This window comes from Eleutherodactylus coqui, chromosome 2 (genome assembly GCF_035609145.1).
Source record: "Eleutherodactylus coqui strain aEleCoq1 chromosome 2, aEleCoq1.hap1, whole genome shotgun sequence".
Classification (NCBI taxonomy): Eukaryota; Metazoa; Chordata; class Amphibia; order Anura; family Eleutherodactylidae; genus Eleutherodactylus; species Eleutherodactylus coqui.
In genome coordinates this window covers 318,159,814-318,228,619 of record NC_089838.1, presented here as the reverse complement: position 1 = coordinate 318,228,619, position 68,806 = coordinate 318,159,814, and the positions used below count along the sequence as shown (strand labels likewise).

The 68,806-nt window shown below is 51.9% G+C and overlaps 5 protein-coding genes across 5 annotated transcripts in view; 4 read left to right on the top strand and 1 right to left on the bottom strand.

Annotated features, from left to right (window-relative positions):
• Positions 1-6,003, top strand: part of LOC136612962 (mitochondrial adenyl nucleotide antiporter SLC25A23-like) — a 23,743-nt gene extending 17,740 nt beyond the window's left edge. The window contains exon 10 of the mRNA XM_066593736.1: positions 3,608-6,003. Coding sequence (XP_066449833.1) covers positions 3,608-3,792 — 185 coding nt within the window. The 3' untranslated portion in view covers positions 3,793-6,003. The remainder of the gene's footprint in view (positions 1-3,607) is intronic.
• Positions 6,004-11,624: 5,621 nt separating this feature from the next.
• Positions 11,625-14,140, bottom strand: LOC136610270 (uncharacterized). The gene is made up of 2 exons (XM_066589503.1): positions 13,956-14,140; positions 11,625-12,579 (listed from the first exon to the last, which is right to left on the bottom strand). Exons 1-2 carry the CDS (start codon positions 14,138-14,140, stop codon positions 11,625-11,627), a joined length of 1,140 nt encoding a protein of 379 aa, XP_066445600.1.
• Positions 14,141-25,065: 10,925 nt separating this feature from the next.
• KHSRP (KH-type splicing regulatory protein) lies at positions 25,066-42,368 on the top strand. The gene is made up of 20 exons (XM_066593735.1): positions 25,066-25,226; positions 32,099-32,192; positions 32,722-32,760; positions 33,094-33,130; positions 33,228-33,280; positions 33,368-33,439; positions 33,680-33,737; positions 34,512-34,683; positions 34,773-34,871; positions 35,594-35,704; positions 35,777-35,879; positions 36,031-36,131; positions 36,211-36,352; positions 36,448-36,608; positions 36,849-36,958; positions 38,376-38,476; positions 38,668-38,868; positions 39,441-39,512; positions 39,590-39,804; positions 42,225-42,368. The coding sequence occupies exons 1-20, from the start codon at positions 25,152-25,154 to the stop codon at positions 42,231-42,233; spliced, it is 2,025 nt and encodes a 674-aa protein (XP_066449832.1). The 5' UTR covers positions 25,066-25,151; the 3' UTR covers positions 42,234-42,368.
• A 12,597-nt stretch (positions 42,369-54,965) lies between these two features.
• MRI1 (methylthioribose-1-phosphate isomerase 1) lies at positions 54,966-60,616 on the top strand. Its single transcript, XM_066593734.1, has 6 exons — positions 54,966-55,124; positions 57,044-57,279; positions 57,354-57,526; positions 58,477-58,653; positions 60,100-60,324; positions 60,403-60,616. The coding sequence occupies exons 1-6, from the start codon at positions 54,984-54,986 to the stop codon at positions 60,522-60,524; spliced, it is 1,074 nt and encodes a 357-aa protein (XP_066449831.1). The 5' UTR covers positions 54,966-54,983; the 3' UTR covers positions 60,525-60,616.
• A 782-nt stretch (positions 60,617-61,398) lies between these two features.
• On the top strand, positions 61,399-66,345 carry C2H19orf53 (chromosome 2 C19orf53 homolog). Its single transcript, XM_066593733.1, has 3 exons — positions 61,399-61,575; positions 64,033-64,088; positions 66,138-66,345. The coding sequence occupies exons 1-3, from the start codon at positions 61,497-61,499 to the stop codon at positions 66,282-66,284; spliced, it is 282 nt and encodes a 93-aa protein (XP_066449830.1). The 5' UTR covers positions 61,399-61,496; the 3' UTR covers positions 66,285-66,345.
• The last annotated feature ends 2,461 nt before the right edge of the window (positions 66,346-68,806 follow it).

Sequence of the window (68,806 nt, the reverse complement as noted above, 5' to 3'; positions counted from 1 at the left end):
TACGTCCTCGGAGCATGGTACTTACCGCAACAGGACATACCGGTACGTCCTGGGGATAGTGCGAGATCACATAAGATCCCGCGCTATCCTGCAGCGGGAGCCGGCTGTCAGTCACGGCCGGCGTCCCGCTGCAACAGTAAGTTGATCGCGACAGGGAAAGAGTTGACAGAGAGATCGCGCTCCCTCGGTGTCTCCGGCCGGCTCTCGCGATGTCATCGCGAGAGCCCGGCCTGTCGCCATGGCAACAGGACGCCAGACACTGGCGTCCTGTATTGCCTGTGCCTATAATCGCTGTATAGGCGATAAGGCATGGGAGAGCAGTAGCTCTGCCATGCCTTATGACAGCGATCATAGGCATAGTGCTGCAAGTCCCTCAGAGGGACTCGAATAGTGTAAAAGAAAAGAAAAGAAAAATGTAAAAAAAATGTAAAAAAACACCTTTTTTTATGCTTTTTCTAATATTAGCATAAAAAAAGGGAAAAAAATTAAAACCCCACATATTGGGTATTGACTAGAGATGAGCGAACACGTTCGGCTCCGCCCCTTTTTCGCCCGAACACCGAACTTTGCGAACACTTCAGTGTTCGGGCGAAAAAGTTCGGGGGCCGCCGTGGCAGCGCGGGGGGGTGCGGCGGGGAGTGGGGGGGAGAGGGAGAGAGAGAGGGCTCCCCCCTGTTCCCCGCTACTGCCGCCCGCGCCGCCGCGCATCTCCCCGCCCCCCGGCGGCACCCGGACACTTACGCGCGAACACTGCAGTGTTCGGCAAAGCCGGTGTCCGGGTGCGGATGTGTCCGTAACGGACACGTTCGCTCATCCCTAGTATTGACACGTCCGTAACGACGTGTACAAAAAGTTGAACACGCTTTTTATTTTGTACGACAAAAAGCGTAAAAAAACACGCTAAAAAACAGAGGCAAAATGCTAATTTTTAGCATTTTGCCTCCCAAAAAATGCTATAAAAGTGATCAAAAAAGCCGTACATTCCCCAAAATGGTACCAATAAAAACTACAGCTCGTCTCGCAAAAAATAAGCCCTCATAGAGCTCCGTATTTAGAAAAATAAAAAAGTTACAGGACTTTGAATGCAGCTTTTTTTTCATGCGCAGATGCAAAAATGCCATCCGCGTGCATACACGCGTGAAAAAAACCGCATCCGCGTGTCATCCGCATGCAATAAAATACAATAAAATACTATTTTAAGCTCATCCGCACTGCATCCGCGGCCCAAATCCGCGTTACAAATCCGGAGCAGATTTGATTTTCCCCGTGGACATGAGGCCTTAGGCCTCATGTCCACGGGGAAAAGAAGAATTAAAATCTGCAGCGGATTTTAACTCTTCTCCCGCGCGCGGATCCGCACCCCATAGGGATGCATTGACCACCCGCGGGTAGATAAATACCCGCGGATCGTCAATAAAAGTGATTTTAAAAAAAAATGGAGCATGAAAAAATCTGGACCATGCTCCATTTTCATGCGGGTCTCCCGCGGGGACGGCTCCCGCGGGCTTCTATTGAAGCCTATGGAAGCCGTCCGGATCCGCGGGAGACAAAAATCACATTTTACTTACCCGCTCCGGTTCTTCTCTTCAGCGCCGCGCCATCCTCTCTCAGCCGCGGCCGGATCATTTTGCTTCGGCCCGGCGCATGCGCGGGGCACGTCACCGACGTCATCGTGCACATCCGCCGAGCCGAAGAATGAAGATCCGGCCGCGACGAGAGAAGATGACGCCGCCGCGAAGAGAAGAAACGGAGCGGATGGGAGGTGAGTTTATTGTCATTTATTCTCCTTTTCAGCGCTCATGTCCGCGGGGCAGGAGGGACCCGCTGCAGATTCTACATGTAGAATCCGTAGCGGGCCCGATTTTCCCCGTGGACATGAGGCCTTAATCTCTGCAAAGGGTCCACCTTTATGTGATGCCCCTAATTAGCATTTCCCGTCCCCTCTGATACAACGCTGGTAAATATAAGGGTACTTTTACACGGTCTGACTATCCGATGAAAAATCACTCAAAGTAGCAATTTTGTGTAAAAGCGGGACCTGACAGGGTGCTGAGCAAGAAATCGCTGCTTAGTCGTTAATCGCTTTGTTTCAGCTTTCTGAAACGAAGTGACTAATAAGCAACTCCTCGCTCAGTGTGAACAGGCAGTCGTTCATCTGTGACTGCCTGTTCACCGTGAATGGAGGGGAGTGGCTGGAAGAGGTCTGAGGCGCTCACTGTCACTCTTCACGTCACTTCATGTGATGACCGTCCTCCTCCCATGTAACTTGTGTTGTACTTCCATATGAAGCTGGCTGCACTTGCAGCTCCATCGGCTCAGCAGCTCACATCTCTCTTATCCTGATGATTTGCTACAATGTATCAGTTTGGATTCACTGAAACACAAATTTTATTAGAAAGTTGCAAAACATTTTAGCTTATTTGCTGGAAGTGTGATTGACAACACTGTGCTGAGTGACAGAAGTATGAATGCTGCTCTGGATGTATAGGTCTGCACACGTGTTCCAGCTCACCACAAAGTTCAGTTAGTCAGCACTCCACTCTGGTAAGTAGGCGCTGCGCACAGGGTCCCGGGTCGGCTGTGGCTCCACATAGCAACAGATCTGGATTTTAAAAAATCTGACTCGCCATCCAGCAAAAATAGATTTAAAACATTGATAGCTTTATTTCATGATGTAGTAGAACACAGCTGGCATAAAAGGGATGTCCAGGATATTGGTGTCTGAATATCCTTTTATGCTAGTTGAGTCCATTTGATCTCCTGCTGGCCGTTGACTACAAGCATACACTGAACAGTCACTTTATGAGACCCCCGGCCCCCTCACAATTGAATCTCCCCTGTATGGAAATTCTCCCCGTGACCCCGGAGTGCAGCATAAAATCACATGGCAGGTTTGCTGTGGATCATTTTCACTGTGAATCTACATTAGATGGGACTATCCAGTGATCTGCTAGACTAGCCGGGGCCAGGATCTCACTGCCCATCGCGTGGGCTTTTCTCATGAAGCAGTGTGAAGAGTATACAGAGAATGGTGTGATCAAGAGAAACGAGAGGGGATCCTCTGGATGGAAAGAACTCGTCACCGAAAGGGGTCAGAGGAGGATGTAAGGAATCATTCTGAGGAACAGCCACTGTACAGAAAACTGCAGCCAAACACAACACAGGTCACCAACTAACGAGTCCGAATTGCCAACTTGTCGCTCCTTGCCACAGATGAGCTGTAACAGCAGACGACCAGTTCCAGCGCCATTATGTCTATGCAAAATAGGCGACTCCAGGGGTAAAATAGTGCAAAAATTGTATCACTGAGCAGTGGAAAAACATCACCCGGTCAGAAGTTGGCAGATAAGAATGAGTCCATGAACCCTTCATGTCAGACTGGTGAAGTAATGGTGTGGGGAATTATTTCTTGGCGCACCCTGGCACCTGTGGGTGGATGCCACGAGAAATGGCTGCGGCTCTGAAAGCGAAAAGCGATCCATGGGGTTTGCTTGATGGGTGTGACTAATAAAGTGGTCGTCCAGTGCATGTGTAGTGTTCGTGTGGCATGTGTGATGTCTGGGAGGATTGTATGCCCATATTACACAATTCTATCTCCTCATTCCAGCTTCCATCCAGGGGTCTCCGCAGCTCTCTATGGTGGCTCTGTTTCGTTACATTGTGGCACGTGAAGGGGTCTTCGGTCTATATCGAGGAATAGCCCCCAACTTCATGAAAGTGATACCTGCGGTCAGCATCAGCTACGTAGTCTATGAGAACATGAAGCGTGTGCTGGGGGTCACCAGCCGGTGAGGCTACACAGACGTGGAGGACACTGGAGATTGAGGGACTCCCATGTTGCCGGTGCGGCCCCGGAAGCTGAAGTATACATCTATATTTTATGTCGCTCCTGGGCGCCCCTTTAAGGGTGTATATTGTGTTACAGAGTGGGAGTAATAAGGGGGGGTTGATTTCTGCTGCTTTACAGACGTGAGGTGCTTCATACTGCCACGTATCACTAGTGCCCTGGAGGGGCACAGTGTGGCGGGTATCACGGCCTCACCCGGATATGAGGAGGACGATGTAGGTTATTTTATACTGAATGTATATTTTGCATGTAATATAATTTTTGTCCTTTTTCAAGGTCGCTGAAGGGGAAATCTGAATGTACCGCACTCCACACACTGAATGTAAATGATCCATCTGCAGCCAGGGGGCGCTGTAGGAACAGTCTAGGGCAATGGCCCAGATGAGCATGCTGGGAGTTGTAGTTTCATGCCCGCATAGCAGCTATGGGTGAAGCGACAATCATTTATGGCTGTCCATATTTTAGTTCCGCCTCCAACACAATTATTTCCTATTTTAATGAATGTTAGCGGCCGGTCGGTGGGATGTAGTCACGGCAGCATCAGGTTACAGAACTAAGTATTACTTATTAGCCGGGTCTTAAAGAGAACAAATCTGGTCAACGTACCTACAAGCAACGCACAATTCTCAGCCCCTCCCACTTCACACGGCGCATAGTGCTATGTGATATGTGAGCGGAGGCCAAAGGGATGACTCTTATTGAAGTCTGTATTAATAATCTGATAATGTTTATCTGCAGAGCATTGCACTATATAGCTATATGTCTATGTGCATAGAATCAAACCTAGGTTGTGTATCCTCTGCGCCTGCAGAGCATTGCACTATGCAGATGTGTGTCTCTGTGCATAGAATCAAACCTAGGCTGTGTATCCTCTGCGCCTGCAGAGCATTGCACTATGCAGATATGTGTCTCTGTGCATAGAATCAAACCTAGGCTGTGTATCCTCTGCAGAGCATTGCACTATATAGATATATGTCTATGTGCATAGAATCAAACCAAGGCTGTGTATCCTCTGCGCCTGCAGAGCATTGCACTATGCAGATATGCATCTCTGTGCATAGAATCAAACCTAGGCTGTGTATCCTCTGCGTCTGCAGAGCATTGCACTATATAGATATATGTCTATGTGCATAGAATCAAACCTAGGCTGTGTATCCTCTGCAGAGCATTGCACTATATAGATATATGTCTATGTGCATAGGATCAAACCTAGGCTGTGTATCCTCTGCGTCTGCAGAGCATTGCACTATGCAGATATGTGTCTCTGTGCATAGAATCACACCACAGGCTGTGTTCGCTGTCCCTGCAGAGCATTGCACTGTATTGCACAAGTGGACACTTGCAGAACATATCGTCGACACATATATCATACATGGATATCTGTATTGTTCTCTGCAGTCTCATTTTGATGTACATGAATACTAAATATCTGCAGAGTGTTGCACTTCAGCCTGAGCATATGGCTGGGAATACACGATGCTCTGCAGAATATTACTCTAGCACCACCTATGTGTTTTGTTACATAATTACACTGATAATGTCGAGTATTACAACCGGACGTGTGCCCTGCAGCCTGTTTTCCATTGGTGTAGGCCTGCAGAACATTTCACCTTCACCTGTGTATTTAGAGGGCATTTGTTCTGTGACCGTGCATAGTATAATAATACGGCATGTGAAGATGGACACTGATACTGTGTATCTGCAGAGCGTTACACCACAGCTTCTGGTAATATCCGGTGAATATTCACACCACTGTACTTTGCAGAGAAATGCTCTGCGGCCTGTATATTTTGGCTATGTGTTAAATATGTACTGTATATCTGCAGAGCATTTCATTACATGCCTTGTATGTTTTTTGTAGATTATTTGGAAGGAAATGTCCTAATTATAATCTATAGTGGAGATTTGTGGTGATCCTGCAGAGCGTTACGCCACTATGGGCGGAGCACTGCAGTAACACTGCATGCCTGCAGAACGTTGCACTGCTGCCTGTGTGTTTTCTGTGAGCTCTGCAGAGCATTATGCTTTAGAATTGGAGGGCTCAACATATATGGGCTGCACTGTACTGAGAATACCCCGGAATATTACCCAGAGGGCCGTGCACACCCCGACTACTGACAGACATTTATACACTGAATAAAAACCACTTCTGATTCTCCCTCGTGTTCTGGTTGTGATTGCAGCAATGTGTGTGATGCATCTCCTGCCTGATAGTTACCCCCATTTATTTACTATTATGCAGTACCTAGACTTGGCCACTGGGTGGAGCAGTGGAGACAGTCCTGAATCCAGTCAGCACAATACAATGTGATTGGTGGGGCATTTTTATACCTTTTTATTATTTTGTTCTTGACCTTCCTGAAAACAAAAACCCTGAAGCCGTATTCATTCATCCCGCATGTGAAAGAGCAACAATGAAAGATGCGGGGGCCGTATTTCTCATGACTAAGACCATTTTTGGTGCTCTCATCAGGCTTCCAAGGTCCTCTTATAGTTATTCCTGGCAGCCAGTGATGCACTAGAAATATAATCTATCAGACTGTTCTGGACTAATACGTAAGGCTGCGTTCACACAGCCGAGATTCGTGCGTTCTGAGACGCACAAATATAAACCACATTCTTTTGAATGGGGTCATATACATGAGTGACTTTTTCCCGCATCGCAAGTCCTATGTTTGGAATGCCTCGCCCGTTGTTTTCAACGGGGACGCCAAAAATGCCACATGGCGTGCAATGTGATGAGTCCAATTGAAAATAATGGTAAACACTGACCGATCCTCGGCGCAGCTGACAGCCGGACCGGAGGATCGCTACTTCCCTGAAGTGATGCCAGGCGTTTTTGACACAAGAACGCCTCGCATCCGCTGGGCATCGCACGTCTCTGAGCGTGATATCGCACTCGCCCGGGTGAAATTAGCCTAAGGGTTCCCTTACATGGGGTGTTTCTCCTGACTGCAGCCGGCACTCAGCAGTTCAGTCTCCGTGTTGAGTCCAGGTGCCAGCCTGCATTTAGCGGCGGGCAAATTCTGCCATGTAATGGCACCCTAAGGCTGCTTTCACACAGGTGATAAAATCGTGTGATGTGAGGGCACGTGAAAACACAGTATTATGAATCCCATGCTTTTCAATGGTTTCCTTCACATTTGCGATGTTTTCACTCATGCTACGTCGCACCTTTCTGCATTTTGCTCTTTTTTTCGCCCATGTTTCCCTATGGAGCCTCCGTTTTATCGCATCGCACGAACTTGGGATTTTCATGTGATGCATTTTAACATTAGCAAGTCCTATGGTCTTTCTCGACAGAAAATCGCAAGCGGCAGCCACGTTCTTGCAAGAAAAAGCAGCGCTAACGCTCGGACATCTCATGATCAATTGCGATATTGCTGCGATTTTCTCCTTGCGATATCGCGATCACCTGTGTGAAACTACCCAAACTTGTTCCTATGCGGAGGGGCTCTGATCAGACTTCCATCAGAGGGTGATCATATATTTTGCCAATCGCAGTAAGGCTGCTATTACACATTTGCATTTTTGTCTACATTAAAAAACGGACTTTGAAAAACAGAAGTGTTTTGCAAATGTAACGACTTAACATCCATCCGCCCGTACGCTTCATTAAGGGGCCTTATTTTGATGCGTTCACTTTTTTATGGTGCCACATCAGCAGTCTGACACGGGTCATCCGTACCACGGAAAGTGGCTGTCTGATGATAGTCTGACACCTGCTCTTACAGCGGGGACCAGAGAAACCGCTGATCCCCGCTGTTCAATCCTTTACATTGCCACAATCAATACAACCGAAGCATGTAAAGTACTGACAGAGGGAGGATCTTCATCACAGGGTCTGATGGGTTGATATGGCACACAGAGGCTTATGTGTCTGCCCTCTATGGTGGCTTATGAGGCTTAGTCTCTGGTTGAGCCTTATAGGCAATATAATACACTACAACACTGAGGTAGTGTAATGCATTACACAAACAATCTAAACCTATGGGACAAAAGTAAAAATGATAAAGAAATGGTAAAAAATTCAAAAAAATAATAAAGTCAAAAGTCCCCCTTTCTATATAAAAAGCACACAAAAATCACAAATTTGGTACGGCTGTGTTATTAATGATCCATATAAAATATACATTATTTGACCCGCACGGTGCAGGCCATAAGGTAGCTAATTTTGCATATTTTGCCTTACAAAAAAACAGAATAGGAGTCAATCTAAAAGTCATACAGATCATTAATTGGTGCCATAAAAACCTTAAAAATTAAACATCTTTGGAAAAAAAATACAAGTAATACAGCTAAAAAAAACAAACTATATGTTTGGTATCGTAGTAATCGTACTGACCCATAGAATAAAGTTATCAGGTCATTTTTCTTGCAGTTTGTGCACCGTAGAAACAAGACGCACCCAAAAATGGAGGAATTTCAGTTTTTTTCCATTTTTCTCCACTTACGGGGTTAAAGGGGTTAAACCCTGAATCTTTAGAGATGAGCGGGGAGATACTCGGCTAAGGCACTACTCGCTCGAGTAATGTGCCTTAGCGAGTATTCTCGCTCATCTCTAATTGTGATTCTTCCTGTCATGATCTTACTTGATATTTAAGTATAGGCCGGCTCCTTCACTTCCTTCTTTACCTCTTGGGCCACACATGCGGTCAACAAAATGTCGCGAATTTGCTATCGTTTTTGGACGCAGGTACCTTCCTCCGACAGCGGGTTCTAACGCAACCCATCATTGTGATGGGTGATGAGGTGCACTAAACGCAGTAACATAGAGCAGACCGCTAGAAAATCACGGTGTTAGAAAAACGCCGCGATCGAGCGCATGTCTGAGAGTCCCCATTGAAATCAGTGGGAGCGTTATACTGCGACATTTAAAGCGCAGCGCTAATTGCGGTAAAAAGCGCATGTGTGAGAGCGGCCTTAGTATCAGTTGTTCAAGATCTTCCTGACTTTCTGCCAGCAAGGTTGTATCATCTTCATATCTGGGGTTGTTCCTTCCACCGACCGTGACTCCGCACTTGGATTCGTCTACGCTGCATGGCCTCTGCATACAGGGGGGGTATGCTTGGCGTAGGCCTGACTGTGGCCTCTTGGTTCACATACAGCGATTGTACGAGTCGCCCCAGATGTCCCGCGACCCCCATTCGTCTTCAGCTTGGCCACGGCTTGTCGTGTTAAATGCAATCGAAGGCTCTGCAACTCAAACTAGTTCAACCGGTAAAATCCAGGATGGTGGACAAGGCCGATGCCTCAGGGATGAAATGACACCCAGGTTTGCTGCTGGTAGCAGCCATGTTTTTACTATCACCTGACTAGATTCACCAATCATCATGTGCCATCCACTGACTGACCGCAGATCAAGTGAACTTGGTTTTGCAAATCGGAGATCACAATGTGTTGGTGCGACATGATTTCCTTAAACCAAGTTCTGCGTCTGATCCCAGTTTAAAGGGATATTCCGCTTATGCAAAGTTGCAGTCAAATGCTACTGAAGTCTGCACTGTGGTTCTGCTGTGGATTTTGTGGCTGTCGCCCCTCATAAACCATTCTCTTTCCCCCGACACTTCAGAAGTGTATATTCCCAGGTTGTCCTGGTTACGTCCCGTTGGCATTTCGGCATTATAGGTCGGGCATGCTCAGTAGGAACACTCAAGGACGGCATTTTTCTCTTCAGCTCTCAGGACCGAATTGCTGACCAATAGCAAGGCAGCGCTCAGCGGGGACGCAGACAGGAAGGAAGTACAGAGCAGCACAGTGCAAGAAATGTAGTTTTCAAGCTACATGTCAGCAGCGATGTGGCGGCCATCTTGGAAAATAGCGAGGTGGCGAAACATCAGAAGTGGAAGACCGGATAAGCAATAAGGATAGGCAGCAATGGTTGCACGATTTCTACTCATAACCAGCTGTGCATAAACATGGCGCAAACACCTTTTAATAGCTGGAATTTTCGAAACTTGCTTCACAACCAGAACACCCCTTTAGCTAAACCTGGATCAACAGCAGAGTTAGTGCAAGCGCTCCTCAATCAGTTCACAGAAGGTAAGAACTGGAGGAAAACGAACCTTCTGGATATGTAAGAACAACTCAAAACTTTTTTGGGGCGTACGCTAATAAATCTCTCCATCTGCCCCAGTGGTAGTGGGAACAATATCCAGTCTGTACTGCGTTTCCGCCTCATTCTCTCCATTATGTCCATTGTAACAGCAGCAGTCCTATCATGGAGGCGAGCTCACACATCTGGGAGATCATTCCCTGTAATCGCGAATCTACGGTACTTCATGTAACCTGAGAAGATCTGGTGACCGGGGCGCCGCCAGCGTGCTATGCCGCATCCAATCCAGAGACCTGGAAAGGTAATATTGAGGAAACTCTGAGCTCCGATGGGGGGAGCGCCATCTTACTGGAAGATGATGTCAGGGTGCAGATAAGCTATTGGGGATATGGGAACTGCTCCAACGTGCCGGTGTCTACGGGGGGGCCAGTTACTGCATGTTTACCCAACAAGGAAGGATCAATACTCCGATCCTTCATTACACCAATCGGTTAGGGACTCTTGGATGTGTTCTCTATAGTTAGGGGCTCTCGGATGTGTTCTTTGTAGTTGGGGGGCTCCCGGATGTGTTCCCTGTAGTTGGGGGACTCCCGGATGTGTTCCCTGTAGTTGGGAGCTCCCGGATGTGTTCCCTGTAGTTGGGGGCTCTCAGACGTGTTCTCTGTCTTTGGGGGCTCTCGGACGTGTTCCCTATAGTTGGGGGGCTCTCGGCCGCGTTCGCTGTTGCAGGGGGCTCTCAACCGCGTTCGCTATAGTTGGGGGCTCTCGGCCGCGTTCCCTCTAGTTGGGGGCTCTCGGAACGTGTTCCCTCTAGTTGGGGGCTCTCGAACGTGTTCCCTCTAGTTGAGGGCTCTCGGACGTGTTCGCTGTAGTTGGGGGCTCTTGGACGTCTTCCCTGTAGTTTGGGGCTCTTGGACGTCTTCCCTGTAGTTTGGGGCTCTCGGCAGCGTTCGCTGTAGTTTGGGGCTCTGGGACGGGTTCACTGCAGTTGGGGGCTCTCGGACGTGTTCGCTGTAATTGGGGGGCTCTCAGACGTGTTCGTTGTAGTTGGGGGCTCTCGGACCTGTTTGCTGTAGTTGGGGGGCTCTCGGACGTGTTCGCTGTAGTTGGGGGGCTCTCGGACGTGTTCGCTGTAGTTGGGGGCTCTCAGACGCGTTCGCTGTAGTTGGGGGCTCTCGGCCGCGTTCGCTGTAGTTGGGGGGCTCTCGGACGTGTTTGCTGTATTTGGGGGTGGCTGACGGACGTGTTCGCTGTGGTTGGGGGCTGACGGACGTCTTCCCTGTAGTTGGGGGCTCTCGGACGTCTTCCCTGTAGTTGGGGGCTCTCGGACGCGTTCGCTGTAGTTCGGGGCTCTCGGACGCGTTCACTGTAGTTGGGGGGCTCTCGGACGTGTTCGCTGTAGTTGGGGGGCTCTCGGACGTGTTCGCTGTAGCTGGGGGGCTCTCGGACGTGTTCGCTGTAGTTGGGGGCTCTCGGACGATTCGCTGTAGTTGGGGGCTCTCGGCCGCGTTCACTGTAGTTGGGGGGGCTCTCAGATGTGTTCGCTGTATTTGGAGGTGGCTGATGGACGTGTTCGCTGTGGTTGGGGGCTCTCGGACGTGTTCGCTGTAGTTGGGGGGCTCTCGGACGTGTTCGCTGTAGTTGGGGGCTCTCGGACGTGTTCGCTGTAGTTGGGGGCTCTAGGCCGCGTTCGCTGTAGTTGGGGGCTCTCAGACGCGTTCCCTATAGTTGGGGCTCTCGGACGTGTTCGCTGTAGTTGGGGGGCTCTCGGACGTGTTCGCTGTATTTGGGGGTGGCTGACGGATGTGTTCGCTGTGGTTGGGGGCTCTCGGACGTGTTCGCTGTAGTTGGGGGGCTCTTGGACATGTTCGCTGTAATTGGGGGTGGCTGACGGACGTGTTCGCTGTGGTTGGGGGCTCTCGGACGCGTTCCCTGTGGTTGGGGGCTCTCAGACGCGTTCCCTATAGTTGGGGCTCTCGGACGTGTTCGCTGTAGTTGGGGGGCTCTCGGACGTGTTCGCTGTATTTGGGGGTGGCTGACGGATGTGTTCGCTGTGGTTGGGGGCTCTCGGACGTGTTCGCTGTAGTTGGGGGGCTCTTGGACATGTTCGCTGTAATTGGGGGTGGCTGACGGACGTGTTCGCTGTGGTTGGGGGCTCTCGGACGCGTTCCCTGTGGTTGGGGGCTCTCGGACGCGTTCCCTGTAGTTGGGGGACTCTCGGACGTGTTCCCTGTAGTTGGGGGACTCTCGGACGTGTTCCCTGTAGTTAGAGGGCTCTCGGACGTGGTCCCTGTAGTTGGGGGGCTCTCGGACGTGGTCCCTGTAGTTGGGGGCTCTCGGACGTGGTCCCTGTAGTTGGGGGCTCTCGGACGTGTTCGCAGTAGTTGGGGGGCTCTCAGACGCGTTCCCTATAGTTGGGGGCTCTCGGACGTGTTCGCTGTAGTTGGGGGGCTCTTGGACATGTTCGCTGTAATTGGGGGTGGCTGACGGACGTGTTCGCTGTGGTTGGGGGCTCTCGGACGCGTTCCCTGTGGTTGGGGGCTCTCGGACGCGTTCCCTGTAGTTGGGGGACTCTCGGACGTGTTCCCTGTAGTTGGGGGACTCTCGGACGTGTTCCCTGTAGTTAGAGGGCTCTCGGACGTGGTCCCTGTAGTTGGGGGGCTCTCGGACGTGGTCCCTGTAGTTGGGGGCTCTCGGACGTGTTCGCAGTAGTTGGGGGGCTCTCAGACGCGTTCCCTATAGTTGGGGGCTCTCGGACGTTTTCGCTGTAGTTGGGGGCTCTCGGACGTTTTCGCTGTAGTTGGGGGCTCTCGGACGTGTTCGCTGTAGTTGGGGGCTCTCGGACGTGTTCGCTGTATTTGGGGGTAGCTGTCGGACGTGTTCCCTGTGGTTGTGGGCTCTTGGACGTGGTCCCTGTAGTTGGGGGCTCTCGGACGTGGTCCCTATAGATAGGGGCTCTCGGACGTCGGACGTGTTCTCTCTAGTTGGGGGCTCTCGGACGTGTTCGCTGAAGTTGGGGGGCTCTCGGACGTGGTCCCTATAGATGGGGGGGGGGCGCCCAGTCTTGTTCCCTGTAGTTGGGGGACTCTCGGACGTGTTCCCTGTAGTTGGGGGACTCTCGGACGTGTTCCCTGTAGTTAGAGGGCTCTCGGACGTGGTCCCTGTAGTTGGGGGGCTCTCGGACGTGGTCCCTGTAGTTGGGGGCTCTCGGACGTGGTCCCTGTAGTTGGGGGCTCTCGGACGTGTTCGCAGTAGTTGGGGGGCTCTCAGACGCGTTCCCTATAGTTGGGGGCTCTCGGACGTGTTCGCTGTAGTTGGGGGGCTCTTGGACATGTTCGCTGTAATTGGGGGTGGCTGACGGACGTGTTCGCTGTGGTTGGGGGCTCTCGGACGCGTTCCCTGTGGTTGGGGGCTCTCGGACGCGTTCCCTGTAGTTGGGGGACTCTCGGACGTGTTCCCTGTAGTTGGGGGACTCTCGGACGTGTTCTCTGTAGTTAGAGGGCTCTCGGACGTGGTCCCTGTAGTTGGGGGGCTCTCGGACGTGGTCCCTGTAGTTGGGGGCTCTCGGACGTGTTCGCAGTAGTTGGGGGGCTCTCAGACGCGTTCCCTATAGTTGGGGGCTCTCGGACGTTTTCGCTGTAGTTGGGGGCTCTCGGACGTTTTCGCTGTAGTTGGGGGCTCTCGGACGTGTTCGCTGTAGTTGGGGGCTCTCGGACGTGTTCGCTGTATTTGGGGGTAGCTGTCGGACGTGTTCCCTGTGGTTGTGGGCTCTTGGACGTGGTCCCTGTAGTTGGGGGCTCTCGGACGTGGTCCCTATAGATAGGGGCTCTCGGACGTCGGACGTGTTCTCTCTAGTTGGGGGCTCTCGGACGTGTTCGCTGAAGTTGGGGGGCTCTCGGACGTGGTCCCTATAGATGGGGGGGGGGCGCCCAGTCTTGTTCCCTGTAGTTGGGGGCTCTCGGACATGTTCCCTATAGTTGGGGGCTCTCGGACGTGGTCCCTGTAGTTGGGGGGGTTCTCGGACGTGTTCCCTGTAGTTGGGGGCTCTCGGACGTGGTCCCTATAGATGGGGGCTCTCGGACGTCGGACGTGTTCTCTGTAGTTGGGGGCTCTCGGACGTGTTCGCTGTAGTTGGGGGGCTCTCGGACGTGTTCGCTGTAGTTGGGGGGTCTTGGACGTGTTCCCTGTAGTTGGGGGCTCTCGGACGTGTTCCCTATAGTTGGGGGGCTCTCGGACATGTTCCCTATAGTTGGGGGGCTCTCGGCCGCGTTCACTGTTGCTGGGGGCTCTCGGCTGCGTTCGCTGTTGCAGGGGGCTCTCAACCGCGTTCGCTGTAGTTGGGGGCTCTCGGCCGCGTTCCCTCTAGTTGGAGGCTCTCGGACGTCTTCCCTCTAGTTGGGGGCTCTCGAACGTGTTCCCTCTAGTTGGGGGCTCTCGGACGTGTTCGCTGTAGTTGGGGGCTCTTGGACATCTTCCCTGTAGTTTGGGGCTCTTGGACGTTTTCCCTGTAGTTTGGGGCTCTCAGCAGCGTTCACTGTAGTTTGGGGCTCTGGGACGTGTTCGTGCAGTTGGGGGCTCTCGGACGTGTTCGCTGTAATTGGGGGGCTCTCAGACGTGTTCGTTGTAGTTGGGGGCTATCGGACGTGTTCGCTGTAGTTGGGGGGCTCTCGGACGTGTTCGCTGTAGTTGGGGGGCTCTCGGACGTGTTCGCTGTAGTTGGGGGCTCTCGGACGTGTTCGCTGTAGTTGGGGGCTCTCGGATGTGTTCCATGTAGTTCGAGGGCTCTCGGACGTGTTCGCAGTAATTGGGGGCTCTCGGACGTGTTCCCTGTAGTTAGGGGGCTCTCGGACGTGTTCGCTGTAGTTGGGGGCTCTCGGACGTGTTCCCTGTAGTTAGGGGGCTCTCGGACGTGTTCCCTGTAGTTGGGGGGCTTTTGGACGTGTTCGCTGTAGTTGGGGGACTCTCGGACGTGTTCGCTGTAGTTGGGGGGCTCTCAGACGTGTTCGCTGTAGTTGGGGGGCTCTCGGACGTGTTCGCTGTAGTTGGGGGGCTCTCGGACGTGTTCCCTGTAGTTGGGGGCTGACGGACATGTTCCCTGTAGTTGGGAGGGCTCTCTGACGTGTTCGCTGTAGTTGGGAGGCTCTCGGACGTGTTCGCTGTAGTTGGGGGGCTCTCAGACGTGTTCGCTGTAGTTGGGGGGCTCTCGGACGTGTTCGCTGTAGTTGGGGGGCTCTCGGACGTGTTCCCTGTAGTTGGGGGGCTCTCGGACGTGTTCCCTGTAGTTAGGGGGCTCTCGGACGTGTTCCCTGTAGTTGGGGGGCTCTCGGACGTGTTCCCTGTAGTTGGGGGGCTCTCGGACGTGTTTGCTGTAGTTGGGGGGCTCTCGGACGCGTTCGCTGTAGTTGGGGGGGCTCTCGGACGTGTTCGGTGTATTTGGGGGTGGCTGACGGACGTGTTCGCTGTGGTTGGGGGCTCTCGGACGTGTTCGCTGTGGTTGGGGGCTCTCGGACGTGTTCGCTGTGGTTGGGGGCTCTCGGACGTGTTCGCTGTAGTTGGGGGCTCTCGGCTGCGTTCGCTGTAGTTGGGGGCTCTCGGCCGCGTTCGCTGTAGTTGGGGGCCTCTCGGACGTGTTCCCTGTAGTTGGGGGCTGACGGACGTGTTCCCTGTAGTTGGGAGGGCTCTCGGACGTGTTCGCTGTAGTTGGGGGGCTCTCGGACGTGTTCGCTGTAGTTGGGGGGCTCTCGGACGTGTTCGCTGTAGTTGGGGGCTCTCGGACGTGTTCGCTGTAGTTGGGGGCTCTCGGATGTGTTCCATGTAGTTCGGGGGCTCTCGGACGTGTTCGCTGTAGTTGGGGGCTCTCGGACGTGTTCCCTGTAGTTAGGGGGCTCTCGGACGTGTTCGCTGTAGTTGGGGGCTCTCGGACGTGTTCCCTGTAGTTAGGGGGCTCTCGGACGTGTTCCCTGTAGTTGGGGGGCTTTTGGACGTGTTCGCTGTAGTTGGGGGACTCTCGGACGTGTTCCCTGTAGTTGGGGGCTGACGGACGTGTTCCCTGTAGTTGGGAGGGCTCTCTGACGTGTTCGCTGTAGTTGGGAGGCTCTCGGACGTGTTCGCTGTAGTTGGGAGGCTCTCGGACGTGTTCGCTGTAGTTGGGGGGCTCTCGGACGTGTTCGCTGTAGTTGGGGGGCTCTCGGACGTGTTCGCTGTAGTTGGGGGGCTCTCGGACGTGTTCCCTGTAGTTGGGGGGCTCTCGGACGTGTTTGCTGTAGTTGGGGGGCTCTCGGATTCGTTCGCTGTAGTTGGGGGGGCTCTCGGACGTGTTCGCTGTATTTGGGGGTGGCTGACGGACGTGTTCGCTGTGGTTGGGGGCTCTCGGACGTGTTCGCTGTAGTTGGGGGGCTCTCGGACGTGTTCGCTGTAGTTGGGGGGCTCTCGGACGTGTTCGCTGTAGTTGGGGGCTCTCGGCTGCGTTCGCTGTAGTTGGGGGCTCTCGGCCGCGTTCGCTGTAGTTGGGGGGCTCTCGGACGTGTTCGCTGTATTTGGGGGTGGCTGACGGACGTGTTCGCTGTGGTTGGGGGCTGACGGACGTCTTCCCTGTAGTTGGGGGCTCTCGGACGCGTTCGCTGTAGTTCGGGGCTCTCGGACGCGTTCGCTGTAGTTGTGGGGCTCTTGGACGTGTTCGCTGTAGTTGGGGGGCTCTCGGATGTGTTCGCTGTAGTTGGGGGGCTCTCGGACGTGTTCGCTGTAGTTGGGGGCTCTCGGACGTGTTCGCTGTAGTTGGGGGCTCTCGGCCGCGTTCGCTGTAGTTGGGGGGGCTCTCGGACGTGTTCGCTGTATTTGGGGGTGGCTGACGGACGTGTTCGCTGTGGTTGGGGGCTCTCGGACGTGTTCGCTGTAGTTGGGGGGCTCTCGGACGTGTTCGCTGTAGTTGAGGGCTCTCGGACATGTTCGCTGTAGTTGGGGGCTCTCGGCCGCGTTCGCTGTAGTTGGGGGCTCTCAGACGCCTTCCCTATAGTTGGGGCTCTCGGACGTGTTCGTTGTAGTTGGGGGCTCTCGGACGTGTTCGCTGTAGTTGGGGGGCTCTTGGACGTGTTCGCTGTATTTGGGGGTGGCTGACGGACGTGTTCGCTGTGGTTGGGGGCTCTCGGACGTGTTCGCTGTAGTTGGGGGCTCTCGGACGCGTTCCCTGTAGTTGGGGGGCTCTCGGACGCGTTCCCTGTAGTTGGGGGGCTCTCGGACGCGTTCCCTGTAGTTGGGGGGCTCTCGGACGCGTTCCCTGTAGTTGGGGGCTCTCGGACGCGTTCCCTGTAGTTGGGGGCTCTCGGACGCGTTCCCTGTAGTTGGGGGGCTCTCAGACGCGTTCCCTGTAGTTGGGGGGCTCTCAGACGTGTTCCCTGTAGTTGGGGGGCTCTCGGACGTGGTCCCTGTAGTTGGGGGCTCTCGGACGTGTTTGCAGTAGTTGGGGGGCTCTCAGACGCGTTCCCTATAGTTGGGGGCTCTCGGACGTGTTCGCTGTAGTTGGGGGCTCTCGGACGCGTTCCCTGTAGTTGGGGGCTCTCGGACGCGTTCCCTGTAGTTGGGGGCTCTCGGACGCGTTCCCTGTAGTTGGGGGGCTCTAGGACGTGTTCCCTGTAGTTGGGGGCTCTCGGACGTGTTCCCTGTAGTTGGGGGCTCTCGGACGCGTTCGCTGTAGTTGGGGGCTCTCGGACGCGTTCGCTGTAGTTGGGGGGTCTCAGACGCGTTCCCTATAGTTGGGGCTCTCGGACGTGTTCGCTGTAGTTGGGGGCTCTCGGACGTGTTCGCTGTAGTTGGGGGGCTCTTGGACTTTTCGCTGTATTTGGGGGTGGCTGACGGACGTGTTCGCTGTGGTTGGGGGCTCTCAGACGTGTTCGCTGTAGTTGGGGGGCTCTCGGACATGTTCGCTGTATTTGGGGGTGGCTGACGGACGTGTTCCCTGTAGTTGGGGGGCTCTCGGACGTGTTCCCTGTAGTTGGGGGGCTCTCGGACGTGTTCCCTGTAGTTGGGGGGCTCTCGGACGTGTTTGCTGTAGTTGGGGGGCTCTCGGACGCGTTCGCTGTAGTTGGGGGGGCTTTCGGACGTGTTCGCTGTATTTGGGGGTGGCTGACGGACGTGTTCGCTGTGGTTGGGGGCTCTCGGACGTGTTCGCTGTAGTTGGGGGGCTCTCGGACGTGTTCGCTGTAGTTGGGGGGCTCTCGGACGTGTTCGCTGTAGCTGGGGGCTCTCGGCTGCGTTCGCTGTGGTTGGGGGCTCTCGGCCGCGTTCGCTGTAGTTGGGGGGCTCTCGGACGTGTTCCCTGTAGTTGGGGGCTGACGGACATGTTCCCTGTAGTTGGAAGGGCTCTCGGACGTGTTCGCTGTAGTTGGGGGGCTCTCGGACGTGTTCGCTGTAGTTGGGGGGCTCTCGGACGTGTTCGCTGTAGTTGGGGGCTCTCGGACGTGTTCGCTGTAGTTGGGGGCTCTCGGACGTGGTCCCTGTAGTTGGGGGCTCTCGGACCTGTTCGCTGTAGTTGGGGGCTCTCGGACGTGTTCCCTGTAGTTAGGGGGCTCTCGGACGTGTTCGCTGTAGTTGGGGGCTCTCGGACGTGTTCCCTGTAGTTAGGGGGCTCTCAGACGTGTTCCCTGTAGTTGGGGGGCTCTCGGACGTGGTCCCAGTAGTTGGGGGCTCTCGGACGTGTTCGCAGTAGTTGGGGGGCTCTCAGACGCGTTCCCTATAGTTGGGGGCTCTCGGACGTGTTCGCTGTAGTTGGGGGCTCTCGGACGCGTTCCCTGTAGTTGGGGGCTCTCGGACGCGTTCCCTGTAGTTGGGGGCTCTCGGACGTGTTCGCAGTAGTTGGGGGGCTCTCAGACGCGTTCCCTATAGTTGGGGGCTCTCGGACGTGTTCGCTGTAGTTGGGGGCTCTCGGACGCGTTCCCTGTAGTTGGGGGCTCTCGGACGTGTTCCCTGTAGTTGGGGGGCTCTCAGACGCGTTCCCTATAGTTGGGGCTCTCGGACGTGTTCGCTGTAGTTGGGGGCTCTCGGACGCGTTCCCTGTAGTTGGGGGCTCTCGGACGTGTTCCCTGTAGTTGGGGGCTCTCGGACGTGTTCGCAGTAGTTGGGGGGCTCTCAGACGCGTTCCCTATAGTTGGGGCTCTCGGACGTGTTCGCTGTAGTTGGGGGCTCTCGGACGTGTTCGCTGTAGTTGGGGGGCTCTCGGACGTGTTCGCTGTATTTGGGCGCTCTCGGACGTGTTCGCTGTATTTGGGCGCTCTCGGACGTGTTCGCAGTAGTTGGGGGCTCTCGGACGTGTTCGCTGTAGTTGGGGGTCTCGGACGCGTTCGCAGTAGTTGGGGGCTCTCGGACGCGTTCCCTGTAGTTGGGGGCTCTCGGACGCGTTCCCTGTAGTTGGGGGCTCTCGGACGCGTTCCCTGTAGTTGGGGGCTCTCGGACGCGTTCCCTGTAGTTGGGGGGCTCTCGGACGTGGTCCCTGTAGTTGGGGGGCTCTCGGACGCGTTCCCTGTAGTTGGGGGCTCTCGGACGCGTTCCCTGTAGTTGGGGGGCTCTCGGACGTGTTCCCTGTAGTTGGAGGGCTCTCGGACGTGTTCCCTGTAGTTGGGGGGCTCTCGGACGTGGTCCCTGTAGTTGGGGGCTCTCGGACGTGTTCGCAGTAGTTGGGGGGCTCTCGGACGCGTTCCCTGTAGTTGGGGGCTCTCGGACGCGTTCGCTGTAGTTGGGGGCTCTCGGACGTGTTCGCTGTAGTTGGGGGTCTCGGACGTGTTCGCAGTAGTTGGGGGCTCTCGGCCGCGTTCCCGGTAGTTGGGGGCTCTCGGACGCGTTCCCTGTAGTTGGGGGCTCTCGGACGCGTTCCCTGTAGTTTGGGGCTCTCGGACGTGGTCCCTGTAGTTGGGGGCTCTCGAACGTGTTCGCAGTAGTTGGGGGGCTCTCGGACGCGTTCCCTGTAGTTGGGGGCTCTCGGACGCGTTCCCTGTAGTTGGGGGGCTCTCGGACGTGTTCCCTGTAGTTGGAGGGCTCTCGGACGTGGTCCCTGTAGTTGGGGGCACTCGGACGTGTTCGCAGTTGTTGGGGGACTCTCGGCCGCGTTCCCTGTAGTTGGGGGGCTCTCGGACGTGGTCCCTGTAGTTGGGGGGCTCTCGGACGTGGTCCCTGTAGTTGGGGGCTCTCGGACGCGTTCCCTGTAGTTGGGGGCTCTCGGACGCGTTCCCTGTAGTTGGGGGCTCTCGGACGCGTTCCCTGTAGTTGGGGGCTCTCGGACGCGTTCCCTGTAGTTGGGGGGCTCTCGGATGTGTTCCCTGTAGTTGGAGGGCTCTCGGACGTGGTCCCTGTAGTTGGGGGGCTCTCGGACGTGTTCCCTGTAGTTGGGGGGCTCTCGGACGTGGTCCCTGTAGTTGGGGGCTCTCGGACGTGTTCGCAGTAGTTGGGGGGCTCTCGGACGCGTTCCCTGTAGTTGGGGGCTCTCGGACGTGTTCCCTGTAGTTGGGGGCTCTCGGACGCGTTCCCTGTAGTTGGGGGGCTCTCGGACGTGGTCCCCGTAGTTGGAGCGCTCTCGGACGTGGTCCCTGTAGTTGGGGGGCTCTCGGACGTGTTCCCTGTAGTTGGGGGGCTCTCGGACGTGGTCCCTGTAGTTGGGGGCTCTCGGACATGTTCGCAGTAGTTGGGGGGCTCTCGGACGTGTTCGCAGTAGTTGGGGGGCTCTCGGACGCGTTCCCTGTAGTTGGGGAGCTCTCGGACGTGGTCCCTGTAGTTGAGGGGCTCTCGGACGTGGTCCCTGTAGTTGGGGGCTCTCGGACGCGTTCCCTGTAGTTGGGGGCTCTCGGACGTGTTCCCTGTAGTTGGGGGCTCTCGGACGCGTTCCCTGTAGTTGGGGGGCTCTCGGACGTGTTCCCTGTAGTTGGGGGGCTCTCGGACGTGGTCCCTGTAGTTGGGGGCTCTCGGACGTGTTCGCAGTAGTTGGGGAGCTCTCAGACGCGTTCCCTATAGTTGGGGGCTCTCGGACGTGTTCGCTGTAGTTGGGGGGCTCTCGGACGCGTTCCCTGTAGTTGGTGGCTCTCGGACGCGTTCCCTGTAGTTGGAGGGCTCTCGGACGTGTTCGCAGTAGTTGGGGGGCTCTCAGACGCGTTCCCTATAGTTGGGGGCTCTCGGACGCGTTCGCTGTAGTTGGGGGGCTCTCGGACGTGGTCCCTGTAGTTGGGGGGCTCTCGGACGTGTTCCCTGTAGTTGGGGGGCTCTCGGACGCGTTCCCTGTAGTTGGGGGCTCTCGGACGCGTTCCCTGTAGTTGGGGGGCTCTCGGACGCGTTCCCTGTAGTTGGAGGGCTCTCGGACGTGGTCCCTGTAGTTGGGGGCTCTCGGACGTGTTCGCAGTAGTTGGGGGGCTCTCGGACGCGTTCCCTGTAGTTGGGGGCTCTCGGACGCGTTCCCTGTAGTTGGGGGGCTCTCGGACGTGTTCCCTGTAGTTGAGGGCTCTCGGACGTGGTCCCTATAGTTGGGGGCTCTCGGACGTGTTCGCAGTAGTTGGGGGGCTCTTAGACGCGTTTCCTATAGTTGGGGGCTCTCGGACGTGTTCCCTGTAGTTGGGGGCTCTCGGACGTGTTCGCAGTAGTTGGGGGGCTCTCAGACGCGTTCGCTGTATTTGGGGGTAGCTGACGGACGTGTTCGCTGTGGTTGGGGGCTCTCGGACGTGTTCGCAGTAGTTGGGGGGCTCTTGGACGTGTTCACTGTAGTTGGGGGCTCTCGGACGTGTTCGCTGTAGTTGGGGGGCTCTCGGACGTGTTCGCTGTATTTAGGGGTTGCTGACGGACGTGTTCGCTGTGGTTGGGGGGCTCTCAGACGCATTCCCTATAATTGGGGGCTCTCGGACATGTTCGCTGTGGTTGGGGGCTCTCGGACGTGGTCCCTGTAGTTGGGGGCTCTCGGACGTGTTCGCAGTAGTTGGGGGGCTCTCGGACGCGTTCCCTGTAGTTGGGGGCTCTCGGACGTGTTCCCTGTAGTTGGGGGCTCTCGGACGCGTTCCCTGTAGTTGGGGGGCTCTCGGACGTGGTCCCCGTAGTTGGAGCGCTCTCGGACGTGGTCCCTGTAGTTGGGGGGCTCTCGGACGTGTTCCCTGTAGTTGGGGGGCTCTCGGACGTGGTCCCTGTAGTTGGGGGCTCTCGGACATGTTCGCAGTAGTTGGGGGGCTCTCGGACGTGTTCGCAGTAGTTGGGGGGCTCTCGGACGCGTTCCCTGTAGTTGGGGAGCTCTCGGACGTGGTCCCTGTAGTTGAGGGGCTCTCGGACGTGGTCCCTGTAGTTGGGGGCTCTCGGACGCGTTCCCTGTAGTTGGGGGCTCTCGGACGTGTTCCCTGTAGTTGGGGGCTCTCGGACGCGTTCCCTGTAGTTGGGGGGCTCTCGGACGTGTTCCCTGTAGTTGGGGGGCTCTCGGACGTGGTCCCTGTAGTTGGGGGCTCTCGGACGTGTTCGCAGTAGTTGGGGAGCTCTCAGACGCGTTCCCTATAGTTGGGGGCTCTCGGACGTGTTCGCTGTAGTTGGGGGGCTCTCGGACGCGTTCCCTGTAGTTGGTGGCTCTCGGACGCGTTCCCTGTAGTTGGAGGGCTCTCGGACGTGTTCGCAGTAGTTGGGGGGCTCTCAGACGCGTTCCCTATAGTTGGGGGCTCTCGGACGCGTTCGCTGTAGTTGGGGGGCTCTCGGACGTGGTCCCTGTAGTTGGGGGGCTCTCGGACGTGTTCCCTGTAGTTGGGGGGCTCTCGGACGCGTTCCCTGTAGTTGGGGGCTCTCGGACGCGTTCCCTGTAGTTGGGGGGCTCTCGGACGCGTTCCCTGTAGTTGGAGGGCTCTCGGACGTGGTCCCTGTAGTTGGGGGCTCTCGGACGTGTTCGCAGTAGTTGGGGGGCTCTCGGACGCGTTCCCTGTAGTTGGGGGCTCTCGGACGCGTTCCCTGTAGTTGGGGGGCTCTCGGACGTGTTCCCTGTAGTTGAGGGCTCTCGGACGTGGTCCCTATAGTTGGGGGCTCTCGGACGTGTTCGCAGTAGTTGGGGGGCTCTTAGACGCGTTTCCTATAGTTGGGGGCTCTCGGACGTGTTCCCTGTAGTTGGGGGCTCTCGGACGTGTTCGCAGTAGTTGGGGGGCTCTCAGACGCGTTCGCTGTATTTGGGGGTAGCTGACGGACGTGTTCGCTGTGGTTGGGGGCTCTCGGACGTGTTCGCAGTAGTTGGGGGGCTCTTGGACGTGTTCACTGTAGTTGGGGGCTCTCGGACGTGTTCGCTGTAGTTGGGGGGCTCTCGGACGTGTTCGCTGTATTTAGGGGTTGCTGACGGACGTGTTCGCTGTGGTTGGGGGGCTCTCAGACGCATTCCCTATAATTGGGGGCTCTCTGACATGTTCGCTGTGGTTGGGGGCTCTCGGACGTGTTCGCAGTAGTTGGGGGGCTCTCGGACGTGTTCGCTGTAGTTGGGGGCTCTCGGATGTGGTCCCTGTAGTTGGGGGCTCTCGGACGTGTTCGCAGTAGTTGGGGGGCTCTCGGACGCGTTCCCTGTAGTTGGGGGCTCTCGGACGCGTTCCCTGTAGTTGGGGGGCTCTCGGACGTGTTCCCTGTAGTTGAGGGCTCTCGGACGTGGTCCCTATAGTTGGGGGCTCTCGGACGTGTTCGCAGTAGTTGGGGGGCTCTTAGACGCGTTTCCTATAGTTGGGGGCTCTCGGACGTGTTCGCTGTAGTTGGGGGGCTCTCGGACGTGTTCGCTGTATTTGGGGGTTGCTGACGGACGTGTTCGCTGTGGTTGGGGGGCTCTCAGACGCATTCCCTATAATTGGGGGCTCTCGGACATGTTCGCTGTGGTTGGGGGGCTCTCGGACGTGTTCGCTGTAGTTGGGGGGCTCTCGGACGTGTTCGCTGTATTTGGGGGTTGCTGACGGACGTGTTCGCTGTGGTTGGGGGGCTCTCAGACGCATTCCCTATAATTGGGGGCTCTCGGACGTGTTCGCAGTAGTTGGGGGGCTCTCGGACGTGTTCGCTGTAGTTGGGGGGCTCTCGGACGTGTTCGCTGTATTTGGGGGTTGCTGACGGACGTGTTCGCTGTGGTTGGGGGGCTCTCAGACGCATTCCCTATAATTGGGGGCTCTCGGACATGTTCGCTGTGGTTGGGGGCTCTCGGACGTGTTCGCAGTAGTTGGGGGGCTCTCGGACGTGTTCGCTGTAGTTGGGGGCTCTCGGACGTGTTCGCTGTATTTGGGGGTAGCTGACGGACGTGTTCGCTGTGGTCGGGGGCTCTCGGACGTATTCTGTATAGGTGGGGGCGCCCGGTCGTGTTCCGAGGAGGTCTCGTCTGATGCAGCCACGTTAGTGACTTCGGGGATGAGACGATCGGACATTCCTGTCTCCGCGGTTTTTGCCCGTTGTAAGGATATGGACCGTCTCCTGCGCCGCTCACGGCTGGCGGCGGACATTGAATTGTCTTGATGTTTGGCGTTTGAATTTCTTCCTCATCGGATGCACTTCGGCGCTCCCAGACCCTCATGTCCGGACCTGTACGGCTTCCACCGGCCGTCTCCTCTCTGCACTCCTGGGTAGTTTATTTAGTTTCAGCATGTCGCTGCTTTCTATTAGATTACCCCATAGTATATATTGTGTGTATTATGGTATAGTAAACACATTCTGCTCCATGTTACTATGGCAACTATATGTTATTATTACGGTATGTTCCCCTTTATCAGGACGGGCAGGTATCGCTGCAGTTTCATCAATGGCTCCTCTACCAGCGGCACCTGCTCCATACAAAACCCCATCCTGATATTATACTGGGCACAGCGTCACTCCGCAGACCGCCTCCTGATTGGCTTCTGCTGACGTCCCTCATAGCACATTCAGCCAATTCAGTGAATAAAACATATGGACTGCCAGCCCCTTGATCTTATACTCCTAGCGATTGGTTGTTTCTCCTGTCCGTCACTAGCGTGTTCCTCACTCATTGGCCGTCTCGGCCTGCAATCACTTTAGTCCCTCCCATGTCTCTTTGTCCCTATCGACGCAGGGCGCTTTCTCCTCATTGGTTATCATGATTTGCCAATCACAAACCCCTCGTCCTGCCCCTTCCTATCATTGGTCAGTCGTAACGCCGAAGTGAGAGTTGGTTGGTTGTTTGAGACGTCAGTCATCCATCTGCTCGTCTCTCCCGTTTCCCAGTGTACCTCGCGCGCCGCGGCCTTGTTCGCGCCTTCAGCCCGCGGAGGAGCCGCTGCTGCTGCCGCCATGTCCGACTATCCCGGAGCCCAGACCGGGAACCGTAAGGACGCGTTCGCTGACGCCGTACAGAGGGCTCGGCAGGTGAGACGGAGGGAGGACCTGGTGGTGAGGGGCGGAGGAGGGGACAGGCCGGCGTGTGCTGTGCATTGTGTGGCCGCAGCTGGCGCTGTGCAGTGAGGGGCACCGGCTGTAGATGCGTGCAGCCTCCGCTGCGGGGCGCTGCCGCTGCCGGCTGGACATGTGCTGCTATAGAGGTGACTGCAGTGTGGAGAGCCTATAGGTGTGCAGGTCTACACGGAGCACTCAGCGGGGCTGCCTCTTGGGGGCGCTGCACCTCCTCAGTGCAGGGGGCAGCAGAAGGGGGGCTGCAGCTCCATAGTGCAGGGGGCAGCAGAAGGGGGTGCTGCACGCTCATCACCTCTTGGGGGCGCTGCACCTCCTTAGTGCAGCAGAAGAGAGGCTGCATGCTTTCTGCCTCTTGGGGGCGCTGCACTCACTAGAGCTCTTACTAGTGCAGCATTATAGAGAGCGCTGCTGTGGGGGAAACGGCTGAAAATGTAGGAAAAATGCACAAAATCCTGCCTGTATATGGCCTCCCCCGTGGTGCTGCGGAGGCTGCAGGGGTCTTCTCACATAACTGGCGGTATACACTGCATGTCGGGACCCTCCTGCAGGGATGTGCGACGCCTCCAGTTCTAGCAGCTGTCGTAATCTCCATAGGTGTTGTCTTCCTCGTGACAACAGGGGGCGCTACTGTGGTCTTCTGTTGAAGTCTCACATCATTATTTAAATGGGTTATCCAGGACTCTTACTACTGATCACCTGTTCTGTGAGGGGTCCTCTACTGCGGGAGCGGAAGCATATAGCGCTGTCGGTATTGTAGTGGCTGTGGTTGGTATTGCATGGACTTAATTGGTGCTGAGCCTGCAGTACTAACCCTGGCCACTGCAATATGGACAGCGCTATCTGCTTCCAGTACTGTCCACGCTGATAGTGGTGCTAGAAATCGCCTGCTGGGTGGAGGTCCCAAGCCGCGGACCCCTGCTGACTAACCGATGGCCCGTCCTGAGGAGACCGTCACCAAATAGTCCCAGGAAACCCAATAAGGCCCCAGTCACACAGGCGATTGTGATACATGAAAAACAGACTGCCTTTCCGTACAATGTTCATGCATGTTTGCTTGTTTCATATGAGTTTCATCCAATACGGTTTCCAGCGTGTGGAAGAGGTGGCCGAGCTGAAGTCAGGTACCCGTCACCAGCTCAGTGCATCTGACGCCCCCTCCACTAGTAAGGCAGCAAGGTGGTAATGCAGTTCTACAACGTTACTGGTTGGTCTTCCACGGCCGGGTGTCTCCTGTGGGTTGTGGACCTCCTCTAATGCTGGCCCTCTCTTAACGCGGTGCTGCATGTCATTCTGCACGCAGTAGGGGGCGCTGTGTGCCGCTCGCCGACGTCGCGGCCCGCGGTAGGGAGCGCCGGGCCGTGCGTGCCGCTCGCCGACGTCGCGGCCCGCGGTAGGGAGCGCCGGGCCGTGCGTGCCGCTCGCCGCCGTCGCGGCCCGCGGTAGGGAGCGCCGGGCCGTGCGTGCCGCTCGCCGCCGTCGCGGCCCGCGGTAGGGAGCGCCGGGCCGTGCGTGCCGCTCGCCGACGTCCCGGCCCGCGGTAGGGAGCGCCGGGCCGTGCGTGCCGCTCGCCGACGTCCCGGCCCGCGGTAGGGAGCGCCGGGCCGTGCGTGCCGCTCGCCGACGTCCCGGCCCGCGGTAGGGAGCGCCGGGCCGTGCGTGCCGCTCGCCGACGTCCCGGCCCGCGGTAGGGAGCGCCGGGCCGTGCGTGCCGCTCGCCGACGTCCCGGCCCGCGGTAGGGAGCGCCGGGCCGTGCGTGCCGCTCGCCGACGTCCCGGCCCGCGGTAGGGAGCGCCGGGCCGTGCGTGCCGCTCGCCGACGTCCCGGCCCGCGGTAGGGAGCGCCGGGCCGTGCGTGCCGCTCGCCGTCGTCCCGGCCCGCGGTAGGGAGCGCCGGGCCGTGCGTGCCGCTCGCCGACCACCTGTCTCGGGAGGGATCTATATATTATTCCTGTGGATGGAACTATTGCAATCAGTGTGTTTCTGTGGAGCGGGACGATTAATAATCAGACCGCACTCCACGGAATAAACACGTGACTGTAGTGCTGGTCCGCTGTCAGGACATTCGGGGCGGCTCTTCTCTACAAGTCATGTGAAGACGGAGACCCCTAGATATAGACCGGTCTGCGCTGTACTCTGGGGATCGGCTAGCGATAAGCCTGTAAGAGTCTGTTACCTTCTGTTAGCCCCATGAGCTTATGGGCCGGGGCTGGGTGACCCGCTGGGGCTGGACAGCGCTATCTGCTTCCAGTACTGTCCGCTGACAGTGGTGCTGGGGGCCGGGCTGGGGCTGGGTGACCCGCTGGGGGCCGGGCTGTGAGCGTTACACTTCTCCGCTGTTCCCTCCTCTGTGAGAGCTGAATGTATGGAGTCCGACCATTATAAAATTAGATTATTCCGCAGCGCTGCCCGATGCATTCAGCGGCCGTTATCGGCACTCGCAGCAGGTAAGTATAACGCCTGCATCCCCGGACTCGGCGGTCACCTACCTTCAGTCCATAAGCTTAGCTCCTAGGGCTACAAGTAGGTGACTGATTCCTCTACACCCGCAGCGGCGCACAGTAACACACGGTGGGGATGGGGTTTTAAGAAATCTCAACCGGAAGCTGTGGCGTAAACCCGGAGTGAACTGACCTGTTCTGCCGATTTTCACCGCTGATTTCATACCTTCCATGATGGGCGAACTTGCTTTAAAGTCTGCAGCGTTTGGCGCCACAAATATGTGAACATAGCCTTATGGCGCAGATGTCACAGGGCCGGCCCAGAGAACTGAAGCGGTCTTCCAGGTATTTACTATTGATGACCTCCCCAGTAGTTGATAGCTGGGGGTCTGCCGCTCGAGATCCCTGTACAGCCGAGCCGGACGTCTGCATTGGTGGTCAGTTGGACGTGTAAGGGACCTCGCACACGCGGAATATTTCTGCAAGACGCCGAAACGTCTGCATGTGTTCCTATAGGGTTATGGAGCAGAAATCTGCAGCAGATTAAGGTGCATCTTGCAGAAATTTTCGGCACGTGTGAGAGGTCTTCACTACGATACACTTCTGGCTCCGACCTCCAGTGCGGACTTCTGGGTTTACTAAGCATCACCTAAGCGGTGATGGTGGCTCTTAGAACCTGCCGGGTGCCAGATGCGGTGCAGTGAGGGCTCAGTACGAGGTGAGGAGTGGCAGCGGCGGCGCTTAGGACTTGCCAAGTGTAGGATGTGCTGCAGTAGAGGCTCAATACGTGGTGAAAGGAGCAGTGAGGGCGACGCTTAGGACTACCTAGGTGCAGGATGTGCTGCAGTGGGGGCTCAGTACGAGGTGAGGGGAGCGGCGCTTGAGACTTGCCTACTGCGGGATGCGCTGCAGTGGGGGGGCTCCATATGAGAGGAAAGGAGCAGCGCTTAGGACTTGCTGGGTGCGGGACGCGCTGCAGTGGGGGGGCTCCATATGAGGGGAAAGGAGCAGCGCTTAGGACTTGCCAGGTGCGGGACGCGCTGCAGTGGGGGGGCTCCATATGAGGGGAAAGGAGCAGCGCTTAGGACTTGCCAGGTGCGGGACGCGCTGCAGTGGGGGGGCTCCATATGAGGGGAAAGGAGCAGCGCTTAGGACTTGCCAGGTGCGGGACGCGCTGCAGTGGGGGGGCTCCATATGAGGGGAAAGGAGCAGCGCTTAGGACTTGCTGGGTGCGGGACGCGCTGCAGTGCGGGTTCAGTACGAGGTGAGAGGATTGGCGGTGCTTAGGACTTGCTGGGTGCGAGATGCGCTGCAGTAGAGGTGAACGCAGCAGTGTTGCAGGTTCACATCAGCTGCAGATCCGTAGCTAATTACCAGGCATAGTCCTCACTGATGGAAGATTTGCTGCATTTCCCCTACCTTGCGCTTAGGACTTGCCGGGTGCGGGATGTGCTGCAGTGGGGGCTCAGTACTAGGTGAGAGGAGCGGTGATGGTGGTGCCTTGGACTTGCCTGGTGTGGGATGTGCTGCAGTCGGGGCTCAGTACGAGGCGAGAGGAGCGGTGATGGCAGTGCTTAGGACTTGCTGGGTGCGGGATGCGCTGCAGTAGAGGTGAGCGCAGCGGTGTTGCAGGTTCACATCAGCTGCAGATCCGTAGCTAATTACCAGGCATAATCCTCACTAATGGAAGATTTGCTGCATTTCCCCTACCTTGCGCTTAGGACTTGCTGGGTGCGGGATGCGCTGCAGTGGGGGCTCAGTACGAGGTGAGCGCAGCAGTGTTGCAGGTTCGCATTCGCAGCTGAATACCTGGCATGATCCTCACTGATGGAAGATTTTCAGCCGTTCTGCTACCTGTGAATGCACCTCAAAAGGGGCTCTGCCATCAGGATTTAAATGGTAATTACCCCGTAGCGCTGGCGGCACATGTAACACCCTGGATATAGGCTTATTGTAAAACAAATTTAGGGAAAGACTTATGTCTATGTACTTAACGATGCCTGCTTATTGCCTTCGACTCATGGAGGTTTACCTCAACTTCAGTGCATTTGTTCACTTCCCCATAGAGGTCAACGGGGGGGGGGGGGGGGGGGGATGCAAATGTGCGTGCAACACGTGAGGAGATGTGTGATACGCCGTGTACTTACACTGGAAAGAGAACACTCCTGGAACTAAATGGCCATTCCAGTCGGTGCGTCCTGTTTGCTGCGGCGGAAAACATGCAGTGAAATGGGTCAATATGAAATATGAATAAGCATTGTGCGTATGCCGTGTGAAGAGCAGGCGTATGCACAGCAGTTTATGGGTGAGGGGCATCAGTTGGATGTAAACGTGGAGCTCTTGACCCTGGACGGGGCTGAATCTGTTTGTGGATCTGCACCAAAATCCCGTCAGACTGGCATGTGCCCCCGGTTCCCCCTCTGAGGGTTTTATTCGGGTTTTGCAGTCTAGTCGGGTTGTGGGTTTTTTTTCTTCCTGTAAAATTGCATCAAAATACCCGACTTTTGCCGAAGTTGCAGTATTTTGAGGCAGCGATTGCAGTAAAACCTGCGGTGTCTGGATGAGCCCCAATGTGTGATGCCAGTCTACTAGGTTAGGCTTCCACGACGTGCGAGGGTTTTGTTGCAGCGTCTCGGGTTCTCGTGGCTTACGCCATGCTGGGCACTAATCACACCTGGATGGTTCCTCTACAATACTCTGTGCTGAAATCAAACTCCCTGTTGGTTTAATTTAACTGCTTTTTATTCATTTTATTAAAATATAATAAAATGCAATAAAATTCCAATCCCTGTGTAATCAGATTGTACCGCAGCGCCACAAAAGTGTGGAAAATTGTGCAACTAATCGGCAGTCATTTTGGTATAACTGATGAATGGCCAATAGAGATGAGCGAGCATTGTCCTTAGCGAGTACCTGCCCGCTCGGGAGAAAAGGTTCGGCTGCCGGCGCGGGTGAGCTGCGGCAGTGAGCAGGGGGGAGAGAGGGAGAGAGAGACCTACCCTCCGTTCCTCCCCGCCCGCCGCCGGCAGCCGAATCTTTGCTCCCGAGCGGGCAGGTACTCGCTAAGGGCAATGGTCGAACGAGCAATTGCCCTTAGCAAGTATGCTCGCTCATCACTAATGGCCAAGTGAAAGACAAGGTAAAGTCCGTTTATGTGGGACGACTGCTGGCTGATTAATCGCTCAAGAGAGTGACTTCAGGCTGTAGCTGTTTTGTGTAGACATGGCCGCCGCCGCAGGGTTCACCCGTCTTTTTGTTTCAGCTTGCCAAAAAGATAGTTTCTGGTTGATAAAAGTCTTCCGGTGTAAAATCAGCTGTTGCGGTTGCCATAGCAACCCATCGGCTTTTCGCAATTACATAGAGCAGGACCGATGTCGCTGGAACACACTCCCTCTTTGATTGCGGCATGTTTATATCTACACGCTTAGAGCGTCCAATGGGCGGTCCTATCGGTGATTGGCAGCCTTCCCTGTATGTACAGTTATACAGTGTCTGTCACTGATGGCTCCGCCCATTGGACTGTTCAGTTCAGAATGCGCAGGGATATAAATAAATAAAATGCCAGTTCTACGGAATCTTCCCCATAAAGCGAAGATCAGTCCGCTCGGCTCTGTACGTTCGTGTGATACGCGGTAACTCGCAGTCAATCAATTACGTTGTCTCAGCCGTTCCACTCACAGTGGCGTGTCGCAATTGCATAATCCACAAGCGCAAAATAGAACACAACATGTTCTCTATTGCCTTGTATATACACATGCCCGTACACAATTACACTGCGTATGGGCTGCAGGTATATGCGACAACGCAGGAAATATAAACCAAACCGGCTGTACTGCGCCTGGCCATAGTACAGTGACGCTGTACGCAGGGTCACGGCCGGGTTCACCGCTACAAAGCTCTCCGGGAGCCCTGCGGTGGTTTACGCTCACAGCCGTGTGAGCCCGGCCTAAATCCCAGAAAGAGACCGACTAATGTACTTAAAAATGTCCCACCTTTTCTGCGCGGTCCTGACAAACACCCCGTGTACCCCGGAGCGCCTTAGATGGTTATGGTCCTATTACTCCTGATACGTCCCAAGATCCAACGTTGGGTCTGAATGCTAATAAAACTTCCATCTCTAGTCGGTACGTAAGCACATATGTGATAAGTCTGTTCGGGCTCTTTGCTCTTGGCTTGTAGCAGTTGTCGGTCCCGCCTGGTTTACTGACGCCGGTGTGACCGCGCTGCTAGCTCTTAGAGGTACGAGGCTCCTCTTATTTTTATAGGGGTTCAGCTCACTACATAATATACTGGTACTACATAGAATGAAGTAATCTAACCTGTTCTGACCGCTCTGTGACGCTCCGAGTGTAAGTCTGGTAGTAACGTCTCACCTCTTGTCCTAAACAGATTGCAGCAAAAATCGGCGGCGATGCCACGGGGGGCGTAAACAACACCCAAGAATTTAATTTTGGCGGTCAGAAAAGGCAATTAGAAGATGGAGGTAAGAACCTGATAGTGTTATATGACGCGTGATATATAATCAGGCTGGTGGTAGAAGGTGGAGATTGAGCAGCTTACAAACAATGGCTGCACAACTTTTTTTTCTGTGTGCGCCATATTGTTTTACTTTAAGATGTTACACACCTGACAATCCTGCACCCCTCCCGTGTAGTAATAGCCGCCTATCCTCTCCTACCTACCCTCCTTCCTCACTCATTGGTGCCGTTCCATGAGCGTGAAGGAAAGCACTCATCGGTAGTACAGGCTCCTGTTAAGCACACGTGTAGTTAGCGTGTGGCAGAAGCCTGTATCGGCCAATGACTGCTGAGGAAAGCACTGATTGCAGCCTTCACTAGAGCCGCTGGCCCCGGCGATCTCGCACAGAAACCCGGCGGGCCGCACGTACTTCACCAGTGTGTGTTTATGCCTAGCAGGGTCTCCGGTCTGCCATAATGCTACACCCCTATTATGAACAACACTTTAGTACCAGTCGCTGAAGTAACCCTGACCCTTTTATTCCCCCTTCTCAGACCAACCAGAGTGCAAGAAACTGGCAACACAAAGCGAACGTAAGTGATCTTCATTTATGAGGGTTCTTGGAGAAGGTCCGAACTCCTCCACGTGCGTTGGTCTGTGTTTGTTAGGTTGATTGTCCATACTGGAGTGTTCTGTTATATCTTGGCCAATCTGGCCTTTGTAGTTCGCCCTTCCGGTGTGTTCAGGACGGTCACTGGTTAAGTTCATTCAGAGCCATGCCATCACTTAGTTATCCCTTTATCTGTGCTCCCTGCTCATTGACGCTGAGGGCCGCGCTCGCTGGGAGATGATGGACCGTTCTATATGTTGTTGTCTCTGGACTTTACTCTGCAGGACTCTAATGTGTATGTTTGTGTATATTTCAGCCATCGCCCCTCCTCTCACTCCTGTACATCCACCTCGGTAAGTTGTCTACCTTTTTAGTTTTTTTTATTATTTTTATCCCTTTCTATTGCTTCTTGTATTACACTTCACAGTAACCTCATTCTTGTGGCTCTAGGGCAACATCGCTGACGGAAGAATATCGCGTTCCTGACGGCATGGTGGGACTGAGTGAGTGTTTAATGCCTTTGTGTTCTTATTTTGTATAACAATTGTAAGTGATGCCGTTCTAGACTAATGAGCCGTCTTCCCTTTCAGTCATTGGCCGCGGAGGAGAGCAAATAAACAAGATCCAGCAAGAGTCGGGATGTAAAGTTCAGATTTCCCCAGGTGAGATTGGATGTCTCTTTATACTTCTCTGGGGGATGGCCCACAACCAGATTGTGCCCAGAGGGCTTTTTTTATGCCTCATGCAGACATTGATTACATGTGGATATACCATCATTGTCTGACTACTGGGACCCCTACCAATGCCAGACGTGTTGTTAATCTTGTAGTTTTGTAGCAGTCATGCGCATCTGGTGCAGACAGTTAAAGGTAACTACTAATAAGCTATCTCTTCTATTACAGACAGTGGTGGGCTCCCGGAGAGGGTGGTGTCACTAACTGGGTCTCCAGAAGCGGTGCAGTAAGTAAATGTCACCTGTAACCGCCACTACATAAAAACTCTTGTCTCCATCAATCCAGCATTAATGGGCACCACACTGCAAGTTAGGTGCTCACTACTTGCTATACATTTGTGTCAGAGGTAGCGTAAGGCTCTTTTCACACTTGAGTTGTGAACATTCATCCGGTTTTTCATGTTAACTTCAAGAATGGCGTAATCCGCAGCATGAGTCTTGTCGAAAATATTTGGACCCAATTCAATCAGCGACCAGATAGAAGTATCAGAGGACAGATTTGTCACACCGTGTGACGTGGCTTCTGGTATAAATTAAAGACCTGATGCTAGTGTGAACAGAAACTTAAAGGGGTTTTCTAGGAATTTACTATCTATCATCTATCCTCAGGATAGGTCATCAGTAGTTGATCTTTGGTGATCAGCTACTCAGAATCTCTGATTAGCTAATCCTCTGACCTGCTTTTATTACTGTCACTCATCCTCATTGGGTTTGGAGCCGGAAGTGTGATAAAAGGCATCGCTTCCATTGAAATCAGTGGGAGTGATGCCTCAGAGAATAGGTGATTTGATAGTACATTCATAGAAAACCCCTTTGAGAAGATGGCACTCTTCATATGTAGCCCACCTGGCAGTCCGCTATAGTTACGTGCATAAGCTGCTGAGTGTTTAGCCAAATGAACCACATTGTCTTCATTTGTGAAGTGTCGTTCTTCTAACCTTATTCGTACCTATGCCCTGGTGGTGTTGGCCTCATACTGCATCTCTCCGTTATTTCTGTAGGAAGGCTAAGATGATGCTTGACGACATAGTAGCTCGGGGCCGTGGAGGACCACCCGGCCAGTTTCATGATAATGCCAATGGGCAGAACGGCTCATTACAAGAGATTATGATCCCTGCTGGCAAAGCCGGACTCATTATTGGGAAGGGTGGTGAAACGATCAAACAGCTGCAAGTAAGTGACATCGTTCAGTACATTGGACGGCGGCCGGGACGTGCAGACTGGCCCTTCATGTAAGCTCTTATCTTTCCCTCCCTTTCCAGGAACGTGCTGGGGTAAAAATGATTCTGATACAAGATGGCTCCCAGGGCACAAATGTCGATAAGCCCCTGCGCATTGTGGGAGAGCCCTTCAAAGTGCAAGTAGGTTTCCAGTAATCTAAGCCATGGCTATATCCTATCACAACTGCTGCTATGTCTGCACTGAGTTACTCTATATATAGGGCAGTGGCACAATGCCTGGACTCAAGGGAAAGGTTTTTAATGGGACACTGGCATTAATTAAGCTGCTGCTTGTATAGTTATATATCATCCTGCTTTTCAGCGCTTTGCTTGGGACTGGCCATTCTTGCTACACTTCCGATATTAGTACCAGTACTATTGTATGTTTTACGGTTTGTGAGCTTAACAGAATGTGTGGCAGGTCTGTTCCTGTGGACCTGCCATAAAGGTCTGATAGACGTGTGGTCCCCCCTATATGGAGCACATGAATCTCCTGATTCTGTGAGACTGTAAGTGGTCTTTGCAACCATTTCTTGGTTATTTGGCCATGGCATGGGTTTCACAACCGAAGAATGCGGTGTAGTACTGCCATCTTCTAGTCACTTGAAGTTGATGTGATGTGCTGAGACTTGCAAGTAGCCGCAATCATTACAAGAAGTCTAGTTAAGTTACATTTTTATGATCTCTGGGTTGGCTTACGGCTGCTGCATTGACTTCAGTAAGACTAGGAGATCCGTGCTCTTTGGTCGTATAACTTGGGCCGTAGCCAAAGTCACCTTTTAGCCCTAGCCTTGTTCTGTGTCTCTGTCTCCATCAAAATCCACACACTTATACCGCCTCTATATTATGTTCTCCTTCTGCAGCAAGCCTGTGAGATGGTCATGGATCTTTTACGAGAACGAGATCAGGGAAACTTCGGTGACAGAAATGAATATGGCTCCCGGGGAGGAGGAGGAGGTGGTGGCGGCATAGATGTAAGTAGCAGCCACGGCTTGTGGTGATCAGTGGACTGTGTGAAAGGGGTTCATTCATTTTCTTCGTTGCAGGTACCGGTCCCTCGGCACTCGGTAGGGGTAGTGATTGGGCGTAATGGAGAAATGATCAAGAAAATTCAGAATGACGCCGGTGTCAGGATACAGTTTAAGCAAGGTGAAAATCAAGTCTCTCAGTCCTTATTCCATGTGTACAAACTCCTGGAACTTGATGGTGTCATAAAATCCGTATAATACATTGTCCTTGTATTAAAATGTTGGTGCCAGATTCTGTGAGTGAAGATCTAATCAAGGTCTCTCCCCTACAGATGATGGAAGCGGTCCTGATAAGATCGCACACATTATGGGTCCCCCTGACAGGTGTGATCACGCAGCTAGGATAATTAGTGACCTATTGCAAAGTTTGAGAGTAAGTACTTGTAGCAGTTAGCGTTACCTGTCTAATTCCTTATCCATTATATTACATGTACTTGTTTTTGCTTCTGTAGAGCGGTCCACCAGGACCTCCGGGGCCTGGAATGCCACCTGGTGGTAGAGGAAGGGGTCGAGGGCAAGGGCCATGGGGGCCTCCTGGAGGAGAAATGACCTTTTCCATACCTTCTCATAAATGTGGCCTAGTTATTGGTAGAGGTAAGTGGACTGACTGTCTGTTGTGTTCACACTAAGATTTCCTTCAGGCACCTTCTTGTCTTCTATTCTCTTTAACCAATTACTAATATCTGCAGGTGGAGAAAATGTAAAGGCAATTAACCAACAGACTGGGGCATTTGTGGAGATCTCGCGGCAGCCGCCACCAAACGGTGACCCAAACTTTAAAATGTTCATTATCCGTGGCTCTCCACAACAGATTGACCATGCCAAACAGCTTATCGAAGAGAAGATTGAGGTGAGCGGGGGGGGGAGGGGGGGGGGCATTGTTTATTGGCCATGCTGAAGTTATGGGAAGTGCAGGAATGTCTCAGTTCTTGACATAACGCTGGGTGAGTGAGTTGCCTCCCCATTGCATCAGCATAAGCTCCCTGTTTATCTTGCAGCGATATAGAAAGCTATAGAAATTGGTTCCTTTTTATTACAAACCATAAACCAATTTTAATACTGAAACACAATGTATTTTGCTTTTTCCCAGGGTCCCCTGTGTCCGATTGGTCCTGGCCCCCCAGGTCCTGGTCCAGCTGGCCCCATGGGTCCATTTAACCCAGGTCCTTACCCACCTGGACCACCAGGAGCTCCACCACAGTATGTACCTTACTCATGGGCATTGGAATGTATAGAATCTCTTATTTATTTATTTATTTGGGGGGGGGGGGTGTTTGAATTAACATTACATGAAATTTTAGGTGCAAGTGTCTTCATAAATACATCTGTTTTATAACAACTGCATCAGGAAGGTTCATAAATGCGCTTAACCCTTTCCAATCCACTGTCTGATGTCTGAAGACATTATGATTTAAGGTTGTACAGCTCCAATGATGGAAGACGTCCGTCGGGGTTCTCTTACTGTATATTGCCAGCCTCTCTGCTGTCAGAGCCTATCCAACGTGTCACCTCATGCAGTACTGGCTTTAGCCAGCGTATAGCGTCGTTGTATAATCGCAGAAAAAGAGTAAGCCCCCTAGGAAAACCAGGGTACAAATTGGATTGGAAAGGGCTAAATTCATCATTTCTTTCCTCCTGGCAGCCGGGGACCTAACACAGTATATGTAATAGTATGTAAGGTGTTAACCCCGTACATCCAGCTGGGCCTATTAACCTGCAATGCTGACATAAAAGAAGGCAAAATAAAACAACCCCACGAAGTTTAAGCCAATTTTCCTCATTTTAGGAAGAAAAAGTCTGACAGCGACATTTAAATGCCCAAGCCTATCTCGGCGTTGGGGGCGCCCCACCCCTCCCTGCACAGTAAGATTGAGAGGTGCCACCATGGTGTCATAGCCTATGTCTGCCTACTAAGATGGGTCTGTGGCCTGTCTTCATAGAATGCCATTACAGAGAGTCCCAGGAGCCTATTCAGAAGTACATTTGTTCTTATGTCTGCACAAATGCTAGTATGGAGGGGGGTTGTGGCTGGATCCCGCTCCATACAACGTCGGGTACTGGATGTTTCTTACAGCCGACACCCGGCCGCAGCAGCTCCGACAGGCCCCGCTGCTCATCGGGCTGTTAACGCTTTAAATGCCGCCGTCAGAATTGCATCATAGTTACTGACAGGCTTGTTCGTATCTTGCGAAGTTCGTAACTCGAAGGTTCGCAGGTAGGGGAGGATCTGTATGCTGAAGCTTTTCAGTATATTACATAAGTGATCAAACAATTACAAGTTCCAAGTCAGTCAAGTTTTTGTATTGTAGAAAATAAAGGATATTAATAGTCCCCCCCCCCCCCCCCCCTGGTATTTAAATATAATTATAAAAAATCTAAAAAAGACCAAAGCACTTGGAATTGCAGCATTTGTAAAAGTCTGATCTGTCAAGATAATGCATTATTTGTCCCACGGTGAGCGACATACACAACATTAAGTACTAAACTAGGCTGCATCCTCAGAGGGCTGGTTGTTAAAGTAGCAAAAAATGTAAGGTGTTTTTTTTGTTTTTTTTTGTGTTTTTTTTTTTTTCTTTCTTTCCTAATTCTTCTAAGCCCTTCTTTCTTTCTGTTGTAGTCCAGGTCCACCACCGCCTCCACCTCCTCACCAGTACCCTCCACAAGGCTGGGGCGGTTCGTATCCCCAGTGGGGACAGCCGCCAGCCCCTCACGACCCCAGTAAGTTTTATATTGTGAATGCAACAGGTAACTGAAAAGTGCTAAATCCAATGTGTCAACAGCCGTGTGCGTTGTTGGTGATTGATTTATTTGTGTGTGTGTGTGTGTGTGTGTGTTGTTTTTTTTTTTTGTGACTTTATATGTTCCTAATCTACACTTCATTTTTTGTTTGTTTTTTTCTCTCTCAACAGCAAAACCTCCAGCCCCCACAGACCCCAGCGCTGCATGGGCCGCGTACTACTCTCACTACTACCAACAGCCACCTGCTCCTGTTCCTGGGCAGCCCCCTTCCGTCCCTGTCCCTCCACCTCAAGGAGAACCTCCTCAACAGCCCCCGCCTGCCAGCCAGCCTGACTACACAAAGGCTTGGGAGGAGTATTATAAGAAGATGGGTGAGTGTAAAGCTGCTGCTATAACTTCCCTTGCTGGTCAGACTTCACACAAATCGCTTTGCCTAAGGCCGGTGACACCACTGTATTTCAGCCTTGTTTTTGTGTTCGTAGCATGAGGGTGATCAAGGAGTGGAACAGGTTGCCACGGGAGGTGGAAGGGTTCAAACAAAGGCTGGAAAAATATCTGTCTGGGATGATTTGGTGAATCCTGCACTGAGCAGGGGGTTGGACCCGATGACCCTGGAGGTCCCTTCCAACTCTACCAGTCTATGAGCATGAGACCAAATCACGGGTCTCCTGACCCAAACTCCAAGCATCATAGTAATCTATGATTCTCCGAGTTCGGGTCGGGAGACCTGTGGACAATCTGGGATGCACATCCGTATTACAGATGCAAAAATGTAGCCGAAATATGATGGTGTCAACGGCCTAATGAGCACAATTAGGGCAATTTTCATTTAACTGCTTTTTTTTCTTCTCTCTAAACCCTTTTAGATTAGGCTTTTGCCGTGCGGCTGTGATGTAGCTGGTGTACCTGTGTAGTTCTCTCTAACTCTCTCATCCATTTACAGGTCAGCAAACGACTCAGCCCACAGGACAACCAGATTACACAAAGGCCTGGGAAGAATATTACAAGAAACAAGGTATAGTGTCTGATCGCCTGCCTCTCACCATGTTGCATCTTGTTATGGATCTTTCCTAATGCTGCTTTGTATTGTAGCGCAAGCCGCAGCAGCAGGTGCTCCTGGTGCCCCAGCTGCAGCTACAGCAGCGGCTGCAACCGCAGCGGTGGCAGCGGCATCAACTGCTCCACCAACAGCACAACCAGATTACAGTGCAGCATGGGCAGAATATTACAGGCAACAGGCGGCATACTATGGACAGGCACCTGGAGCGCCACCCACACAGCCTCCTCCGGCACAGCCGGGGCCACAGGTTAGTCCCTAATACAAAGTAAGACACAGACTGCTGTGATTGCCAGCCACACATGACGAGCTATAAGAGGATGTATTTGCACCTCTTCTTTTTGGTGTAATTTTTTTAAAGTCCTGATTTCTGGAGCAGAGAGAACTGCAGCTACAGCCATTTGAAGTGGGGTTGGCAATACTGAATTTACAGTTGTCATCCAGTCTGTGTGCAGAAGGAGCAATCGAGAATTATCTAGGATTCTCCTGTCTTCTCCCTGTTTCCCTGTCAGTTATTTCTCCCCTTTTACACAATGCCTTAACCCCATAACGCTTCAGATTGTACATTTTGCAGGTGTTAACCCTTAAAATACCCCGAATTGCTGTCTGCAATGAGATCACAGGATGCTATTTATTTGCCATTGCAGCTGAGGACCTTCTGAAAGCCCCCTAGGTTGTCATTTCAGACTGCCTGTCAGATCACAGTATATTATTATGGTATTACATAATACTTGCGGGAGTCATCAAATCCTCACAATTTCTTTTTCCCTATTGGGACTAAGAAAAAACAAATGTGAAAATCAGTTTCAAGTTAGTTATATATAAAGTTATATATAGTAAAGGGTAATCAGTAAAAAAAAAAAAACACTCGCCATATATATATAGAATCTAAATTAAAAATTAACTAGAGATGAGCGAGTATACTCGCTAAGGCCCTACTCGCTCGAGTAATGTGCCTTAGCCGAGTATCTCCCCGCTCGTCCCTAAGGATTCGGGGGTCGCCGCAGCTGACAGGTGAGTTGCGGCGGGGAAGGAGATTTGGGGGGGGGGGGGGAGATCTCCCCTCCGTTCTTCCCCTCCGTTCTTCCCCACTGCTCCCCGCCCCTGACGGCCTCCGAATCTTTAGGGACAAGCGGGGAGATACTCGGCTAAGGCACATTACTCGAGTGAGTAGTGCCTTAGCGAGTATACTCGCTCATCTCTAAAACTAACCCATATTTTGTGTCGATGAATCCATAAAAGTCCGATCTATCAGTAATGCATTATTTACACCGTATGGTCAACATCGCCAGGAAGAAAAGAACTCCAGAATTGTGCTGCCCTGCCCCCAATAAAAAGTTATCAAATAGTCATATGTACTCCCAAAATGGTACCAATAGAAATAATAGGAAGTCCCGTAAAAAACGAGCCCTCGACGACTGAGTAGACGCAAAACTTAAAAGTTAAAGTGGCAGAAAATATTTTTTTCCAAAGATATTTTAAAAGTAGTACAGCAAAAAAAACGCTCTACACTTGGTATCTTAGTAATCGTACTGACCCATAGTATAAAGTTACCATGTGATTGAGTACACTGTAAAAACAAGACCTGTATTAAATAGTATCGAACGATACAACTCTCCCCACAAAACATTTTTGCATGGGAAAAAAATGTATTTTTGTTTTTTTGTTTTTTTTCACGCAATCAAACATCGTGTGAAAAAATGCTCCCCTGTAAGTGAATCCATTAAAATGCAGCGCTCGCTATGGATGCAACAATCTTCCGGCACAGATGCACCCGTGTGAACAAACCCTTAGCTCATGTTCACGGGTAGCCAAAATGCTGATTTCCCGCATTGGTAAATCTACAAATTAAAAAACCCTGTCATTCTGCAGATCAGTGCGGATTTTGACTCTAAATAGAGTGAATCTGCAGTGGATTCGCCCTGCGCAGCGCTCCGCTCCCAATATGGCGCGCTGCTGCACCAATGTGCTGAGTTTAAAGGGGTTGTCTCGCGAAAGCAAGTGGGGTTGCACTTCTGTATGGCCATATTAATGCACTTTGTAATATACATCGTGCATTAAATATGAGCCATACAGAAGTTATTCACTTACCTGCGTAGCTCCGCCCCGTTACGCGTGCCGATTCCAGCCTGATTTGCTGGAATCGGCACACGTGACGGGGCGGGGCTACGCGATGACACGTAGAAGGGGACGGAGCCAGAACGCCGCTGCTGCCGGACAGACCCAAAGGCAGAAGACCCTTCTGCGCAAGCGTGTCTAATCGGGCGATTAGACGCTGAAGTTAGACGGAGCCATGGAGACGGGGACGCCAGCGCAGGGAAGGTAAGTGAATAACTTCTGTATGGCTCATATTTAATGCACGATGTATATTACAAAGTGCATTAATATGGCCATACAGAAGTGCTGAACCCCACTTGCTGCCGCGAGACAACCCTTTTAAGTTAAATGGTATTTTGATGTGAAAAACCTGCAGCATTTCCACTAGATGTGAACGTTCCCCTAAGGTGACCCGAGTTCTGCGCCAAATCTATTAACATGAGCCATAAATCCTACATCTCCAATAAGTGCCATTTTCAGGAGGGTTTCTCCAGGTTTAGTCAGCGATCATCTGTCTGTAACATGTCATCCATACCGTGTGGCCGTTCCTCACCGCCGTCTCCTCTCTTCCAGGCCCAGTGAATGTCACTACTTGTCGTCACTCATTACCAGTCTGGAGTTGGGAGCCTCTGTTGCTGACCTCAGTGAGGGGAGAAGCTATCTGAGAAGTCCCCCTAGTTGTATTTTTATTTTTTTTTTATTTAGGACATTTTCCTGTTTTTGTCCTTCATCCTTTTCTGGTTTTTCATCTTTAAAACGAGAATTTCTCACCCCGTGGGAGTTTATTCAATGAAATGGGCAGGTTCTAGACATTAGGACTAATCTGAGCGCCTCCCGTCCACTCGCCTCCCAGCAATTAAACGGTTTTATTCACTGGAGCTGCCTGTGAGTAATGAAATCCATACGAATTTTTTTTTTTAACGTAAAGAGGATTATCCCCCCCTCCCCCCCATGTCCCTGTGCTTTTAGTTGGTTGAACATTCCCTGGTGACACCCCCCATGCTGTCTGCTGGTCCCACATCTGCAGCTGGGGCCTTGTGAAGTGCGCTGGTCCCTCCCGCAAATGGGGGGTCGTGATGTGTTTTGTCTGTTCAGAGACATGGAAACTGTACGCTGAGTTTTTACTTTTTATTGCCTGTTTTTAACTTCACAATAAACAATGACAAAACTCTCCCGACTTGGCTCTCTCTGCTCTGTTCTTCCATCATCTCTTCTGTCTGGCACATTTTTATTTTGCTGTTTGTTTCTTCTGATATTCTATGCTGTGATTTGGAACGGCCTAGGGGACCCCAATAAATCTGTGAAAGAAAATGGTCTTGGTCTTGTCTACATAGTTCACGGTTACTCACCTGTACAGGTGCATTCTGGGACAGGTAGAAGCACTGTTATATCTATGCATGCTGTGAGCCTGAACGGTTGGGGGTATTTTATGATTGATCCAAGCCTTCAGTCCATATCGGCTTTTAACCTCCAGTCTGTAATAGATTTTAGGATGTCTGTCTCCACTTGTCTGATCTCTTGCAAACTACTGAGCGACGCCAGAAATTGGACCAAGCCTCTTACTGCTTTGTCACAGGATTTGTCTGCAAGTGTCAACATGCAGGGAGAGCTGCTTCCTCAATTGTAATAGTCGTGAAAAAGATGGCGGACAGAAACAACATTCCTAGGTTAGTAGTTCCATGTGTAGCAAGTCGTGTATGAAGTGTTTTTCTTCATCACTGCCTTAGGGTGCCTGCACACGAGCAGAATTTCAAGCGCGTGATTTTAGGCACATAATCCGCCCCAGACCGCAGCCAATATACTCCTATGAGGATCCGCAGTTGTCCCCAGACGGACGGATGTGTATCGCGTTTTTTCACGCGCGTGAAAAAATGTGCGACCTGTTCTAATTTTGGTCGGATCATGCGCGTGAAGTCTCCAATACAAGTGAATGGGTGCGTTTTTTCACGCAGTACATCCGCAGTGCAGCTGCGGATGGAGTCACTGGTTGCTATGACTACAGGAAGTAGGCATGGTAGGAGGCGTCCCAACACACAGCACAGAGCTTCACAGGCACATTTCAACTGCAGATCTGTCCTTTCAGTCCCCTCATCTACCAGAGAGCAGCCAGCAGACACCAGCCTGCCACAAGCCATAATGATCGACATGGGGAAACTTGTGGCAATCATGCAGGACTTCCCCAGCCTATGGGACAGTAACTCCCCAGAATACCTCGACAAGAACAGAAAGGAACAATCCTGGCGTCTACTGTCCGCGCAGGTTTATGGGGATGCGTGGACGAACGCAGTAGAAGCAGAACAGAAGAACTTGCGTGAGTATTATTCGCTATTGCGTCAAATGTACTTTTTTTTTCATTTTAACCCCTTAGTGGCCAAGCAGTTTTACTTTTGTTTTTATTGTGCTTTTTTCCATCCCCACTTTTAACCCCTTAGTGATGGAGCTTTTTTGCTTTTTTCCTTTTTTTCCCCCTACTCCCTAAAAAATCGTAGTTCCTTTATTTATCCATCAACGTCGCTGTATAAGGGCTTGTTATTTTTTTGCGGGACGAGTTGTATTTTGCAATGGCACTATTTATTGTACCATATAATTTACTGAAAAACCTTTAAAAATTGTAATCGGAGAGAAAAAAAAAGACTTTCCACCATCTTTCGGTGCGTCCTGTTTCTGCAGCGCGCAAAGTGCAACAAAAACGACCCGATATTTTTATTCTGTGGGTCAGTACGATTACTACGTTACCAAACTTATATAGTATTTTTATAGTACGTCCGAAAAAAGTTACATGGATCAACCATGCCCACAAAGACATCTGCTCACCGGGTGAAAGCATGTTGCCAGAATAATTTAACGGTGCTCGCACAAGCAAGAGGGACAAAACGGAGTCTGGGTGTTGGTTTTTAAGCTGTTTTCCAGGGAATGGGCAGTTCTCTAGGGGTTGGGTTTACAATAAGGGTGTCTTCCGGATTTTTCTGCGCGTTTTTTTCTGCAACACATCTGCGTATATCCGCGCGTGATTTTTCACGCATCCGCACCTATCCGCAAGCACATTTAGGTACCATACGCGCGTGAAAATCCGCTAGTGGAATCCGGAACGCTCGTGTGCAGGCGGCCTTATGCTGTGGCAGGGAAGCTGCATACAGGGCTTTATTTGTGTGAATAAGGTTACCACCTTGCCTTATCTAGGCTCCCAGTGGTACTATAGAGCGTTCGTTAACTTTCCCACCCGCAGAGATGACTCTGCTCTTCATATCCAGTCTACACAGCAAAGTTCACAAGTGATCTGGAGAAAAAACATGTCAATATAAAAAGTGGGTCAGAAACGCTATCTTTTTTTTTTTTTTTCCTTAGGGAGAGGACCTAGAAGGTGAGTGAGGGGATTTAAAAGGCCATTCATGCTCCTCTTGGTAATATGCAAATGAGGGAGATAGAACAATACCTCTACACCGCCACCTATTGGAAGGCAGCATTCCTTCAGACCAATGTATAAAGAGTCCAACACTGATCTGAAGGAATGCTGCCTTCCAATAGGTGGCGCTGTGGAGGTATTGTTCCATCTCCCTTATTTTAATGTGAAAACTGCAATACTTCAAGATTATTGGGGGGAGGGAAATAGTTCTTAGTTCTGTACATAGAACAAACTGCCCCATCTCCTCTACAGACTCCTGTAAGCTGCGGCACTAGTACCATATAGCGGTGATCTGTTAGGATCCATTCCTAAAGGGTTTCCATTTTAATTTTCATGAAATGTGGTTTTTGTGTAGTAGGTTCTGCAACTTCTGAACACTTTTCAGTTCCTTAACCTTAAGATCTGTTTTCTTAGAGGGTTTAACCCTAGACCCATGAGAGACTGCTTCCCATCGGACAGGAATCGGGAACCTCACAGATGTCTTTAAAGACGGGAAGCCCCCTTCAGCGACTCGGTTCCTGTTTCTTGTCCTTGTGACCAGTTGAGAGAGGCTCAGGTCGCTGCTCTGCTCTTCAGACTATTCTCCAGGTCGCTGCTCTGCTCTTCAGACTATTCTCCAGGTCGCTGCTCTGCTCTTCAGACTATTCTCCAGGTCGCTAAGGTGGGGGATTGCAGGGCCTCGCTCCCAAACTCTATGGCATGAGAGGTTACCTGTCCGGTGTAAGTCTCCACGGGCAGCCACCACCTGGGATGGTGCCCTCGTCTCCCGCAGCCGGTGCTGTGCTCCCCTGTCTCTGGAGATTATGGAGTGGAGTTCCTTTCTCTGCCTCATGAGTTCCTTCTTCCGCTATAGGAGAACCCTTCAGTGGTGATGTACCGCAAACCAGCAGCACAGGAGTATGTGACTGTCTGGTGTATCTGCTGCGTACTAATCTAAGCAGCGCCTATTACCACCACTGGTGGTCGCTGGGGGAGGATTAAGGGACTGGATTCTGCCTTCGCCTTAAGGACCTACCGATTTTTATTGTCGGTTCGCTCGGGCAGCCTGTTTATACAGCAGATGCTTCGTTGGCTCGTTCACACGAGGAATCGTTCAGTCATTGTACGAAGTGACTGAGAACAGCTGACCGATCCGTAATTAAAGCAAACCATTTTTATGCCCGCATAAAATGAACGATTAACGATAAGCGGGCGATTTATCGTTCGATCGGTGGCTGCGTTCACTCGTTTGATAATTATTCTGTATAACACTGTACAGGATTAGATTATGGAGGTGGCTTTGTACAGCCTGTGCCTAGGGTGATGGCTGCCGCGTGGCTTTGTACAGCCTGTGCCTAGGGTGATGGCCGCCGCGTGGCTTTGTACAGCCTGTGCCTAGGGTGATGGCCGCCGCTTGGCTTTGTACAGCCTGTGCCTAGGGTGATGGCCGCCGCGTGGCTTTGTACAGCCTCTGCCTAGGGTGATGGCCGCCGCGTGGCTTTGTACAGCCTGTGCCTAGGGTGATGGCCGCCGCGTGGCTTTGTACAGCCTGTGCCTAGGGTGATGGCCGCCGCTTGGCTTTGTACAGCCTGTGCCTAGGGTGATGGCCGCCGCTTGGCTTTGTACAGCCTGTGCCTAGGGTGATGGCCGCCGCTTGGCTTTGTACAGCCTGTGCCTAGGGTGATGGCCGCCGCTTGGCTTTGTACAGCCTGTGCCTAGGGTGATGGCCGCCGCTTGGCTTTGTACAGCCTGTGCCTAGGGTGATGGCCGCCGCTTGGCTTTGTACAGCCTGTGCCTAGGGGGATGGCCGCCGCGTGGCTTTGTACAGCCTGTGCCTAGGGGGATGGCCGCCGCGTGGCTTTGTACAGCCTGTGCCTAGGGGGATGGCCGCCGCGTGGCTTTGTACAGCCTGTGCCTAGGGGGATGGCCGCCGCGTGGCTTTGTACAGCCTGTGCCTAGGGGGATGGCCGCCGCGTGGCTTTGTACAGCCTGTGCCTAGGGGGATGGCCGCCGCGTGGCTTTGTACAGCCTGTGCCTAGGGGGATGGCCGCCGCGTGGCTTTGTACAGCCTGTGCCTAGGGGGATGGCCGCCGCGTGGCTTTGTACAGCCTGTGCCTAGGGGGATGGCCGCCGCGTGGCTTTTTACAGCCTGTGCCTAGGGGGATGGCCGCCGCGTGGCTTTTTACAGCCTGTGCCTAGGGGGATGGCCGCCGCGTGGCTTTTTACAGCCTGTGCCTAGGGGGATGGCCGCCGCGTGGCTTTTTACAGCCTGTGCCTAGGGGGATGGCCGCCGCGTGGCTTTTTGCTTCCTAGTTCATTAGCCTTTATTACTTTGACTTATGTCTTTTGCTTATACGTCGCACATAGCACAGTGCCATTTGGTATCCTTGTGTCGTTGGCTGTGGATGCCGTGTACTTGGATACAGGAGGCCCCACACTATTAAATGGACACGCATGTATACATGTCTCACCACCCTGGAATCAGGCAGGTAGATGTCGTATGATGAAGTAAGTCTAATGAGCGCTTTTATTCCTGTTATGGCAAAACGGATTGTGACCTTCCCGATGAGCTGTGGTCTTTGTATAACAGCGGGGAAACGTCACGAACGGTGATATGATACCTGCTTATATATGAAGAATGTATAAGGACAGTCAGCAGATAAAAGGGCTAAATGTCCTAATGACTGCGGTTATGAATTGCGATTTACTTGACTGTTATCGTATCTATCATTGTATCCCTGTTTCTTAGCCTTCTTAGGGGACTTTACAGCTTATCTCCTATATCTTGGTTCCTCTGCACTATATGGGAGTACAAAAGGGGCTTAATAGGAGGTTTGGTTTACGGGATCGCCCCTATACAGAGTCTCCCCAGGGTCACAGGCCCCTAATATCCTGATCCCAGTACTGGTGTATATAAATGTTATTGGACTGCTTTATAGACTGTATTGCTGCAGTAACTCGTTTGAGTCGGCTTGAATAGTTGTATTTTCGTATGAAATGTTCTGTTTGGGGGATGCAGATTGGTGGGATGTATTGATGTGTGTTTCTAGAACAGTCCTCTTAATTCAACCAACGATGTATCCTTTTCATTTCAAACAATTACAAAGCTATAAGTGTAACCCATAAATACAGCGCGGTCCACTGGACCAAGGAGCCTCTAACCAAACTCTGTTCTGAAATGCCTATAAAGGGCTTAATTACTAACTTCTAGGCGGTTTTATGCCCTCTAGCTTGGATACAAGATGTGATACGGACGACATGGAGGCTCTAGTACCCTGTTGTACCGCCTCTAGCTTGGATACAAGATGTGATACGGGGGGCATGGAGGCTCTAGTACCCTGTTGTACCGCCTCTAGCTTGGATACAAGATGTGATACGGGGGGCATGGAGGCTCTAGTACCCTGTTGTACCGCCTCTAGCTTGGATACAAGATGTGATACGGGGGGCATGGAGGCTCTAGTACCCTGTTGTACCGCCTCTAGCTTGGATACAAGATGTGATACGGGGGGCATGGAGGCTCTAGTACCCTGTTGTACCGCCTCTAGCTTGGATACAAGATGTGATACGGGGGGCATGGAGGCTCTAGTACCCTGTTGTACCGCCTCTAGCTTGGATACAAGATGTGATACGGGGGGCATGGAGGCTCTAGTACCCTGTTGTACTGCCTCTAGCTTGGATACAAGATGTGATACGGGGGGCATGGAGGCTCTAGTACCCTGTTGTACCGCCTCTAGCTTGGATACAAGATGTGATACGGGGGGCATGGAGGCTCTAGTACCCTGTTGTACCGCCTCTAGCTTGGGTACAAGATGTGATACGGGGGGCATGGAGGCTCTAGTACCCTGTTGTACCGCCTCTAGCTTGGGTACAAGATGTGATACGGGGGGCATGGAGGCTCTAGTACCGTGTTGTACCGCCTCTAGCTTGGGTACAAGATGTGATACATCAATAGTAAAAGGAAAAAAGCTGCTTTTGCGCTTGTCGGGATAAAAGAAGGATGTAAATATAATTAAATTTATTTACATAAATATGAGCGACGCGTTTCGCCGATTGCAATCGCCTTTTTCAAGCTCAAAAACAAACATACATACAAGTACAACATAGCAGGTATTTAAATAGTCTACTCACATGCTTCCATATGCTTTCAAAGCAGCAATCAAGGCTGCTCCAAAGGGAGCAACAGGAGGCGTAGGAAACGCCCCTCCCGTCCCACAATTACGTCACTAGTAGTGTCAATTAGAACTAAATCACATGGAACGCTCAAAGCGTTCCATATATTCATTAATGAAGCTTTATTAAAACGGCCGCAAACACAATACGGTCAGATTCAAATTCAACCTGCCACACTCAATTATAGTGTATCATTATTACTATATACGAAATAGTGTTTAAAAAACATCCTCATTGTGCAGCAATATTCTCACTACTTATAGAATAAAATTTGTGTGTATGTATATATTTATGTACGATCAATAATCATCATTAATTCATATAAAGACCCTACGGAAACAAGTTACAACAAAACAATGTATATTAATTATTATTAATTAATTATTATCAATTTGTTAAAAGATTTAGCAAATTCATTTTTTAACAGTTCATTCAGACCAAAGGGAATTAATGCATTGAGACGGTATATCCAAGACATTTCTTTTTTTTCTCAATGTGGTAATAGATTTTGCTTCAATCCTTTCTAGCGCTGTAACTCTCATTAAGGACGAGTCCCCATTATGGACATCATTAAAGTGTTTGGATAAACTATGTATCCGTAAATTATTTTTTATATTTTGTCTATGGTTACTGATCCGTTTTTGTAAACTATTTATGGTTCTACCTATATATTTGAGCTCACAAGGGCACTCTACAAAATAAATAATTTGTGTAGAACTACACGTAAGGTGTCGAAAAATGGGTATTTTTATTTTATTATGATCTATAAGATGTGATACATGGGCATGGAGGCTCTACTACCCTGTTGTACCGCCTCTAGCTTGGATACAAGATGTGATACGGGTGGGCATGGAGGCTCTAGTATCCTGTTGTACCGCCTTTAGCTTGGATACAAGATGTGATACAGACGGGCATGGAGGCTCTAGTACCCTGTTGTACCGCCTCTAGCTTGGATACAAGATGTGATATGGGCGGGCATGGAGACTCTAGTACCCTGTTGTACCGCCTCTAGCTTGGATACAAGATGTGATACGGCTGGCATGGAGGCTTTAGTACCCTGTTGTACTGCCTCTAGCGGTTCCGTATGCTATCCTGTGGCGTACCACTACACATTTGCTGTAAATAGCCAAAATTGTGGATAAATAACATGATTGTATGCATTAGGCTGGGTCCATTTCTGGTTTCTCAGAAATCTCGTCCACACGGGACGGCAAAGTGCATTCGCCGGCTGCAGCATGTTCGTTTTTTTTTCTTCCGCTGCGACCGCGCTCTCTATGGGAGCGCCAGCCGCAGCGGAAGAGCGAGCGGCCAGGCCCCTTCAAAACCTGTGGGTTTTGAAGCAGCGCCGTTCCCAGCGGAAATCTCATGGTTTTTCGCTGCGGCCAACCCGCGAGATTTCCGCCGGGAATCCGGCATGTGAGAACCCAACCTTAGTGACCAAAATTCTGGAAACCTTTTTAGAAGAAAGTACATTTTGATGTTTGGCTCATAAAACCCCTTTTTTACTTTATAAATGCCATAACCTATATCATTGGGGAGACCATTTAGATTGCGTTCAGATAATTGAACAAGCTCTGTCGCATTACATTCTACACTAAGGTTATAGCTAAATGACTAGAAGCAGCAGCACAACCTCCTCCGCTTGGTGTGAAGCAGCCTTCCATGACTGGAACATAACAATGAGCAGACCTGTTCAGAGGGCCGTGAGGTAGCGGCTGCTTTCAGCTCTGAAGGTCCGGTAGTAGAACATCTGTCTTATGCAGTGTGTGATTATCAGGTTGGTCACATTTTTTGTCTTCCTTTCTGTAGTGAGGCTTCTAGAACTTAAAGAAAAAACTGAAAAGTGTGACTGGTCCCTGAAAAAAAGTGATGTAAAATAGTAGTTTTGTATGAAAAAGTCTCCACGTGATTAAACTAGAATTATTAAGAATCGACAAACTTTTGAAGAGTTATACAAAGACTGATGCCGGCAGAAAAAGAATTAAAAAACCACTGGCTAGATAAGGGGGCGTTCACACGGGCCAGGACAAGTTGTGCCCGCCTTTCTCAAGCAGAAGGTGCGTTGTGTTCTCGCTGATCACCGCTGTTGCTGCTGAGCCTGTGCCATACATAGGATGTAAGTTCACATCTATTTGTACAGACCCCTTCCCAGCCAGGATGGGGCAAGTAACTTCTACCGGGAAAGAGCTTTGAACAAATTATTAAACAGCATGTATCCAAGTACGTGGATAAAAATGGAGTAATTAACCAGAGCCAGCATGGGTTTGTAACAAACAAGGCATGCCAGACGAATCTAATTTCCTTCTATGACAGAATCACCGACTGCGTTGATCAGGGAAATGCGGTGGATATAGTATATCTTGACTTTAGTAAAGCATTTGTATCTCATACCATACTTAATGAGAAAATGACCAAATATGGGATTGACAAGACATCTGTTAGGTGGAGTCACAACTGGCTGAGTGATCGTACTCAAAGAGTGGTCATAAGTGGCTGCACATCCAAGTGGAAGAATGTATGAAGTGGGGACCAGAAGGCTCTGTCCTAGGCCCAGTGGTGGTCAACATTATTATAAATGATCTGGAGGAGGGAATTGATGGTAAACTGATCAAATTTGCGGATGCCACAAAGCTAGGAGGAATAGCTAACACTAGGGAAGAGAGGGAGAGCATTCAAAAAGATCTAGAAAAGCTTGAACAGGGGCCAGCGACTAACAGAATGGTATCTAACAAGGAGTAATGCAAAGTCCTACATCTGGGCAAGAAAAATGAAAAAAGCCCATACAGAATGGGAGGAACTGGGCTAAGCACCAGCGCATGTGAAAAAGATGGGTAATACTAATAGATCATAGACTGAACATGAGTCAACAATGTGATGCAGCAGCCAAAATGGCAAACACAATTCTGGGATGTATTAAGAGAAGCATAGAGTCTAGATCACGTGAGGTCATTATCGCCCTCTACTCTTCCTTAGTCAGGCCTCATCTGGAATACTGTGTCCAGTTCTGGGCACCCCACTTTAAAAAAGACATAGACAAACTGGAGCAAGTTCAGAGAAGAGTTACCAAGATGGTGAGCGGTCTGCAAATCATGGCCTATGAGGAACGGTTAAAGGATCTGGGAATGTTTAGATTCCAAAAAAGAAGGCTGAGAGGAGACTTAATAGCGGTCAACAAATATCTGAAGGGCTGTCACAGTGCAGAGGGGTCAGCCCTATTCTCATCTGTACAAGGAAAGATGAAAGGGAAAGGGAGGAGACACAGATTAGATATTAGAAAAAAAACTTTCTGACAGTGAGGGTGATCAACGAGTGGAACAGTCAGCCATGGAAGGTCGTGAGTTCTCCTTCAATGGAAGTGTTCAAACAAAGGCTGAACAAATATCTGTCTGGGATGATTTAGTGATCCTGCACTGAGCAGGGGGTTGGACCCGATGACCCTGGAGGTCCCTTCCAACTCTACCATTCTATGATTCTGGCTCCCTGTTAGGCCTGATGCCCACGGCCCTGGCGGACTCCGCCAGCAGAATATCGCAGTGGGCTCCGATGCTGCAAACTCTTCAGTGGACAAATTTCTGCTCCGTGTGACCCTAAAGATGTGGGTCAGGAATGCTAGCTGTTCTCCTTAGACAGACCCCTAGGAGGTGAGTGAGGAGACTTATAAGGCCATGCATGCTCCGCTGGGTCAGATGCAAATAAAGCGATGGAACAATATTGGTTATTGCCCTTATTTACACCCTGCAAATGATGCACTATGCGAGCGCAGATGTCATACGTACGGGAGCGCAGACGTCACACTAAGCGAGCACAGATGTCACATGTACAGGAGCGCAGAAGTCACACTGTAAGCGAACGCAGATGTCACATGTACGGGAGCACAGACGTCACACTAAGCGAGTGCAGATGTCACATGTCCGGGAGTCCAGACGTCACACTATGTAAGCGAGCGCAGATGTCAAATGTACGGGAGCGCAGATGTCACACTAAGCGAGTGCAGATGTCACATGTCCGGGAGCGCAGACGCCACACTATGTAAGCGAGCACAGATATCACGTGTCCGGGAGCGCAGACGTCACACTATGTAAGCGAGTGCAGATGTCACATGTCCGGGAGCGCAGACGTCACACTATGTAAGCGAGCACAGATGTCACATGTCAGGGAGCGCAGACGTCACACTATGTAAGCGAGCGCAGATGTCACACTAAGCGAGCGCAGATGTCACATGTCCGGGAGCGCAGACGTCACACTATGTAAGCAAGCGCAGACGTCACACTATGTAAGCAAGCGCAGATGTCACATGTCCGGGAGTGCAGACGTCACATTAAGTGAGCACAGATGTCACATGTCAGGGAGCGCAGACGTCACACTATGTAAGCGAGCGCAGATGTCACACTAAGTGAGCGCAGATGTCACATGTCCGGGAGCGCAGACGTCACACTATGTAAGCAAGCGCAGATGTCACATGTCCGGGAGCGCAGACGTCACACTATGTAAGCAAGCGCAGATGTCACATGTCCGGGAACGCAGACGGCACACTATGTAAGCGAGCACAGATGTCACATGTCAGGGAGCGCAGACGTCACACTATGTAAGCGAGCGCAGATGTCACACTAAGCGAGCGCAGATGTCACACGTCCGGGAGCGCAGACGTCACACTATGTAAGCAAGCGCAGATGTCACATGTCCGGGAGCGCAGACGTCACACTATGTAAGCAAGCGCAGATGTCACATGTCCGGGAACGCAGACGGCACACTATGTAAGCGAGCGCAGATGTCACATGTCCGGGAGTGCAGACGTCACATTAAGCGAGCGCAGATGTCACACTATGTAAGCAAGCGCAGATGTCACATGTCCGGGAACGCAGACGGCACACTATGTAAGCGAGCGCAGACGTCACATGTCCGGGAGTGCAGACGTCACATTAAGCGAGCGCAGATGTCACACTATGTAAGCGAGCGCAGATGTCACATGTCCGGGAGCGCAGACGTCACACTATGTAAGCGAGCGCAGACGTCATACTATGTAAGCGAGCGCAGACGTCACATGTCCGGGAGCGCAGACGTCACACTATGTAAGCGAGCGCAGACGTCATACTATGTAAGCGAGCGCAGACGTCACATGTCCGGGAGCGCAGACGTCACACTATGTAAGCGAGCGCAGACGTCACACTATGTAAGCGAGCGCAGACGTCACACTATGTAAGCGAGCGCAGACGTCACACTATGTAAGCGAGCGCAGATGTCACATGTACGGGAGCGCAGACGTCACACTAAGCAAGCGCAGACGTCACACTAAGCGAGCGCAGATGTCACATGCACGGGAGCGCAGACGTCACACTATGTAAGCGAGCGCAGACGTCACATGTGCGGGAGCGCAGACGTCACACTATGTAAGCGAGCGCAGACGTCACATGTGCGGGAGCGCAGACGTCACACTATGTAAGCGAGCGCAGACGTCACATGTCCGGGAGCGCAGACGTCACACTATGTAAGCGAGCTGCAGGGTTTTTATACACAATGCCAGGAGACTGTGGGGAAAAAAGTGCCATGTATTGCGCCTTCTGGCGGTTTTCTCTGGCGGTGTGGATGAGCCCCAGCAGTGCGGATCACATGACGCGGGACTACATAGTGCGATAGCGAAGTGTTGCCATGGAAACACGGATATACAGCAGAAGCCGCTATAAGAACCAATGAGGTTGTGACAAACTAACAGCAGCTTTCACTATAGCTAAGCCCGCCCTCTACTGAAAGCACGTGGTCATAGCCACGCCTCCGGAAGCAGCATGTCCGCCATGTCGCTTGAGTCTGTGCGGTATAGCCGGGGGTCTCTGCAGGTGCTGAATCAGCTGCTTCTTCCGCAGAGCAGCCAGTATGAGCCGGTGCGCGGGGTGAGTGAGGGCGCGGACGCCATACGGACCATGAAGGTGAGTGAGGACGCTGTGGAGCAGGACTGGAGCTGGCGTGTAGTACAGGGCGGGGCAAAGTAACACGTGATGGAGGATCTTGAAATTGATTCGCTAGTGGGGCTTGACCGCCAGTTTGACAACAGCTATTGGATATAAATGTGGAGGTGTGTCATTCTAGTAACCTATCAGATCACTCCTTTTACTTTATAGCCTCAGGACGATGGGAAGTAGTTGCTACGGGCAACACCTCAATCTGCGCAGTGTGGTTGATATGTGATGGTGATCTGGGCAGGACTGCTGCTCACGGAGCTGTTACGTTGTATCCGGCGCAGACACGGGCCGTCGCGTTGTATCCGGCGCGGGCCGTCGCGTTGTATCCGGCGCGGGCCCGGGCCGTCGCGTTGTATCCGGCGCGGGCCGTCGCGTTGCATCCGGCGCGGGCCGTCACGTTGTATCCGGCGCAGACAATGCCTGTACTGATACACTGTCACAGCCCGGAATATTCTGTCAATATCTCCCTGAACCCACAGGTCTCATTGTGACATTTAATTGCCTCTTCAGTTCTGCATCCAGATTCGCCTTCAGATTGTTCCAGGGCAATATTTTGGCGTGTATGACAGCACCGAACAAATCACCAGCCCTGCCCCCGCCCGGCTAACGTGTTACCGCAGGACTGTGCAGACTGGGTGCAGGGGGCCCTTCCACACGGGGCGAGCTGGGGGGCGCAGATGCCGGACAGATTGTTCCTGTGCTTCCACAGTCCTCGCTCTGTGAATGGCAGCGGTGCAGGCCGTGGATCGTTAGTGAACGGCTGCTGCATGCAGAAACTGAACGACCAACGAGAAGCGCACTGATTCCCATTCGTTGTTCCACTGCGGCGTTTATACTGAGTGACAATCATCAGATTCCCGCTGGATTCAGCAATCTGAGCGATTTATCAGCCGTGTAGAAGGTCCTTACTGTAGGGACTGTTCACACCTCACCGCAATGCCGCACATATTCCCAAGGGATTGGTTGAAGAAACTCCACATTGGCGGTTCTGTAAATGTTGTGTGATCTCCCAAAATCCCATCCATCCTGTGAAATCTCCGCAGACCCACAATGCAGATTTTGAATCTACAGCGTCTCCATTTATGGTGCACATTTGACCAAAGTACCAAAATCTAACGGTTTCTCGTATGGATAGGATAGGGGTGCAGCCCCTAGGAGCTTCACCCATCCCAAGATTGGGAGGTCCCCGCATGAGTGAAGCACGTGTGCACCACCCCTTCATTCATTACAATGACCGCGCCAAAGATTTCCAAGCGCTCATTCTCAGCAATTTCTGGCAGTTTCATTGAAATGAATGGAGCAACAAGGCACATTCACAACTGATGCTTCATTCATGTTGGGACCATCGGGACCGCCATTCTCAGGATCGGGGGAGGTCCTATCAGTCAAACCCTTGGATAAGGGATAACTTTAGATTTTGGTACAACCCCATAAAGGGTCCACGCAACCCAGAATGTTAGCTGCAGAACGTGCCCTGACAGTCCACAACAAATGTACGGCACAATGTTAGTGAATGGGGGTTTAAGAAACTTTATTCATTCACCGTGGAAGACATTCGCAGCAGATTTCATTCATTGTAGGTCTTGGTGCAGATTTTGACTTGGATTTACCTGCAGAGAACTTTGCAATGTGTTTGCTTAACCTTAATGAAATCCACGTCAAAATGTGCTGTATGTGAACAGACCCTCAGCTGTGAGACGGGTTACTATTCTGATTGATTCACTGATCGCAAGCAGAGATCTTGAAACCGATGAAGAATTGAAAAACTGAAAGCTGCAGAGCTGCTGATTGTAGAGTAAATAACACCCGCTGGCGTCCGACAAGCACTTACACCTGATCCTCAGAAATAAGATCTTACAACCACACCGCCACTTCCCTCCATCCAGGTCCGTGGCGCTCCGGCGATCGCCATCGTGGGCACCCTCAGCCTGGCAGTGGAGCTGACCTCCAGCCCCCCGCAGCAGACCTCTGACCTCCTGACGTTTGTCTGTGAATCGATGGATCGCTTGGTGGGTGCCCGGCCCACCGCAGTCAACATGAAGAAGGCGGCGGATGAGCTGAATGCATTCCTGGCACAGGAGGCAAAGAAGCCAGGGGTCACTGTCCAGGGGCTGACTGACAGGTAGGTGCACTGATGGCCATGCCTGCGCTCAGCCCCTGCCATGTTCTCACTTTTTCTTCTCCTGTCGTCACTAGTGTGATCCAATGGGCAGAATCCCTTCTGGAGAAGGATGTCCAAGACAATCGTATGATCGGGGATCTGGGGGCGCAGCACATCCTGCAGACCACTACTGCCCCCAGTGGAGTGGTCATAATGACCCACTGCAACACGGGATCCCTGGCCACAGCTGGCTATGGCACTGCCCTGGGTGAGACTGCTGGCGGCTGTCATTTCTGCAGCTTTCGTTACTTATGATAGTCGTTATCTTCTTGGAATAAAATGTATTTTCCTGGTTTGAGTAGAATGCCAGAACTACTGTGAAGACTGACACAAAGGAGCAGAGCTAACCACTCCGTACATATTGAATCGGCCGGGGTTGGCATTGCTTTGAGGGGTTTTCCAGGGAGAATACTACTGATGACGTATCCTTAGGATAGGTTATCAATCGTTGATCGGCTGGGGTCCGTTGCTCGTGACCTTGACTGATCAACTGAGCGCACGCATGCTGTCAGCACCGCAAATACACATCGGTCGGAGCGGAAGTCTCCACGGCGACCTCTAGTGGCCGGCACCTGTAAATGTAGGCACAGCTCACGTTTATTTCAGTGAGAGCCGTGCCTGCAGTTACAAGCGCCCGCCACTACACTGAGGTTGGCGCAGAGGCTTCCACTCTGACCTCTGTATATTTGTGGCACTGACAGCATGCGCCCGCACAGCTGCTCGGTCGGGGTCCTGAGCGACAGACCCCAGCTGATCAACTATTGATAACCTGTCCTGCGCATAGGTCATAAATAGTATTCTCCCTAGGAAACCTCTCGCCGTATGCTAATGTCAGTCGAGTGGGCCGGCCAGAACGTATCTGCTGCCTTCTTTTCATAACCCCGCCCCTCTTAGAGGGCATTTCCGTCATTCACATCAGAGGCAAATCTGGGCAGCAGAGATGGCCCGGTCCGCCCACCAGACCGCTTGAGACAGTAGCATGCGGCACGGGAGATCTTAAAGGCTGATTACAAGGGTTGGCTTTATCCAAGAACTACATTTGCAGCAGTTCTTTTGTAGCCTGATGGGCACGTACGTAGATAGTCCGAACCACAGAAGCTCGAGTCCGTTCCATGAATTGTTACTGAACTGAAGATTTTTTTGTGTCCCCATTAACAGGAGTGGTGCGCTCCCTTCACACAATGGGCCGTCTGTCCCACGTCATCTGTACGGAGACCCGACCCTATAACCAGGGCTCCAGGTTGACTGCATATGAGTTGGTGTATGAGAAGATCCCGGCCACTCTCATCACAGACAGCATGGCAGCCATGACTATGAAGAAACGTCAGGTCAGCGGTGAGTACTGATAGAGCACTTGTAGAGCGTTTCAGACAGCCCCAAAATATTTTGGTGTTGAGAGGCAACCATAGAGTTCAGTTACAAAATTCTCTGTGACTGCAGCCACCACTAGGGGGAGCTTATTGTATATGGATGAATACAGCTCCCATTAGTCTCTATAAATCCCTGTGTAGTGAGCTCCCCCTAGTGGTGGCTGCAGTTGGCTGTGTGAAGAACAGCAGGGATTTGAAGCTCCAGCCTTTTATAATGACCTATTATGATATTATAAGACTGACATTTTATACGCCAGAGGTTGTGACAAGTTATAAAGTTATTCCCTATCTACATGATGAAGGATAACTTTATGATTGTTGGGGGTCCGACTGCTGGAACTCCCACCGATTTGAAGAATGGGGTCCTGACTGTTACCACATGAATGAAGTGGTGGTCACACAAGTGGCTTCATTCATTTCAGCACTAGAGATAGCTGAACGCCCGTACTCAGCCGTTTCTGGCGCTCCCATTGAAATGAATGGAGGTGCACGTGTGACCACCGCTTCATGCAGGGACCTTCAGGACCTCCATTCTCCAGATTGGTGGGGGCTCCAGGAGTCGGACCCCCACGCTCATAAAGTATTCCCTTTACCTGTAGATGGGGATAATAGAAGTGTGTTAGACTAAAATGTTGTAAAATTATTCAGAAGCGTACGACTCTTAGGGATATTTTGAGCATTCACTATCGGTGACCTATCCTCAACATAGGTCATCAACAGCTGATTGGTGAGGGTCCGCCGCTCGGGATCCTCCGGCCAGCTGTCAATGCAGTGGGGCTGTTCGTCAGCATTGGTGATCAGGGCCATAGAGTAATAGAAGGCAGAGCTCCCATTGATTTCTACTAGGCTTCAAGCCCTGACCACCAAGGACAATGTCTGGCCCCACTGCATTGCCAGCTGACCAGAGGATCATCTGATCGACGGAGATCCAGAGCACTAGACCCAGTCAATCGCCTATCGATGACCCATCTTGGTCTATAGGTCATCAATAGCAAATGTCTGGAGAATTCCTTTTAATAAATGTGGTACACCTTGAAGTTGTCTTAGTAAACTTGTCTGCCTGTTGACCACTCCCCTTCCGCATAAGACCAGCCCATTTTTCTCATCGCTTTTCAAAAATGGCGAAAGGAGTAAAGTTGCAAATTTTATTACAAGATGGTGTGCACCAAAAATTGGCTCTTTCACACCAAAGGTTTTTGTGCATAGCTCTCCATAAACTCCCCCGCTATGTACCTTCTGAAACCCTAAAACACCAGCTATATTAGGTGTGACCTGCTGTACCACTGTAGACCACTAGGGGTATTACCAAGTAGGCAAACGCTTCAGGCATCACTGCGTGTGAAATCCCCACTCCCAACCGGTATCATCCCTACAGCTCATCCGGCCTCATACTATCTCCTTCTCTCCCCAGCTGTCGTGGTGGGAGCCGACCGTGTGGTCGCTAATGGCGATACCGCCAACAAGGTGGGAACATACCAGTTGGCCGTCCTCGCCAAGCATCATGGGATACCTTTCTACGTGGCCGCACCAAGCACTTCCTGTGACGTCAGCCTGCCTACAGGTGGCAGTATTGTGATAGAAGAGAGACCCAGCCAGGAGCTGACTGACATCAATGGCGTCCGTGTGGCGGCTCCAGGTGGGCGGTGGAGGAAATGACTGATGCCAGCTGTAGACTGTATAACTATGTCTGATACCTCTGCTCTCCCTCCTCCAGGTATCGGGGTGTGGAACCCCGCGTTTGACGTCACTCCGCATGAACTGATCACTGCGATCATCACAGAGCGCGGAGTCTTTACACCGGCTGAACTGAAGGATGGACTGAGCCAAAACCCCTAATACTCCGTGGTGACCCTATCGCCCGGGCACCGCCCCTCCCCCGCTGCCAAACGCCTCGGATTCAAATTTTGATAATAAAAGTAGTAACTCGGCTGCAGTCCACTGGCTGATGAGAAGGGGGATTCAGGGATCTGTGTATCATTAGGGGTCATGTTTGTGCGAGATTTGTGGCTCACATCATACAAATCTTGTGCGAGATAGATAGATATATATATATATCTATCTAATATTTTTTTTTTTTTTTTTAATGTCCTTGGGAAAGGCGCGAAAGGAGACCCCCAGGAGGTGAGTGAGGAGACTTAGAAGGCCATGCAGGCTCCTCTGGGAAGTATGCATATCAGAGGCGTACCTTGACGCTTCTGGGCCAAATGCAAAATCTGGAACAGGGCCCCCAACTAGAATGCGTTATTCATAGCACTGGGCTCCCTCTATGGAGAGAAGAGGTCCTATGGGCCCCCTAAGGATCGTGGGCCCGGGTGCAACCGCATCCCTTATAGTTACGCCAGTGATGCATATAAGGGAGATGGAACAATACCGCTGCAGCGCCGGTTTCAGACTCATTGTGACGGTTGACTAGGTGCATTAAAAAGCCCTGTACAGTCACAGCGTTAGAACACCCCACGCTCCAGCGCAGCTCTACCAGGCCCCATTGCAATCAAAAGCCGTGGTAAAAAGCACACGTGAGCGAGCGGCCTTAGACTCTTTATAACACTGGGTTAGGAATTGAAAACCAAAAGCCTGATATAAAGTTGGCCATGGGCTTGCAGGAATACTGCCGTCCTACAGGTGGCGCTGTAGGTATTCTGCCATCTCCATATATCACACAGCTCTGCTTCCCATACAGCTCAGGAAGCGCCTGTATTACTGACTCCTCCCACACACGTGACAGATCACATGGTCGTGACGTCATCAAAGGTCCTTCCGCACAAGGTTTGCATCCAGCGGCTTTGAGCTCTCCCTGTACCCGCGGTCATGGCTCAGGGGGCGCTGAAGCTGAAGGCCAAACCCAAGAAGAACGCGGCCAAGAAGCCAGCAGTGGTCAGGAAGGGAGGTGAGTAGGAGCGCCGGGAACTACATCTCCCAGCATGCCCTGCTGCTCCCCTGGCAATTGATTGGTTACTGAGTGAGAAGAGCTCCGGCCTAGTGCTTATCACATGTGTGCGGTGCGTTAGTGTATATCAGTGCAGGGGAATGTAGCAGGATTGTCTACACAGGATGCAACTGTGACAAACCGTCAGCTGTGAGATGTTTCGGCTGCTCGGTCCGTCTGATGCATTACCGCTGTAGAGATCTTGGATGTAAATGCTCCCATTCATTTCTGTGGACCGAGGCAGATTGCACTGATGCCATAGAAGTGAATGGAGCGCTGCAGCCCGGATCCCTTCTCAGGATTGCTGGAGGTTGCCGTGCTCCAATCCCCAGCGATCCGTTGCCTGCCCTGTGGACGGTTGGAGGGGCCCTTTAGGCCTCATGTCCATGGGAACATTTGGGCCTGTGCAGAATCCTGCAGCTGATTCCACCGGCCCGCAGACATGAGGCCTTTAAATACATTATACTCCCCTGTCCGGACGCTGCGGGGTTCTTCTCCATCGCAGCCGGATCTTCTTTCTAATGCACGGCGAATGCGCCGACCGCCATGCCGCACACATGTACCGTGCTACTTAAAAAAAAAATCCCCTGCTTTCTCGCGGTCTGCGGCACGTCCCCAGCGTCAGCTGCGGCCATGCCACGGATCCGGACTGCTTCCGTAGGCTTCAATGGAAGCCGTCCACGCAGTAGATACGCAGAAAATGGAGCATGCTGCGGGAGATTTCCTGCGCGGGCGATCCGCACACCGGGGTAAAATGACATCTGCAGGTATTTAATCACCGGCCGGTGCCCACTGATTCCCTACGGGCGCGGATCACATGGGCAGGGCACCTGCACAGATGGTATGTTCCCACCGTGGACGTTGAGCCTTAAGGCCTTTTGTCTGGGCTCATACGGTCCAATTGATTTCGATGGATCCATTCATATCAGCAGTTTGTAAGGGGATAGTCAACGATAAAAATAACCTGATCGCTCCGATTATTGCATGAGAATCGCCCATTCAAGTCAATGGGTGCATCAAGAAGAAAAAATGGATTGCCCTGCCCTGGCATGTGAGCTGTGGGCGCATTCATTGACTTTCTTTATATGTGACCTAATTTGAAGGTCTATTTGTTGGGTTATAGAGATGAGCGAACGTACTCGGTAAGGGCGATTTCGCAATCGAGCACCGTGATTTTCGAGTACTTCACTACTCGGGTGAAAAGTACTCGGGGGCGCCGGGGGTGAGCGGGGGTTGTGGGGGGGAGAGGGAGAGGGCTCCCACAGCGCACCCGAGTACTTTTCACCCGAGTTGTGAAGTACTCAAAAATCGCGGTGCTCGATTGCGAAATCACCCTTACCGAGTACGTTCGCTCATCTAAACCGATGCCACATGTGCAAGAAACAAAAACACACGAAAAGTAGGCGAACAAAATTCAGTTTTTCATGGATTTCAATCACACTTGCCTGCGTGAATAACCCATTTATGGCTCCTTCTCACGGGCGAGTGCGATATTGGGCCGGGAATCCTGCCCCCATATCGCGCTCCCCAGCATATGAAAGCCCCGAGGGTGCAAGGCATTCTCATGTGAAAACAGCCTCATCACTGCTGAATGGAATCCCCCGCCATGGCTGCTCCCCTAACACAATGGATGATATTGGAGGAAGGTAGAACATGCCATGCAGGACGCCATCGCTCGTGTATGACGCCAATCAAAAGAACGGGTTCATATCTGTGCATCTCGTAACACACCTCTCACAAGATTTTCACACCAGTGTGAAGGCAGCCATAATGTTAGATTAAGACCCACCGATCACAAGGAGGAGGCGGCAGGAACACTTGGCTGATCGCCGGCTCTGCTCAATAGAAGGTCTATGGGCTCGTCTTCCACTTGGGAGCAGACCAGCGCTCAGCCAAGGGTTCCTGCTGCTTCCTTCTAGTGATCGGTGGCCCTAAGCACACGGGCCCCTACTCATCCTATAAATATCAATAATATGCCGTTACATTTTAAGTATTGCGCCAACACCTAGTAACACACAGCAGCATCATCGTGGCAGTGTGCCACATCCCATATGAGCCAAGGCTGCGCATAAATACCGTCCAGCTGGTGAGGGTATGCGTACCATTATTACGGGGTGATTGCGTTAGATCATCACTGTCGCAGCGCCCTATTGGGATTCTGGACATCGCAGCCTTGTAACAACGCATTATAGAAGTGAGGACCGGCGTACGAGTCTACAGAAACACTTCAGAGATTACTGTGAAAAAACTACTTTTCAATAAAAAAAAAGCCAATAATTTGTATCTCAAAGTGGTGAAACTTGATAGCAGAGCGCCGCCCCCCCCCCCCCTGTAATGACCTGGGGGAAATATGGCCGCCTCTTCTCTTTTCAGATGTCATTACGTTACTTACTGATTATAACTGTATGTCTTCTGCAGCGCGGGTCATCGCACCCAAAAAATCCCGGATTATCCACCAGCAGAAACTGAAGAAGGTGAGTGGCGTGGCTCTGGCAGCGTGTCATGGTGGTCTGATGGGGGGGCTGTTACCATTCAGTGATGCATACCAGAAGTGCTTCCAGGCTGCACTACTGAGACGTTCTGATGGCAGCCCATCCTGTTCCGGCTTGTCGGGCACTTGTACTTGCGCACATCGGCTCCGATTAACGGCATACAGGAGGTGGATCTTCTAGGATGTTTTGTAGCCTTGAAGGTCTCGATGATAGCGCTGCAACGGACAGAATTCAGGAACTGTGGTCTCTTCACCATATCTCAGTAGTGCAGCCTCAGGCTCTGAGACTGTAAATTGTGCCAAAGCAGCAGAAATACAGTCCTAAACTCTTGCTCATGGCCTGAAGGTTGCGAGTTCAATCCTCACATGGTTCAGGTAGTCGGTTCAAGGTTGACTCAGCCTTCCATCCCTTCCGAGGTCGGTGAAATGAGTACCTAGCTTAGTTGGGGGGTAATAAATGACCTGAAAGCGCTGCGGAATAAATTGTCGCTATACAAATAACAAGATTTATTATTATTTTCTAAGTGACCATATCTGTGATAAACTGTCATAATTGAGACTGCCGAATTACCAGATTATCAGAAATTCCAAACTCCTGCTTCTCTGCATTGTAGTGGCAAAAGCACCAGTGAAGTTCCCCCCCCCCCCCCCAACTGCTGGAAGAAGTGAATACAATCGCCTGTGAAATGAAAGGGGAGGGGGGATATGTCGGCTTTTGTTACTCCTACACACTGAGCCAGTTTTAGGGAAAAAAGATGTCTCCCCGGACAACCCTCTTAATGGAAGTTTATTTGCAATGGCCTTCTGTAAGGAAGTCTGCCTCACTGTTGATTGACAGCTTTGTTCCTATGCACAGTATAGGGTAAAAGCTGTCAATCATCCACGAGAGGGTTTAATAGGCTTCTTTAGATGGCAGAACTCGAGGCCATCAGTGAGCCATTGGCTGCCATAGAAGCCCATCAGCACTCTGATCATGTGGGGGGATAAAGAGGAAACCCCCTTCCTCTGTAAACCACTTAGATGCCTCAATCAGCATTGACTGTGAAGGTGTATTGGCGGTCATTAAGGGGTTAAACAAACTCCATTAAAGGGTACGTTTACCCTGGAAGTGGTAAGTTGCTGGAAGTGGTGCCAATTTTCTGCATCATAAACCACACCAATTAGTGTGGATCCCTGCGTAGGGCCGGCTCTGACCCTGGGCGGCAGCCCCGCATACTTGCTTTTTCTGTCAGGCGGATGACCGCGGACGCTCACCTTCAGTCATGCACAGAATTTTTTTATTTATTTTTTTAATCTGTTTTTTTCTTGCGATGGCGCAGCCTAACCTTCAATGGAGGCCGTCCGCACAAAGATAAAACTTGCTGCGATTTTTTAATCTGGGCGGACCTATGAAATGCCTATTTTTTAATAGGCACGGGTTACCGCGTATTGTCTGCGCGGGTGACTATAGCGGATTCCGCAATTGAGATCTGGCGGTGTGAGACCGGCCTTAATCAGCCCTTCTATAGAAACTGTGAAATCAGCTGGTGTCGATGATGCGGATTTTGGTGCAGATTACTCGCTACGTGTGAACACCCCCCAACCAGGTCACATGGTTTATTTTTGTTTGAAGGGGCAGCGGGCTGATTTCAGGAATCCTCATTGCAGGGTATTCAGACTTCTTGGGGCATGCCCATAGTATATGCCATACATGTGTGAAGGGTGGACGTCGCACCTCCGGGAGACCCCCTGCCTGGTGGAGTGGCTACTCGGCTGTCTCCATGTAAGCCTATGGGAGTCATAGAGCCAAGCATGCTAGAGGACCCCTGATCTCTCCTGTGGGCGGGGGTCCCAGTGATGGAATGCCCCCTCTGTTCACTTATGTGGCTTAGATGGGGAAACCATATTACGAGGCACCTATTGATACGAACAGGCCGCGTCCTCCAGAGCGAGCGCCTCTCGTCGTAGTATTGTTTACTTCTGCCACCCACAATGCAGCGCCGATACTACCAGTATATAACCTCATACCATCTGCTATCCAATATTTCTCCAGAACCTGGAAGTACAGATCCGCAGTAAGATCGAGCACGACGTCACCATGAAGGCTGCGGCCAACATGCCTAAGAAACTGGCCCTTCTGAAGGCCCCACAAGCGGACAAGCCAGAGAAGAGCGCCTCCGCTGGAGGAAGTAAGGCATGAGCAGCGGCCGCGCGTTTTCCTCGCTCTTGTATATAGATAAATAAATGGATACGCCACTCTGTATGCGTCTGTGTGCTGAATTACACGTCTGAGGTCAGTCTGCTCCTCTATGAATAGATTGCAAGCTCTTCGGAACAAGAAGCCTTTGTAACAATAACGAGAACACATGAAGTAGAATAATGGCGGCGTTGTGTCCGGAGCGAGCGGACACAGGCTCCTCTCATCCTGCAGAATGTAGGAGAACATGGCCGACTGTAGTACCGCGTGGAGCGGCAGAGGACAATTATCGATTGTCTCATAATATAGTGTATCTGCTGCGGGATTAACACTGCAGACAATGCTGGCCATTTTGCGTGCCGCCCCCCCCCCCCCCCCCCCCGGCTGACAGAACTACCTCAGAGCGGTATATACCCTATATATAGCGGAATACCCTGCCGGACGTCTTCCAACATCAGAGCTGCACAGGCTTCAATCAGAATGTCTTTAGACGTCAGACAGTGGATTGGAAAGGGTTAATGGAATGAGCTATGGTTTTTGGTTTTTGTTTTTTTTGTGCGCATCGGTGTACTTTACTGTAATTTGTGCGCAGCAAACAAAGATTGAAATGGTAATTAGTTGTAACGAGTTCCAGATGTGTTCTTTTTCCAGCAGAATTACGCAGAGTTTTGCGCATCTCCTTGCGCATGCTGCGTGCATCTGCACAGCCCCATTGACTTCTAAGGAGGGCTTTGGTGCGCAAATACCCAAAAAAGTAGGGAATGCTGCGTGTTTTTGTTTTTCTGCACAACCAAAATACAGAAATGTGAACGAACCCATTGAGATCAATGGGGTATATTCTCTACATATTGCGCGTGCAAATACTTCCATTGGAATCTAGCCTTATGGTGGTTTCCCACGGGCGAGAAAATCTCACAATTTTTGCCTGCTGCGATAGTAAAAAAGCAGAATATGAAAGCAATGATTCCCAATGGTTTCCTCCCCATCTGCGATGCTTTCACTGATGCGATGTTGAGGGGATGAAAAATCGTGCTCTTTCTTTTTTTATCACCCATGTATTCCTATGGAGGCTTCTTTTTATTGCAATGCGATTTTTTAACATAACAAAGTCACACTGACTTTTGCGGTTTAAAAAAATTGCGTGATTTTATCGCGGGCGTCAGCAATGCCAGATTATTCTAAAAAAAAAAAAAAGCATCGCCGACGCTCGCAAATCGCAGTGACTAAATCCCATCGACTTCAATGTGTTTGTTCACATCTGCAGATTTTTTCCCGCAGTTTGGTCTGCCCTCCTTTTTCCTCTGCATTTGCACACTAAAGCTCCCCATAGAAGTCCATGGGATGTGCAAATACACGCGCAATACACTAGGAAACTTGTGTGACACTGTAACGGCACAGGAAAAGAACACGTCTGGAACTCCTTAGGCCCCATGTCCACGGGCAAATTAGGAATTACAATCCGCAGCGTTTTTCCTGCACGTGTGATCCGCGCCCCATAGGGATGCATTAGACACCCGCAGGTAGTTAAATACCTGCGGATGTCATTTTTCCCTGCAGGCGCGGGTCCCGCATGCAGGAAAAAATCTGGACCATGCTCTATTTAGGTGCGGGTCTCCTGCGGGGACGGCTCCCATAGGCTTCTATGGAAGCCGTCCGGATCAGCGGGAGACCCACGCCTGAATTAAACTTACATGCTCCGGACGGTACGGGTCTTCCCTTCTTTGCGGCTTGATCTTCTCTCTGTCGCGGACGGATCTTCTTTCTTCAGGCCGGTGCATGCGCGCGGGACACATCCGCCGGGCCGAAGAAAGAAGATCCGGCGTGACTGAGAGAAGATCAAGCCGCGAAGAAGGGAAGATCCAGAGCGTGCGGAGAGGTGAGTAAATTGTTATTTTCAGCCCTCATGTCCGCAGGGCAGGAGGGACCCGCTACGGATTCTCCATGGAGAATCCGTAGTGGGCCTGATTTTCCCCGTGGACATGAGGCCTTAGACCCCTTAAAATGGGAGCATCATTGTATGTTTTTTTTTTTTCTGCAAATATACAGGCCTTGCACGTGCAAAAAGTACAGTAAAGTACACTGATGCATGCAAAAAAGCAATGTGCGTTCTGCTTGTTATGCAGCTGGTGATGATAGTTTTAGTTATGCGCCACTTTACACTTCTCTGACTTTGAGTCCTTGCTTTCTCTCCTGGAGCTCGCCAAAGCCATTCCACGCTGTTGTCCTCTGACAACTGCTCACCCGAACTCCTCACTACTCTTCTAACGTCTTCACTTCCTCTTTCCCGCACTTTCTCCAACTACTCCCACATTCTGTCTCGTTCTGCTGCTATTTTTCCTGCTCTTGGCTCTCACCATCCCCTTCAACCAATCGGGGTTTGCATGACAAGCAGCCAATAAGCAGACAGCTGTTGCCAAGCAGTTGAACTGTAGTTTGAGAAGAAAGTGGAAGACAGGGGTTTGTACGTACAGCCCTTTCTATGCCTCCTAGGAGCACATAGTTAGGTTTACAGAACTAGTGACTAG

What these genes read in the sequence shown, in the direction of transcription:
- LOC136610270 (XM_066589503.1), bottom strand. Translation starts at nt 14,140, where the DNA reads ATGTCCGAGAGCCCCCCAACTATAGGGAACACGTCCGAGAGCCCCCAA. An exon ending in CCCCCATCTATAGGGACCAC is followed by an intron (nt 12,580 to 13,955) that starts GTCCGAGAGCCC and finishes CCCCAACTACAG; the next exon opens with GGACCACGTCCGAGAGCCCC.
- C2H19orf53 (XM_066593733.1), top strand. Translation starts at nt 61,497, where the DNA reads ATGGCTCAGGGGGCGCTGAAGCTGAAGGCCAAACCCAAGAAGAACGCG. An exon ending in AGCAGTGGTCAGGAAGGGAG is followed by an intron (nt 61,576 to 64,032) that starts GTGAGTAGGAGC and finishes TGTCTTCTGCAG; the next exon opens with CGCGGGTCATCGCACCCAAA. An exon ending in ACCAGCAGAAACTGAAGAAG is followed by an intron (nt 64,089 to 66,137) that starts GTGAGTGGCGTG and finishes ATATTTCTCCAG; the next exon opens with AACCTGGAAGTACAGATCCG.
- KHSRP (XM_066593735.1), top strand. Translation starts at nt 25,152, where the DNA reads ATGTCCGACTATCCCGGAGCCCAGACCGGGAACCGTAAGGACGCGTTC. An exon ending in AAACGATCAAACAGCTGCAA is followed by an intron (nt 34,684 to 34,772) that starts GTAAGTGACATC and finishes CTCCCTTTCCAG; the next exon opens with GAACGTGCTGGGGTAAAAAT. An exon ending in GCCAGCCCCTCACGACCCCA is followed by an intron (nt 38,477 to 38,667) that starts GTAAGTTTTATA and finishes CTCTCTCAACAG; the next exon opens with CAAAACCTCCAGCCCCCACA.
- MRI1 (XM_066593734.1), top strand. Translation starts at nt 54,984, where the DNA reads ATGTCCGCCATGTCGCTTGAGTCTGTGCGGTATAGCCGGGGGTCTCTG. An exon ending in TGGCTATGGCACTGCCCTGG is followed by an intron (nt 57,527 to 58,476) that starts GTGAGACTGCTG and finishes CCCCATTAACAG; the next exon opens with GAGTGGTGCGCTCCCTTCAC. An exon ending in GAAGAAACGTCAGGTCAGCG is followed by an intron (nt 58,654 to 60,099) that starts GTGAGTACTGAT and finishes TTCTCTCCCCAG; the next exon opens with CTGTCGTGGTGGGAGCCGAC.